Genomic DNA, 72,089 nt, shown 5'->3' with positions numbered 1-72,089 from the left:
GGTTGATGCATTTGACATGTAGTCTACTAGGCATATCCCACCATCTGTTAATTATTTGGGTAACTTGCAAATTCTCAGTATTTATTCCCACTGGTCCACAAAAATACTTCCAGATGGCTTGAGCTGTTGGTGAGTGTAAAAAGACATGGGAGGTATCTTCCACTTTTGGATGTTGACAACAATAGCATCTGGAAGGGAATTGGTGTCCCCATTTCTTCAACTTATCATCCAGTGGTAGCTTGAACTTCCAAAATCTCCAAATAAAAAAGGATATCTTTATTGGTAGTCCTTTAATCCACATCTGCTTATACAAATTACTGGGGTCTTTTCTTTGTCTGAGCAATTGAAATGCAGACCCAACTGTGAATTTCCCCCTCGAATCTAATTTCCAGAAAGCCTTATCTGCTTGGCCATTTTCATTTGGTGGATTAATGTGCTGCACAATATGGTCTGCTAGATCCTCAGGAAGGATTCTTCTTAGCAATTGTTCATCCCATTGCCCCACTTCTGCAGTTTCTTTTACAAGGATGATTGTGGGATCACACTCAAAATCTGGTGGAGTAATATGGTATAGGGCTCCCAGTCCTGTCCAATTATCAAACCAAAAATAAGAATTACCTTGTTGAAGCTTCCACCATATCTCATGTTCCATCTCATCTCGGTATTTAATCATCTTCTTCCACACATAAGTACCTGCTCCACTAGGGGCTATCACAGCATGAAACTTCTTTAAGTACTTATTACTCATGAAAGTTCTCCATAAGGATTGTTTGGTTCTCATGTTCCACCACAGTTTAGCAAAAAGGGCTTTAGATATATCTTGTAGGCTTCTGAACCCCATGCCACCTTCTTCTTGTGGGTGACATAAGGTTGTCCAAGTTGCCCAATGCTTACTTGAATTTCCCACAGAGTTGCTCCAAAAGAACTTAGCAAACAATCTATGAATCTGAGCAAGTATAGCACTAGGAGGGTCACAAATGGATAGTAGGTGTATAGGCATGCCCTGTAAAACATGTTTAATCAGTGTTGTCCTTCCTCCAATAGATAACAGCTTACCAGTCCATGAGCTCAGTCTATTCTGAATCTTTTCAATTATCTCCTTGTAGTGAATGTTCCTTCTTCTCCCATAGTAAATTGGTACACCCAAATATGTGAATGGAAAATCCTTTTTAGGAACCTGAGTGACAGAAAATACCAGCTCCTTAATGTTATGAGATGTCAAATGATGCATATAAACAACACTTTTCTGCTTGTTGATCTTCTGACCACTCACCTTCTCATAATTACTCAAAGTCTTCATCACTAATCTCACAGACTGTTCATTAGCAGAGGTGAAAATTATAGTATCATCTGCATATGCCAAATGATTGACATATGGACTCCATTTTGGCATCCCATATTCCTTGTACTCAGCCTCAGTATGCAGTGCATTGAGAGCCCTAGGCAAATATTCTGCAGCCAAAATGAATAAAGTAGGGGACAGAGGATCTCCTTGCTTTACTCCTCTAGATGATTTGAAAAATCCATGAGGTTGCCCATTAATCAGAATGGAATACCAATTATTTGAGATAACTCTAAACACCAGATCAATAGTAAATTCACCGAACCCCATTCTCCTCAGGACTTTAGTTAGAAATAACCATGATACCCTGTCATAAGCCTTTTCCATGTCAAGCTTAATGACAACATTTGCAGGCTTTTCTCTAATCCTAATATCATGTACAATTTCCTGAGCCAACAGAATGTTTTCTACAATACTCCTGCCTTTAACAAATCCTGATTGTTGAGGTGAAATGATCTCAGGCAGCAGATATATCAGTCTTTCATGAATGATTCTTGAGATAACTTTGCTAGTGATGTTACTCAAGCTGATTGGCCTCATATCAGATAATGTATTAATTTCTTTCTTCTTTGGTATCAAAACCAAATTGGTACAAGTTACATACCTTGGGAGTTCATGCCCACAGAAGAATGATCTCACCATGGTCACCAAGTCATTTGCAATAATTTCCCAACAAGCTTGGAAAAATCTTCCTGTGAAACCATCAGGACCCCCTGCACTGTCTCCATTTAAACCAAAAACTGCTTTTTTCACCTCTGCTTCATCTGGCATTTCATAGAGTTGTTGATTTTGTTCTTCTGTAACCATTTTAGGAATCTTATCAAGCATAGAGAAATCTGTAGGGATATTTTCCTCTTTGAATTGGTCTGAGAAAAATCTGATTGCTTCCTGCGCAATCTCTTCTTCAGTGTCCAGCCATGTACCTGTATGATCTTGAATTCTCTGTAATTGTAGCTTTCTTCTATTTCCATTGACATGAGCATGAAAGAATTTTGTGTTCCTATCTCCATCCTGAAACCACTGCATCCCTTCTTTTTGTCTCCAAATTTTTTCTTCAATAGCATAAAACCTGATCAGATCAGCTTGTACCCTTTGTAGCCTTTCCCTGTTAAGCCCTGTAGGATTCTGTTCAAATTCCTGCTCATGCACCTGCACCACTTCCTCCAGAGTTGCAATTTGCTTGAAGATATCACCATAAGTGTCCCTACTCCACTTAGAGAGAGCTCTTCCTACCTTTTTTAACTTATTATGAAAGTTAAAAAAGGGGTCTAAGCCATAAGATTCCACCCAATTTTCTTTCATTACATCTAGAAAAGATTCATGCTCCACCCAAAAATTAAGAAACCTGAAAGATTTCCTAATTGGTCTACTATCTGCTCTCATATTTACCAGCAAAGGGGAGTGGTCAGAACCTAATGAGATGCTCTACCTCCAAATTAGGAAAACAATTCTGCAGAGCCTGATTTCCCAAACATCTGTCCAGTCTTTTAAATATACAAGCCTCATCAGATCTCCCATTCCACCATGTGAACATACTTCCAGTAAAACCAAGATCCATCAGTTGGCAAATGTCTATACATTGTCTAAAATCCTCTGTTTCTGCAAACTGTACAGGAAGACCCCCAAATTTCTCAATGTCGTCTGTAATGACATTAAAATCCCCACCCACAATCCATGGGATGGTGATGTGTGAAGACATGTCATATAGATCCTCCCATAGAGTTATTCTCCCACTTCTATCAGTACTCGCATAAACAACTGTAAGCACCAACTCTTGCCCATCACCCAAATGAGTGAATCTACAGGATAACAGTTGTTCTGTATCTCTCATTATTTCTACTTGAATTTCTCAATCCACAAAAATTCAAATCTTCCCATTCACATTATGCCATGATGTCCCCATATTTAACCACAATTTGTACATGTCAATATGTCTAACATGCTGGAAAGGCTCTAGTAAGGCAACATAATTAAAATGTTTTTGTCTATGCAATAGTACTACCCTCTCAAAGTCTTGTTGAGTGTTTACAGACCTTATATTCCATATTAATGAGCTATTCGTTGAGAAACTCCTTTAGAACATGCCATCCTTGTTTGTACTCCTCCCACTGTCTTGGGAGGAACACTTTTATCTCTTGCCTTGTGACCCTTTTTAGTTTTTGTCAAGTGTTTAGGGGAAATATCTCTTTTATTGTTGCCCTCCATTAAATCAGAACTAATAGTTTCACCTGCTTCCTCCTCTCCAATGTCTATTTTATTCTGATTCACTTCTTCTTGTGTTGTGTTTTCATGATCTTTGGCTACCAGTTGATACTTATGATTTCCTGAAATTGCCTGCTTTTCTATGTCTGTATCTTTGTTGTTTTGATCTCTCTGATCCCTTGCTTGTGTTGTCCTTTCATTATTTTGTGTCCTGACTTCATTATTTTGTTCCTTATTTGCAAATGATGTTGTATCTCCTTCACCCATATTGTTTGTATCAGGAGGCTCTTCCGATAAGTCCTTCATTTGATCCACTTGTTGTCTAGCTGATTCCACTTGCTGATATGAGCTTGAATTAACAATGTCATGTACTTCTATGGGTTGAAGTACGTCTTGGCCTTCAGTAATCTGTTTGCTATCATCTTCTTTTTTGTTATCATTTTCCACGATATCTGAAATTGTTCTTTCTGAATCTTGTATGGCTATCTCCTCTGACTGATTATCCCCTACCCCTTTCTCCTTCTTATTATCTTGCTCTTGTCTGATATCTATCTTTCCCTGCTCCTTCATAGCTTTGTTATTTTCTGTTTGTTTCCCAAAGGCAGCATCCACCCATGGCCTAGATGTCTCTTTAACAGGATTGCTACTATGTGTGCTTCCTTCTTGTGTTTCATTTTGATTTTCTTGTTCCTCCTCCAAGTCCACCAAAGTCTTAAATTTGTTGCATGTAGCAGTGACTGTTGTCTCTTTCTGTTTGCTATGATTTGCACTTCCCTTCTCAGCATTGAAGTTTCTGTTGTCTTTGATGGGATTCCAATTTCCCGAATTTTCTAACACTCTTCCACCTGCCAACACTCTAGAAGAATAATTGTATAAATTATTGTATCCTCTACCATAATTCTTTTTCCCTTCATATCGTTGTTGGTTTCCATCCTCTTGCTTTTGTTTGCCTTTGTCATTAGCCTGCTTTTTATTATGTTGTTCCTCTGCTTGTAATCTCTTGGCCTTTTTTGCTTCAGTTTCTTTATCCTCTTGGAGATCTTTATTGCTTTCCTTGCTATTGTGCACTTCATCAGAGCTTTTATGAGGTTTTGTCTTGCCATTCTCCTTTGGCATTTCCTCCCTTTCATTGTCATACTGAACAAGCTCTGGATTTATAATTCTACAATCATATTCATCATGTCCCTGTAATTTACATTCCTTGCAATACTTAGGAAGGTAATCATAATGAATATGAACATTAACAGTCCTTATTGCTCCTGTTTTTTCATTTTCAATATCCATTCTCACTATTTTGGGTAAATCCGCTAACAGATCTACTAAAACCTTGACCCTAGCACAACTAGGTCTAGTCTTGTTGATCGTAGCCATATCCAATTGTATAGGAATACCCACTGCAGATTCAATTGAAAAAAGAGTTTCCTTCACAAAGTATGTAGGCAATAACTTTGGGAATGAAATCCATGCCATTGTCTTTGATGTTTCTTCATCAACCTTGAAATTCGAATCATAGATCAGTGTTCTCGTTTGGTACGAGCATCCCTCTCTATCTTGAATGTAGTATACAGGCTTTGATGTGAAATTCACAAAGTCTTCAAATAGACTTAATCTGATAAGTACATGGCGGTTTCTTAAAAAACATGTTCTACACTCACCTTTTATTCCACATTGTGTAGGGATTATGAAACGAAGTTGTTCAATATCTGGCTGGCCATATGAGAACTTTCCTACCACAGCATACTGAAGATTTTCAATGATATTCATCTGATCAACTTCTACTTCAGTGTATTTAATGTATGGCACCCCATGTAGAAAAGTTACTGGTTTCATTGGAATTTGGGGCAGTGATTGGATCTGACTATGTAATGCATCATTCAAGGTTTTTGGTTTGAACAGATCTGAATATTGTAATGGATTAGGATTGGTTTTTGGAACAGTCGTAGTTAGTGAGGGTTGGCCAGCCTCCATAGTGGACTGGCCACCGGCCATCACTTATTCCACAATTGAATTTAATTTGTTAATTCGGGAGATCTATATGGGACGGAAAAGTGATGCAAAGTACCAATCTTTAAGGGTAAAATTGATTCAGATCTTGAGCAAATCTAAAAATACAAATTGATTGCACAAGAGAAGTAGCTAAAGAATTGCACAACTAAACAGAGAAAGAGTCAGATCTGACAAATTTGAAAATAATCTAAAAGAAAGAAGGCAAGTGTACCTTCAGATCCAGTAGCAGCAGTAGTGTTAGATAATAGCGATTTTGAATCTGAACAACCTGTTAAGAAATCATCTACTAGACGAGCAATAGTTCAGTTGTTGCAGCTTGTCAATTTGAAAACAGTGATATGAAATCGAAAAAAATTGTTTCAAACTTTGGAAATGCTAGCATCCATATTAATATATATACTTAACTAATATCAGGTCTATGTACATATGATTCGCTATCTGACAGCATATTTCATACGGGTCAAAAACAACTTCACGTTAAGTGGCCAGTAGGACCAACCTACTTAGAAATGAGAAGATGAGGCTAAAATAGATGTTACTATATTTGGAACAAGAGAATCATATTTAAATGTAGTAATCAGTTTGTTCCTTGTTCCTCTCAATTTGGAACTAGTGAACACTAACCTAGCCTATAGCCTTAGTCTATGGTCTATGGCTTCAAGCCTAGAAAATATTTTTTTTGTGAACAAGGAGGCGGCATATAAAAGTTAGTAGTACTTCATATCAAGGTCCACCGATTTGTGATATCGCCCACTTTATGTCAATCCACAGTTATTGTCCATTGTTGGGTTAGGCCCAAATTGGGCCCATGAGCTCCTCTCAGTGGCCCTACCTCACAATTATATACTGACTAGACGGCTTATGCCCGTGCTGCGCACGGGCCCAACAATTTAGATTATAGTGCATCTATGTGTATGTAGTTATCTTTGAATAGTGATTATATATATATATATATATATATATATATATATATATATATATATATATAAAAATATAGAGTATATGTTAAGTTTAAAATATGATTAATATAACATTGTAGTTTGTGCTCCATATCTAAAATTTTATTATATTAATGTTTGCTACGAATACAAAATCGGAAAATTTATTAATATTTTTTAAAAGAGAAGACTTGTTGTAGAAATTGATTTTCTATCTAAACAAAGAACTACTATTTTTTTAGTAAATATTTTCGGTTTAGCTCATTTTACTTGTCATGTTGTCTTTTGTATTAAATTCTATCTAATTTTAAAATATAAATATTTTAAGTATATTTAGTGAACATAACAACTTGATTTTGTCAATATGGGATACTATGTTCAAAACACGATTAATATAACATTATAGTTTGTGCTCCGTATTTAAAACTTTATTATATTAGTGTTTGCTACAAATACGCATGGTGTTTAATATGGGGCCCACATTTTTTTTAATATTGTTTGTTTTTTAAATATGGGATTCATTTTTTTTTCCAATATTGCTTGATTTTGTTAATATAGGGTTCACTTTTTTTTTCCCGTGAGTTTGGATGTGGTGGGTTCCAAATTTTTTTTTAATAATGGGCCTGTTTAATATGGGGCCTAATTTTTTTATTTTTTTTATATATACTATGTTCAAAACACGATTGATATAACATTGTAATTTGTGCTCCGTATCTAAAACTTTATTATATTAGTGTTTGTTAAGAATACAAAGTCTGCACCTTTTTTTTTTTGACATTGTTATTTTTTAATATGGGATTCATTTTTTTTTTATATATTGCTTGATTTTGTCAATATGGGATACTATGTTCAAAACACGATTAATATAACATTGTAGTTTGTGCTCCGTATTTAAAACTTTATTATATTAGCGTTTGCTACGAATACGCACGGTATTTAACATGGGGTCCATAATTTTTTTAACATTGTTTGTTTTTTAATATGGGATTCACTTTTTTTTTTAATATTACTTGATTTTGTTAATATGGGATTCACTTTTTTTTTTCCGTGAGTTTGGACGTGGTGGGTTCCACCTTTTTTTTTTAAAATACTGGATGATGTTAATATAGGCCTACATTTTTTTTTTAATATTAGTTGTTGTTTAATATATATGGGGCCCATAATTTCTTTTTTACAATTTTTTTTATGAGCCTGTTTAATATGGGCCCCAAAAATAACATTGTTTGCTTTTTTAATATGAGATTTACTTTTTTTTTTTAATATTACTTGATTTTGTTAATATGAGGTTCACTTTTTTTTTTCCGGTGAGTTTGGATGTGGTGGGTTGCACCTTTTTTTTAATACTGGATGATGTTTAATATGGGGCCTCCATTTTATTTAATATTAGTTGTTGTTTAATATAAATGGAGCCCATATTTTATTTTATTTTACAATTTTGTTTTTTTTATGAACCTGTTTAATATGGGACCCAATTTTTTTTTATATGTACTATGTTCAAAACTCGATTAATATAACATTGTAATTTGTGCTCCATATCTACAACTTTATTATATTAGTGTTTACTAAGAATACAAAGTCTGCAACTTTTTATTTTTATTTTTATATGTTGCTTGATTTTGTCAATATGGGATACTATGTTCGTATTTATATGTACTATGTTCAAAACACGATTGATATAACATTGTAATTTGTGCTCCGTATCTAAAACTTTATTATATTAGTGTTGCTAAGAATACAAAGTCTGCACCCTTTTTTTTTATATGTTGCTTGATTTTGTCAATATGGGATACTATGTTCAAAATACGACTAATATAATATTGTAGTTTATGCTCCGTATTTAAAACTTTATTATATTAGTGTTTGCTACGAATACGCATGGTGTTTAGTATGGGACCCACTTTTTTTAAAATATTAGTTGTTGTTTAATATATATGGGATCCACAATTTTTTAGTTTATGCTTCGTATTTAAAACTTTATTATTTTAGTGTTTGCTATGAATACGCATAATGTTTAATATGGGGCTCACTTTTTTAAAAAAAATATTAGTTGTTGTTTAATATATATGGGATCCACAATTTTTTTTTATAATTTTTTTTTATTTTTTATGGACTGTTTAATATAGGGCACAAAAGTTTTTTTTTTTTATGCGATCATTAAAAAATATGGGAGAAGTTTCTGGAATGATTCTGGATTGAAAGTAATCCCTATATAATATTATACCCTATAGAAGTGAAAAGCAACTGAAGTGGGTTTATTAAAAAGCGGGTGTTTAAAAAATATGTGGGCCCAAAATTTTTTGGGGCCCACAGACGGACGAAGGTGCTACTCTTCTAAAGGATAGAAAAATAATAACAATTCTTGGGACCCCGTGGTAAGAATGGGAAAATAACAAGTTATAAAAAATAAAAAAGAGTCATTTGTACTTTTGTTCTACTTTGCTTTGGTCTTTAATTTTTGTCCCTCATAACAAACGATATTTCGCGGAGCAAAAGTTTATATTTTTTCATCACAATATCTTACATATTATGCCCGCGTCCTTAAAAAACTTATAGCCCGATAGGCATAAGTTTGATTTTGAAGGACAGAAAACTAAAGACAAGCCCATTTGAAGGAGAAACAGTGCAATTTCTTCAACCAAAAAAATAATAATAATAACTAAATAGTTCCTCGAACTAATTTTCTTAACCGCTCATTGTAGACTATTCCACAATAACCTTTGTATTTTGAAATATCAATATATTAATAAAAAGTTACTCGAAAATACATTCTATAACTTTTAATACGAGTTTAAAGCTACTTTTCAGAAATATTTTTTCAGTTCGTTAACTGTATCTCTAGGTGGTATGTTTTAATTTTGAAAATAAATATGATACCATTTTCTTCCTACATAAAATATATGTATTTTTATTATGACAATAATAGCTATGTAAGTATAGTTAATCCAATTAAATGGAACAAGAATGTTTTATAAGTTTAATCAATTACTAACATAATTGAGCATCTACATGCCTAGCTAGCTATACGTGTATGTAGTTATTTTTATTATTATTTTGAAGAAATATTACTTCATGCTTTAAGCTCCACTTGAAGTATGCGATGCGCCCACTTATGAAGAAGCCTTTCCAAGAGCTATCTTTTTGTCATCATAAACTATATATTCTGTGATGTATCCGTAACCATATAAAATTGCTAATGGCACAAAATAATGATTTCCTCTTTTCGTCAACATTATTTTAATTATTTTACTTACACTATGATTCCACAACTTTAAACCACTTCCTCATAAAGAACTACTACAACTTTTCTGTTAAAAAGTTTAGGTTTCTTATTTTATATTATATCATTTCTCCCTCCTACTAGATCAACGAGCATTTTCATTTTAATATCAAGAACCGTGAAATCTATGTTCCCGGTCTAAACCTTCTTTTATTTGTTTTTTTTTTTTTTTGGTTCCTCTTTTTTTCTAGTGCTCTTCTTTCATTACCAATATAGGTAAGATTAGTTTTCTTTTTTTTTTTGGAAAAAAAAAAGAGAGAGAGAACTAGGTAAGATTAGTTAATTAAGTGTAGCTGTGCATGCTATGATAAATACGAATTATCGTCTTTAAAAATTGCATTTTGATTTCGATATTATGATATTTGATATGTATTTTGAAAAAAAAATTGTTATTTTGTACAATATTCAGTATTTGCAGAAAAGAAAACCAAATATTGATACAATACCAAAATACTTAAATACATGTACAATATATATATAAGAAACGACCTAAAATCCTACGATCCTTAAGATTAAAAACTTCTGGTCTTTACTACTAACTATCTATACCTGCACACAGTCATATACAATATAAATTACTCAAACATGTGTGTTGTTTCCAATCAACACTAGACAATTATCATTCAATTCAAGCATGAAAGAGTTTCAGTTATTTTTGACGTCATAATTCTCCACTATCCGTAAGTCGAAGTCAACAAACCGTAGTACCAACGTACTATACAAAACTGAACTTAAAAATACCAATCATGCTGAACTAATTTGATATGGCAGTGGTAGAACATTTTAAATATAGAAATTACCAAACGAAAATTTACAAAACCGTATCATACCATGAACACCCCTAGGTAAATGAATGTTTTTCTTTTTCTGTAAACTACTAAAATTTGAAGTTCTCGAACATTTTTTACACTTTTAACTTTGTTTTAAAAATCAAACTTCGCCTTCAAAGGCCCTACTATATCCATGCCCCATTTCATGAACGGCCATGGGGAAAGGACCGGATGGAGCTCTTCCCCGGGTTGGTGTATTGACGGGGCGTGCCTTTGGTATTTGTTACATTTCCGAACGAAGATTTTGGCGTCTTCCTCCATCTCGTTCCAGTAGTATCCCGCTCTGATCAGCTTGCGGACTAATGAATCGGCTCCCGAATGGTTTTCCGCAAGTCCCCTCATGAACTTCCCTCAGAACGTAGTCGGTGTCTCCTGGCCCCAGGCATCTCGCCAAGGGGCCGTGGAATGACCTTCTGTATAACTGGCCATCGACCAAACAAAATCTAGCTGCCTTGGTTCGGAGGGCTCTTGATTCCTTGGCATCGGATGGTAGCTTTCCTGTTTGAAAATAGTCTATGTACTTTTTCCTCCAATACCAGGTGAAGTTGGTTGAGTTTATCTCGGCGTGGCCGATCTCTATGACCGATTTTGTCAGTTGCACCACGGCTCCGGAGTCGAACCCTTCTGATTCGACCGAGGATCCCAGATTTGCCAGGGCATCCGCCTAATTATTTTGATCCCGGGGTACGTGTTCCAACGTCCACTCCTTGAACCGGCAAAGGACAACCTACAATTTTTCCTGATATCTCCGCATTCTATCATCCTTGATTTCAAAGGTTCCGTTCGTTTGGTTGACTACCAGGAGAGAATCGCACTTGGCTCCCAAGCTTTTAGCCAGTTCTAAACCTGCAATCATAGCCTCATACTCGGCTTCGTTGTTAGTTAAATTAGCCGATCTAATAAATTGTCTTATTATGTCACCTGAGGGAGGTTTGAGAACGATCCCTAACCCGAACCCTTTTACATTAGACGCACCATCCGTGTAAAGGGTCCAGACTCCCGTGCTAGTCCCCGAGGTAAGAAGCATCTCCCTATCGACCTCGGGGATCATGGCCGGTGCAAAATCGGCCACGAAATCCGCTAGTATTTGGGATTTGATTGCAGTTCGGGGTTTGTATTCAATATCATATCCGCTAATCTCCACAGCCCACTTTGCTAGTCGGCCTGAGAGTTCGGGTTTATGCATGACGTTCCTTAGGGGGTACGACGTTACGACGCATATGGGATGACACTGAAAGTAAGGTTTTAATTTTCTAGATGCACTAAATAAAGCCAAAGCGAGTTTTTCCAAGTGTGGGTACCTAGTTTCGGCGTTACCGAGGGTACTACTTACATAGTAAACCGGGTATTGCGTACCTTTCTCCTCTCGAACCAGGACACCGCTCACCGCTATCTCGGACACCGCCAAGTATAGATATAACTGCTCATTCACTTTTGGCGTGTGGAGTAGAGGTGGGCTTGATAAGTACCTTTTGAGTTCTGCCAGGGCCATCTAACATTCAGGGGTTCATGCAAAGTCAGTCTTTTTCTTTAGCAATGAGAAGAACGGGCGACTCTTGTCCGAGGATTTGGAGATGAATCGGCTTAGGGCAGCTATATGTCCCGTCAATCTTTGTACCCCTTTGATGTCGTTTATCACGGTGATATCTTCAATTGCCTTTATCTTATCCGGGTTGATTTCGATTCCCCGGTTTGACACCATGAATCCGAGAAACTTGCCCGATCCGACTCCGAAGGCACATATTTTCGAGTTCAGCTTCATGTTGTACTTTCTTAATATGCTGAAAGTTTCCTGCAAAAATTTCAAGTGGTCCTCTGCTCGCAGGGACTTAACGACCATGTCATCTATATAAACTTCCATGGATTTCCGTATTTGGTGTTCAAACATGCGGTTGACTAAGCGCTGATAGGTGGCACCGACATTTTTTAAGTTGAAGGGCATTACATTATAACAATATGTGCCAGATCTAGTTATAAAAGAGGTTTTTTCTCTATCCTACGGGTCCATTTGTATTTGGTTATACCCGAAGTAGGCATCGAGAAAACTCAGCCTGTCATGACTCGCAGTAATCCTTCGGACAGGCTTTGTTTAAATCTTTATAATCTACGCACATTCTAAACTTATTCCCCTTTTTAGGCACTACTACCACGTTAGCTAACCAATCTGGGTATTTTACCTCTCGAATGGACCCTATATTAAGGAGCTTGGTTACCTTGTCTTTAACGAATGCATGTTTTACCTCGGGTTGTGGCCTCCGCTTTTGTTTGACCGGAGGAAAACTTGGATCCAGGCTCAACTTGTGTGTCGTCACGTCCGGTGAAGTACCTGTCATGTCTAAATGGGACCAAGCAAAGCAATCTTAGTTATTTTTAAGAAACTCAATAAATTGTTTCCTGAGCTCAGGGGTTAACCCCGTGCCCAGGTATACCTTCTTCTCTGGTAGGTGGAACAGTATGACTTGCTCGAGTTCTTCGACTGTGGACTTAGTGGCATCAGAATCATCGAGCACCACAAAGGTTCTCGGTACTCCGAATTCTAACTCTTCGTCTAATGTGTCTCCGTTCCGATCTTTCGAAGATTCCAACATCGGGATCTGTGATTGCTATTTGGCATCCTTCCCTTCGTTCCGATCTGGCGCCTTTATATTCTTAACGGATTCTTCAACCTCAAACATTTCTTTTGCGGCCTGCTGTTCACCGCGGATGATTTTGATACCTTCTAGGGTCGAAAATTTCAATACCTGATGCATAGTCGAGGGAACCGCCCTCATGAGGTGAATCCACGGTCTGTCCAGCAATGCATTGTATCCCATGTCTCCCTCTATCACATAAAATTTTATTTGTTGTGCAGTTCCTGCCATATTGATCGGTAAAGTGATCTCACCCTTCGTCGATGTTGAATCCGTTGAGGATCCGTATTGCCGGTATGATCTGATCTAGTAATCCCAACTGTTCAATGACTCTCCATCGGATGATATTAGCCAAGCTACCTGGATCAATTAGCACATGTTTAATTTTAAATTTATTGACTAGGACAGATATTACCAGTGCGTCGTTATACGGCTGGGCGATGCCTTCCATGTCCTCGTCATTGAACGTGATAGGACCATCGGGGTCATCATTCCGGATACGCTTCTCCCTCGTTATGGAAATTTTGGTGCGTTTCACAACCGGCCCGATGGGAACGTCAGTTCCTCCCATGATCATATGTATCACCTGTTGAGGCTCTTCCGGCCTATCCTGCTTGTTGGAGTCCAGGTTCTTGAAATGGGTTTTTGCTCGTTCACTTAGGAATTCTCGAAGATGTCCCAAATTGAACAGACGAGCGACTTCCTCTCTCAGCTGACGACAGTCCTCGGTCCGATGGCCATGAGTATGATGATACTTACAAATAAGACTTTTATCTCGCTTCTCTGGATCAGATTGGATTGGCCTCGAATGTCTTCTTTCTTTGTTACGGATAACGGCCGCCGCTATGGTTGCTACATCGACGCAAAAGTTGTACTCGGATAACGTAGGAGTTTCTTTGTTTCCCGGAGCTCTATCGATAGCATTTCTGTTTATCAAACCACGACTATTTTGACCTCGACCATTCCTTCGATCGTTCCTCCTATCATTCTTTCCTGATTCGCTATTGTGCCCGTTCCCCCTTCGATCGAGCGGGTAAGGCTGGTACCTGTCATGTGATGATCTGGAATCCCGATCTACCACTCTCCTCGAATGATCCCTCCCTTTATCGGAATGCCATGATACTAAAGCATCTCTCAGAATCTTATTATCTTCGACCCTGATATTCGACTGATACCTGGTGTGCACATCAGCCCAGGCGATTGCCGGGTACTCTATCAAGTTTTGTTTTAGCTCTATAGATATGATCGAGCTCCTCGCATTGAGCCCCTTGGTGAAAGCCTAAACAGCCCAATCGTCAGTAACTGGAGGTAAGTCCATGCGCTCCATTTGAAATCGAGCCACAAACTTGCGGAGGGTGTCGTCATCTCGTTGCTTAACGTTGAACAAGTTCGATCTTCGAGTTTCGACCTCGATGGCCCCAGCATGGGCCTTAACAAAAGCATCAGCGAGCATGGCAAATGAATCAATCGAGTGCTCGGGCAAGTTATGATACCAAATCATAGCCCCCTTTGACAGAATCTCCCCAAATTTCTTAAGTAGTACTGATTCCCTTTCGTCATCGGCGAGATCATTGCCCTTAATAGCACACGTATACGCAGTCACATTCTCATTTAGGTCTGTTGTCCCATTGTACTTCGGGATATCAGGCATGCAAAATCTCTTGGAGATTTTCATCGGTGTCGCACTCGCAAAAATGGCATTTGAACAAATTTTTTCGAATCCGGTCCCTTCAATACTGGTGGAGCCCCCGGAATCTGATCGACCTTCGAATTGTAGTTCTCCCCCTTCTTGTAGTTCGCCTCTATTTTCTTTTCACCGGATTCGACCCGTTTAGTCAATTCTTCGAGCATTCTTATCAATTCGCGGCTTTGCCCGGGGTGGTTCTCGTTATCTCGTGGGATGCATCTTTTCTCCATATCCTGGGTCTGTTCTGATGGGGCAATATCAGGTGCCTGACCCCGGTTCTGCAATTGTGCTATGACCTTTTGCTGGGCCTGCAACTGCGCCATAGCCATGTCTAATTGGTTTTGGAGCTGTTGCAGCATGACTCCATTATTCTCGCCAGCCGATATGTTGCCCACCGATGATCCGACTTGAACAGGGTTAACGAGGGGCGCATTGTTGTTTGGTACGTCCCCGTCGTCGTGCTCGTGATGGCTTGGTTCCACTTGGAAGTTGACAGAATGGGAATCCAACATTTTGGTACACCTGAAATCAAACCTTAAAGAACAAGTGAAGAATATCGAGTGTAACCAGAATGTTGTATTGAACCGCCACTACTATCTAGGGCCCCACGGTGGGCGTCAAACTGTTTTACCTTAAAACGGGGAACAATTAAATTTATGCGTGATGCCAAAGATATGTGACTAAGTTCAATTTGATATTAGATTACAAGAGAAACCAATAAGTGAACAAGGAAACAGATCTAACCAGATGTTAATTAAGTCCAGCCTCGGGTAGGAAAACCGAGGTCGATACCCTATGCTGAGTATGTATACGATGGATAATAGAAATGAACTCAAGAACAAAAATGGAGGTGAATGCAAGTAATTATTTTCCCTTTGATATGAACTATTACTTTCTTTCTGTTTGCCAACCTCTCTTAATGAATGAGAACCTCCTCTTTATATAGTAGAGGAGTTTCAACTCTAGTACAATTCTAAATAAAGAAAATAAATCTGGTGACAGCTGTTTTGCCGAGATCGATGCCGAATTATCCGATTGAGGACGGATATTTCGGTCTTCTCCTTATGGCAGTCAATCGCCTTTCCTTTATCGCCTTATCCCAGCCCGAACTCGGAGTCTCGTTTCCGGTGAGACGGTCGTATCGTGACCGAGCATAACCATGACAACGGGAAACCGAGCATGCCTGTATCTTCGGTTTGACCCGTATACAGATAGTCCTCCCATTTCCCGAGGTACAATTACTGACGGCGGGGAATGGACCCAGATTAGCTGAACAGCCGCCTCCAATTACCTAGGATGGGACCTTTCATTCAAATCTCACTCTACCTGATGCTAGGTTATCATTACCCAGCCGCCAAATCTTTTTGGGGAATCCTCCTTGTATCAAAGTCCTTGATACGCTACAAGATCTCTTGATTCTCTTTCTATATAAAGCCCGTGTCTTCTTTCTTTTCCATGCATCTGCACTTCTTCAAATCTCACTTTGCTCCACCTCAATACCTACTGCTATTCCTATATTGAGCCCATAATACTCCTCGGATCTTCAATCTTCTTGTTCTAGGGCGTGACTACTTATCGTTAAGGAAGAACTTCCACGAACATGGCTTACGTACCGTTATTGACTCAGGGTGAAGATCAGCATTCGTTTATGCCATCAACTGGAGTCGCTGGCTCTGATAGAGGGTTAAAATCTATCGCTGATTGTATTGTTCTGTCGGGTTTTATTTATATGAACGACTGTAAAGTTCTTCGTCATCTTGACCGGGTGGAGATTTTCAAATCTTGTATCGGTGATAGCGCCATTACTATGGTCAAGGAATATTGTCATCTAAGCGCAGACGTCGACATCCTCCCCGTTGGGGATGGTGTGAAAATAAATCATCATGTTGCCGGTTACTCGTTATCATATACTTATCATTTTGCCATAGGGTTCACCCTCCCTGTCCATAGAGTAATCGAGGACTTCTGTCGTCGGTATTGAATATGTATCGGGCAGATCGCCTCGTAAATTTGAAGGCTCGTGTTCTGCATTGAGAAGTTGGACAATGTGGCCGGAGTCGGTAGCTGAGGACGTAGTTCGGGGAAGAAGAACACCTGCTCCATCGAGGCCACCTAGATGCAGGGAGGCTGAAAGTTTTCCCGTTGTGCATTCGGGGGTTGGATCTCGAGTTCGAACTCATCATATTATGGGGACCCATCGAGAAATGCCTTCGGGCGAAGCTCCGCCAACGATTGTGCTTGATGAGGAAGATTTACTAGGATTGGATATCCCCGGATCATCCGCCTCTAGTGCAAGTCACGGGGATATCTAATCGGTATCACCCATCATTGCTGCATCCCGTGGATAGGCTCGGAGATCTCATCGTCCGACTTGTTAGGTTGAGTAAGGGTGTGGCTGTCTTACTTTTGTTTTCCAATTACTGGTCGTAGAGTAGGGTTTCTTTTGCTTTTTCTGATGTACTAATGTATCCGACATAGTCGAAATTTTGTGAAATGGAAAAAATGTTTAATGGGATTTTGCAAATTGGTTGTTATTGGACTTCATTGAGCATTCCATGTGTATTGTTTGCACCCAAACCTTTATATATTCCCTTGTTATATTCGATCAATAATCACTTACTCCATAATCCGTAAAAACCCGAAATGTTTGTTGCCGGCCACCATTGTCGAGCATCTTATTATTAAACTCAGCCACGACTGGTTTGAAACCACGACCTTTGCGACCTATTCGGAAGCTTTACTCGATCATAGAGGTGTTCGTACGAGGTCCCGATCTAGGTTTCTTCGGAAGATCGACCCGTTCAAGCACGATTTGTTGATTGAGTGGACGTCCCGATTCTTTCTCGCGTACGCTTCTCATGATTAGATAGGATCAATGTCACATCCATCTCACATCGACACGTGTTGAGGCCCTATTGGCTCTGAAAATGGTTGCGGAAGGCAAACCGTCTCGGTCCCACTCTATAAAAGCAAGCTTTCTCTTTCATTTTCACTTTTTGACTTTTACCAAAGGGAATTTTACCTTCGTGTTCCTTGGATACGATGATCTTCATATCTTCAAACCTTCATACCTTTATATCTTCACATCTTCATATCAGTTTCCTACCCAATCTTCAAACCTTTACTCAGAAACTTCTTATCGTCATAATTCCATAATGACGAGCAAATCTTCAAAGGCTAAAGCTGGTGAGACCTCTTCGCCTCCTAAACCAGAGCCTGCTGACTGACTTTATTCCTCAAGACTGTTCGACCATCCGGGACATCAAGGTCGAGAAACGTTCTCAACATGGGGATCGAGGTGTCGAAATATCGGCTTATTTGTGCACGATACTCCCGAATAAACTAGAGCAAGTCAAAGAAGATTGCGGGTGGAAAGGTAAGGAGGTCGTTATCCCTGACCAGGACGAAGCCATAACGACCTACGTGGAAGGGTATTTAAGTGTTTATACCTACCCTTTCACATTCAGTACACTCGACCCTGTGGTGGTCGATTTCTGCAAACGGTACCAGACTACCCTCGGCTAAATTGACCCGTCATTTTGGAGGATCGTTGTGCTCCTCCGTGATTTTACTTCAAACGTAAACATTCCATTCGCGGTGCACCATCTACTTCGGCTATATAGCCCCCGTGTCTTCAGAGGGGGAATGATTGAACTCTAAAAACGAGTCAAAAAAGTGCCCTTCTCTGGTCTGGACGAAGATAGAGACCCGCTGACAAATTACCGTTTCCCGAGAGATGGAACCCAAACCGGAAGTAACTTTATGTTGGTACGATATGGCCATGTGCCTGCACCTATACTGAATCTTTTATTTGCTCGTGTGTATACAGCGCTTATCCGAACCCTCGGTGTGGTTCCTAACCTCGACCAGTGGATTGGAAAAATCTGTTCCCAACTTACTTATGCTGAAATACCTGGAGACGTTTGTCCCAATCCCGTTGGGAGGCCGAAACCCATGGTAAGTCCTTCCCTTAGAGTGTCGTCCTTTCTTCTCTACGCAATACGCCACATTAGATAAGGATTGTTCTTCTTTTTGCTTCACAGGTTTATCAAAGGCCACCAGAATTCGGGGCCAGGAAACTACCGAGGCCTCAGCTGACGAGCAATATATCGAAGCTCCCGATCAGGGAGACCTAGTTGAAAGGAGGAAAAAAAGGTCCTCCGAATCTTCTCGAGCTCCTTTCCAGGCCAGGAAAAGATCGAGGATCGTGATCCGAGAGACCTCATCGGAAGATGTCTCGGCCCGTGCTTTGGACACTAAGGTTGTTGATCAATTATTGGACCATTCTAACGATGATGATCAGGCGTTGGGTGGGAATCGTCTTATTGACGAGCTCCTCCAGCATTATCTGACCGGTTCTGTTACAATCACTCCACCATTGGTGGAAAGTTCAAGTCAAATTCCAGCTAGGTCGAGCGGCATCTCGAGGCCGACGGTCGCAGGGAGCATCGGGTCGAATGTCGGGGCCTTTGATCACACTTCTACTCAAAGTATTGAAACATTGTCAGCCGCAGCCGCTGGATCGAAGACAACTTTATCGGTATCAGGCTCTAAGGTACCTAATATTTCGCCTTTGTACGGTATTGGTTTCGTCCTTCCGATACAAGCTATGGCCTCATCTGAAATGATAATTTGCATACAGGATTCTCCGCCGCCATTGGTGGATATTCCCGCCGATGACGAAAAAGCCAAAGGCAAAATGACCGAGCAAAGGGCAGCCAGTCATGAGGGTTATGAAATACCCACTCCGGGTATGTCAAGTTTTGAGTATTTGTCTATCCTCATGGCCGATTTTTTCGGGGTTAATTCCAGTCCTAGGTTGGAGAAGTTGTTTCCTACCCCTAGTACCGACCCGAATCGGAAGAGGCTAATAACTTTCAAGGTGCCGGCCGACATGAACATGCTATCGGGGTCGTTCGGGGTGGCCAGCTAATTATACCCTCTGGTGTCCCAAGAAGACCGTCGAAAAATGGATAAAGTCAGCGAATTCTGCCTTTTCAACGAGGCCCAGCAGGCATTGAACCGGGTAAGTTTTTCTCTTGTGCTCTTTTCATTTAGTTTTAACTTCATGTCTCATTTTACAATCGTCCCTCTTTATCTTATAGGCCTCTGTTATTCATCATGCCAGCTTTCACCGGCTCAGGCATGAAGTGGGTCGGCTCAAAGAGGAGCTTAAAAGCAAAAGTCAGGAAGTGGACGAGCTTATGGATCTGTACGAGCAGAAATTGCAATACATCTCGTCTCTCCCTGACCTTTCTATCCTGAAGTCGGACCTAACAGTGGCTCGAAACGAAACTGTCGAGGCTAAGCGGGAGCGCGATCAGTTGGCAGAGAAGGTAAGGGCTTTCGAAGTTTTCAATAAATCTTTAACGGCCGATGCTAATGCCCTTCCTTCTCAGGCCCGGGCTTATGTTAGCCAAATCGACCAACTTTGGGCAGAGCTAGACGGGATCAGGCCCGAGTTTAATGCCCTTCACGAAATGACCATCGGCGCTATGGTCGAACGTGATGTTCTCAGGGAGCAGCTTCGGGCATCGGTGGAACAAATTAATGGCCTTAGCTCATCACTTGCTGCTGCCGAAGCTGAACAGGATCGAATGAACCGGGTCATCACCGATCTGCAAGCTAAACATGGAAAGGCTCTTGACCAGATCTCGGGTTATGATGATATGTTAGAGCAGTACAAGGCCGATGTGACTGCTGCCGAAAAGGCCAGTAATCTTTGAGCCAAGTATGAGCGGTGCTTATCCCGAAGGAAAACCCTCGAAGAAGTTCAAGCCACTGGCGTTGACTTATCAGATCTGATCGAGAAAGCCAAGAAGCTTGAAGTGGAAGCAAAGTCTGCGTTCGACCTTGAGGATTCGGATATCAACCTCGAGTCAGCCGATGAAGAGGCTGAGGAGTCGGGCGAAGATTAGGTTCGGGGCTTTACGTCCCTTCTTTTGTTTTTACCCTTTTGTTTTGAGGCCGATAATCCGAGACTTTGTAAATCTACTTTATGTATGAATGAATGAAAATCAAAATTTGTATTTGATTTTTGAAAAGTATTCCTCAGATTAATGTTTGTTCGGTTTATGCCATCATTATAATTTGCCATATTGTTTTAGCAAGGATAAAATTCAAATGGTAACGGCTCGTGATTTGGTTTTAGTCCGTGTTGACTTTGGTCGTTGCTTTATTTATAAATTTCAAGACAGACCCGATCACGACATTTTTGCGTTTTTAGACCGTGGTCTTTAACCGATTAGGTCACAGCATTCGAGCTTGCATATGTTTTTTAGGTCGTAGTCTTTAACTGTTTACGCCATAGTTTAGACCATAGTCTTTAACTGTTTACGCCATAGTTTAGATCATAGTCTTTAACTGTTTACGCCATAGCCTTTCGGTATTTGGCAACATTGGATCCTTTTGATCGAAGTAAGTTTTTTTATTGAAAAACCGGTCGGAGATGCATTCGCAATTGTTGCCGCGACAAGAACAAACTAAGTGGACACGATTCAATCGATCGTTTGGTCCTTACATCTGATCCTATCGTTCAGGCCTTGGCTTTTACATAGTTATCACTTAACTCATGGTATAATAGTCTCCTAGTATTCGAGTTCGAAGTATGAGGGCTCGGGTACTATTAGCCCGGTATGTGCAGTCCCCGGTCTTCAGTCTTTGATCGTTATGCTCTATATGCGTAGCACTCTGTTCAGTGCTGCCTCATTAAAAACCTTGCCGAAAACCCACTTCGGGACAAAATGGTCAAAGGGAAAAAGAGTGCAGCACGTGCTTTCAGTCCTAAGTCTATGACTTCCCAGCTTCCGTTGTGTTGCTTTGTTGTCCCTCGGATCGTATCCCTGCGTGGTTAGATCGAGAGAGAAGAAAATAAAAGAAAATTTATTCGTACTTTTAACAGTAATATCGTTTTAGGTGTGCTACATTCCAGTTATGTTTCAGCTGTTGTCTGTCTTCGTTCTCGAGCTGATAAGAACATTTCCCCGTTATTCCAGTGACTCGGTACGGTCCTTCCCAATTCAGGGCTAAGTTCCCTTTGTGAGGGTTCTTCGTATGAAGTGTGACCTTCTTTAGTACCAAGTCCCCAATCTGAAAATGCCTGAGGTTGGTCCTCCGGTTATAATATCTTTGCATCCTCTGTTTTTGTGCGGCTATCAGAATATGAGCAGTTTCTCTCCTTTCGTCCATGAGATTTAGATTGACAGACATTGCTTTATGGTTCGAGTCTTCAGTGGCATAACAAAATCTTAAGCTTGGCTCACTAACTTCGACGGGTATCAGGGCCTCAACTCCGTATACAAGGAAAAACGGAGTCTCCCCGATGCTTGATCTTACCGTTGTGCGGTAGGCCCATAAAACCTCGGGCAGAACCTCCTTCCATCGGTGCTTAGAGCCGGACAGTCTTTTCTTTAAATTCTGCAGTATAGTTTTATTGGTAGACTCGGCCTGGCCATTCGCGCTCGGGTGATACGGGGTTGATAAGATTTTCTTGATTTTGTATCCTTCGAAAAACTTACTGACCTTGCTACCTATGAACTGCTTCCCGTTATCACACGCGATCACCGCTGGTACCCCAAATCGACAGATTATATGGTTGTAAATGAAATCAATGACCTCTTTTTCCCTGACTTTCTCGAGTGCCTGTACTTCAACCCATTTAGAGAAATAATCAGTCATACGTAAAATTAATTGCGTCTTACATGGGGCCCGTGGCAAAGGCCCTACTATATCCATGACCCATTTCACGAATGGCCATGGGGAAAGGACCGGATGGAGCTCTTCCCCGGGTTGGTGTATTGACGGGGCGTGCCTTTGGCATTCGTTACATTTCCGAACGAAGATTTTGGCATCTTCCTCCATCTCGTTCCAGCAGTATCTCGCTCTGATCAGCTTGCGGACCAATGAATCGGCTCCCGAATGGTTTGCGCAAGTCCCCTCATGAACTTCCCTCAAAACGTCGTCGGTTTCTCTTAGCCACAGGCTTCTCGCCAAGGGGCCATGGAATGACCTTCTGTATAACTGGCCATCGACCAAACAAAATCTAGCTGCCTTGGTTTGGAGGGCTCTTGATTCCTTGGCATCGAATGGTAGCTTTCCTATTTGAAAATAGTCTATGTACTTGTTCCTCCAATCCCAGGTGAAGCTGGTTGAGTTTATCTCGGCGTGGCCGATCTCTATGACCGATTTTGTCTGTTGCAGCACGGCTCCGGTGTCAAACCCTTCTGATTCGACCAGGGATCCCAAATTTTCCAAGGCATCCGCCTCATTATTTTGATCTCGGGGTACGTGTTCCAACGTCCACTCCTTGAACCGGTGAAGGACAACCTGCAATTTTTCCTGATATCTCCTCATTTTATCATCCTTGATTTCGAAGGTTCCGTTCGTTTGGTTGATCACCAGGAGAGAATCGCACTTGGCCTCTATGATCTCGGCTCCTAAACTTTTAGCCAGTTCTAAACCTACAATCATAGCCTCATACTCGGCGTCGTTGTTAATTAAATCAGCCGATCTAATAGATTGTCTTATTATGTCACCTAAGGGAGGTTTGAGAACGATCCCTAACCCAGACCCTTTTACATTAGACGCACCATCTGTGTAAAGGGTCCAGACTCCCGTGCTAGTCCCTGAGGCAAAAAGCATCTCCTTATCGACCTCGAGGATCTTGGCCGGTGCAAAATCGGCCACGAAATCCGCCAGTATTTAGGATTTGATTGCAGTTTGGGGTTTATATTCAATATCATATCCACTAATCTCCACAACCCACTTTGCTAGTCGGCCTGAGAGTTCGGATTTATGCATGACGTTCCTTAGGGGGTACGACGTTATGACGCATATGGGATGACATTGAAAGTAAGGTTTTAATTTTCTAGATGCACTCAATAAAGCCAAAGCGATTTTTTTCAAATGTGGGTACCTGGTTTCGGCGTCACCGAGGGTTCTACTTACATAGTAAACCGGGTATTGCGTATCTTTCTCCTCTCGAACCAGGATGGCGCTCACTGCTATCTCGGACACCGCCAAGTATAGATACAACTGCACGTTCGCTTTTGGTGAGTGGAGTAGAGGTGGGCTTGATAAGTACCTTTTGAGTTCTGCCAGGGCCATCTGACATTCAGGGGTCCATGCAAAGTCAGTCTTTTTCTTTAACAATGAGAAGAACCGGTGAGTCTTATCCGAGGATCTGGAGATGAATCGGCTTAGGGCAGCTATCTGTCCCATCAATCTTGGTAACCCTTTGATGTCGTTTATCACGGTGATATCTTTAATTGCCTTAATCTTATCCGGGTTGATTTCGATTCCCCGGTTTGACACCATGAATCCGAGAAACTTGCCCGATCCGACTCCGAAGGCACATTTGTCCGCGTTCAGCTTCATGTTATACTTTCTTAATATGCTGAAAGTTTCCTGCAAAAATTTCAAGTGGTCCTCTGCTCGCACGGACTTAACGACCATGTCATCTATATAAACTTCCATGGATTTCCCTATTTGGTGTTCAAACATGCAGTTGACTAAGCGCTGATAGGTGGCACCGGCATTTTTTAAGCCGAAGGGCATTACATTATAACAATATGTGCCAGATCTAGTTATGAAGGAGGTTTTTTGTCAATCCTCCGGGTCCATTTGTATTTGGTTGTACCCGGAGTAGGCATCGAGAAAACTCAGCGTGTCATGACCCGCAGTAGCGTCGATCATGCGATCGATGCTGGGCAAAGGAAAGGAATCCTTTGGACAGGCTTTGTTTAAATCTTTATAATCTACGCACATTCTAAACTTATTCTTCTTTTTAGGCACTACTACCACGTTAGCTAACCAATCTGGGTATTTTACCTCTCGAATGGACCTTATATTAAGGAGATTGGTTGCCTCGTCTTGGACGAATGCATGTTTTACCTCGGGTTGTGGCCTCCGTTTTTGTTTGACCGGAGCAAAACTTGGATCCAGGCTCAACTTGTGTGTCGTCACGTCCGGTGGAATACTGTCATGTCTAAATGGGACCAAGCAAAGCAATCTGAGTTATTTTTAAGAAACTCAATAAATTATTTCCTAAGCTCAGGGGTTAACCCCGTGCCCAGGTATACCTTCATCTCTGGTAGGTGGACGAATAGTATGACTTGCTCGAGTTCTTCGATTGTGGACTTAGTGGCATCAGAATCATCGAGCACCACAAAGGTTCTCGATACTCAGAATTCTAACTCTTCGTCTAATGTGTCTCCGTTCCGATCTTTCGAAGATTCCGGGATCGGGATCTGTGATTGCTATTTGGCATCCTTCCCTTCGTTCTGATCTGGCGCCTTTATAGCCATGTCTAACTGGTTTTAGAGCTGTTGCAGCATGACTCCATTATTATCGTCGGCCGGTATGTTACCCACCGATGATCCGACTTGAATAGGGTTAATGGGGGGGGGGGGGCATTGTTGTTTGGTACGTCCCCGTCGTCGTGCTCGTGATGGCTTGGTTCCACTTGGAAGTTGACAGAATGGGAATCCGACATTTTGGTACAACTGAAATCAAACCTCAAAGAACAAGTGAAGAATATTGAGTGTAACCAGAATGTTATATTGAACCGCCACTACTATCTAAGGCCCCACGGTGGGCGCCAAACTATGTTACCTTAAAACAGGGAATAATTAAATTTATGCGTGATGCCAAAGATATGTGACTAAGTTCAATTTGATATTAGATTACAAGAGAAACCAATAAGTGAATAAAGAAACAGATCTAACCAGATGTTAATTAAGTCCGGCCTCGGGTATGAAAACCGAGGTCGATACCCTATGCTGAGTATGTATACGATGGATAATGGAAATGAACTCAAGAACAAAAATGGAGGTGAATGCAAGTAATTATTTTCCCTTTGATATGAACTCTTTCTTTCTTTCTGTTTGCCAACCTCCCTTAATGAATGAAAACCTCCTCTTTATATAGTAGAGGAGTTTCAACCCTAGTACAATTCTAAATAAAGAAAATAAATCTGGTGACAGTTGTTTTGCCGAGATCGTCGCCAAATTATTCGGTTGAGGACGGATATTTCGGGCTTCTCCTTATGGAAGTCAATCGCCCTTCCTTTATCGCCTCATCCTGGCCCGAACTCGAAGCCTCGTTTCCGGTGAGACGGTCGTATCGTGACCGAGCATAACCATGACAACGGGAAACCGAGCGTGCCTGTATCCTCAGTTTTACCCGTATACACTTATCATAGATTTAATTTAAGTTTATTAATATTATAAACATGAGTAATCCTTTTATGATCTTTTGTAAAATCTAACTGCTTATTTTGATTGTCATTTTAATATTATGTGCATTAAGTATATATGTATATATGTCTCTAGCATATATTATGTGCGCATCTCTTGGTTTCACTTTCTATCATACCCCCCTAGATTGGGGTGGGACGTGATTGAAACCTAACTTATGCTACCAATTGGGAGAACTCTGTTCAAACTTCTAACCAACTGAATTGTGCTACTAAATTGTAATAAAATCTACCTCTACTTTTTTGTAATTACTTATTTGTATTACCTACTGTTTGGGTCAAAATTCGTATTTAACTCAAATAGTTGAATTTGTGCTGAGGTTAACTACAATTGGTAGTAATTTGATTCAGGTAAAAGGATTAAGATAGTAATTTCTTAGTTATTGATAAAGAATAGATAAAAAATAGATAAATAAAAAGGAAAGAGTAAACTTATTCCAATATTGATGAACAACAATAATGTAGCTCTTAATCTTCAAGAATGAATGAAAGCTTGATTACCAAAGAATAAAAGTGACAATAAGCAAGAAATAATGATAATAGTGTATTTTTTCAGTATGACTTGGATGCTTCCTCCATCAATGAAAATCTTATTTATAGGTCTCTGATTCTTTCTAGGGCTCTTCCCGTCATATGCTTGTAACGGCAATCATTAATTAATGAATTGATGATTGTCATTTAATTTCCTTGATTCTGGCCGCTAATAACCATTTCAGCTGTTACTGCATTAATTCCATTTAATGCTCAATAAAGAGGGTCTTATCTGTCATTCCCGTTGATGTTCACCGTTCACTCAATCTGATGCTTTTTCGTAAAGGCTATGTTCGGCATCACCATCTAATATCTACTCGTCGTTGAATAAATTGAGACAGGTCAACTACACGTTGGTCCACGTGACAAGTACATTTTTACCCATACAGATAGTCCCTCAATTTTTCGGGTTCATCACAAAGATGTTCTCGAGAAATTGTCTTGTCATTTTTCCTCAATCCCTTCTAATCTACATTTGAATTTTTCTTTCCGTGGAAGAGAAAATGTTGTAACTGGAGGCAGATCGTGGCCCACTGGTGTGATGAATACGGGGCATACTCACAGAAGTTGAAAGGACTCGCATTAAATGATAAAGTCAGATGTAGGCCACGTGGCTATTGCCGTGCCCTACATTTTCTCTCCGTTTCCCAAGGTAATGATGGCGGTTTTACCGTTTCTACAAAAATTTAAATTCTACCTTTCTCATTATCTTAAATTTTCCGCTCCAAAATTTTCAATCTTCCAATTCTTTCGCCTCTTTTCTTTCTTCTTTGATTTCTTCAATCTCTACTCATGTCTTCCCCTTCATCTTCTCAAAATATTTCACCAAAAAAGACCGTTATTGTCGACGCTCCTCCCCCTCATGTTGGTGTAGAGAAACCTAAGAACAGATTGCCCCCTAAGAAATTTATGGGTGACGCTATAGCTGCTGCTGTTAACCCACTACCTTCATCTTTATCAACTTCTGATGTTGGCGACGATGAAGCTGATATGGTCAATATACATCTCCCTTCCGTTGATTGTGTGATTCCGAAGAATCCTTCACACACTTCAGATCCAAAGATTACTCTTTCAAAAGGTGATAACTGTGATATTTCGGAGCTAGACGAGGAAAGAATGGTTTTCATTTCTTCAATTATTTCTAATGTTACTGAAGAGTCTCTTGGTTTTTTCCGGGAAAGGTGTCACTGGACGAATCTTGATCTCAATATCGTAGTTCTGGGAAAGGATATGCCTGCAACTGCTCATCTTCCTGGTCTTTTGGCGGTGTATCTCTATCCTTTTACTATTGGCTTTTCTTTGCCTCTTTCACCATTGATATCAGAATTGTGTCGTCGCTTGAATGTCTGTGTGGCATAAATTACACTTGCGGTCTAGCGATTGTTTCAATTGCTCGAGCATGTCGCTAATCTGGCCAGCGTGAATATTACTCTCGACCATATTTTATATTTGAATTCGATCCGTTTTATCCGTGGCTCTATGATTATGTTTAGAGCTCGGGGATCTATTAAGTTGTTTGACGACCCCGAAGATGGTCAAGACCGGCATTGGGGTGGAGAGTTCGTATTTATTTCCACTACTCGGCTGGTAAACGGGGATGCTAGTACCTTCCCGGAGAAATGGAACATGAGAGGTAATATTATTTTTAAAGAATTTTTATTTCCTGAAATCTTCTCTTTAAACTTCACCTTTTTTTCAGCATCTTTTAATCCTGGATTGGTTAAACCCTCAAACAAAAGGGAATTTATTGAAGCTGTGATTCGAGCTTCGGCGAGTGTTTGTACATGGGGGGTGTATGCCATTGCTAAGGGTATTCGTGCTCTTAAAGAGACGAAACCGGACAGAGCTTCTACGAAAGGCAGAGTTAGGGATATTTGAAGAAATATCATACTTTGCAAGTGATGAAAGAGCCTATCTCATACTTGTTTTGTTATTCTCGGGTTCTTCAAAAAAGGTGATAACAAAGAAACACTTGATTCTTCCGAGTGATGACAAATCGGCGTTGGAAAAAATAAGATTTTTCACAGGCAAGAGGCCTAATGCCGAATCTAAGGATTCCAAGGCTGTTGAAGAGCTTGCCTTGAAGAAGAAAAAACTGAAAAAACAATATCCTATGAAGTTGTCAGACGCTGGAGCCGAGAAAACAGAAGGTATGCTTAGTGAATTCAGGCTGATTGATGAGAGCACTGATTCTAAGGAACACTCTCCTTTAGTTTTACATTGTCACGAGGGAATTGAGTTTCCTCCTTCTTTTGATATTGTTACCATTTAAGATGAATCTCCGGTGAAGGAAAAGGAAAATTTACAAGATGTTTCTGAATGCCATAATAAAGGTGATGTCGTGGTTCCTGAGGCGGATACCACTGATACTATTGTTGTCGATAAAACTGAGACCTGCCTTCTTGACGCAGTTGATGAAGCTAATGCTGGTGATTTGGTCAATACTGAAAATATTGATATCGGTGTTACTAATATTCCCATTGATTCTTCTATTTCTCCCTTCCAAAATCACGGAACAAGTACCCACACTATTCCTCAAAATACAGCTCAACCCATTTCCCGCTTTAACGTTGCTGATAAAGGTAAATATGTTTGGAAAGAAGGCAATATTTTGCACGGGGTTGATTCTCGGGCACAACTTCTTCGAGCAGATGATCCCGCCACTATGTGGATGAAGACCTTTATTCCTCTTGCCGTTAATCACAACCGTTCTTTTGAATTGTCAGATAAGGACTATCCTTTGGCCAATCCTTACGTGATGAGTCGTTTTGCTCATAACTATATTGGTCCTAAAGAGTATGATTTTAAAAGATATGCCTACTCACCAAATGGATATGGTTGCTCTCGGGCTTATGATTCAGGCTCAGACATATTATGTAGGAGTCTTGAACGTTCTGAAGGTGAGGCTAAACTTATCCAAAAGCTTTGTGAAGAGAAAACCGTACATACTCAGGAAGTGAAAATTTTCAAGGCGGAATGCAACTCTTCTGCAGCAGAGTTAGATAGAATCAAAGATAAGCTAGTGGCGCACCGGGTAGAGGAGAGAAATTTTTTTAAATGGATTGATGAGCTTGAAAAAGAAAAAAAGCTGAAGCTTTTCGCATAGTAAAGCAGGAAGAATTGGTTATCAATGATCTGAAGCAAAAGCTAGTGGAATCAAATCAGTTTCAAACTGATCTCCAAAACAAATTGTGGGATCAAAGTGTCAAATTCAGCAAACTTGAGTCCAATTTTCACGCTTTGGAATTGAAAAATGTCAAAGATTCTGGTGAACTTGCACAGGCTTTGATTAACCTAGCCCAAAGTAAACATGATAACTATGCTCTCCGGAAAGAGTTGGCGGATAAAGATCGGGATCTTCATAAGAAAATTATCGCCTTGGCGGAGAATCATAATAAATTTTCAGAATTTATGGATCACTCCAAAAAATTGCGTGAGTAATCAAAGCAACTCCTGGAACAAAACGATATGTTCAAGCGACAAATTGAAAATTTGGAGAAGGAAATTGAGGATGAAAAGCAAAAGATTCTTAGCTGGGATGTTATTAAAGCTCGTCATGATTTCTTGAAAACTTTTGATCCTACTTCTTTTGATCATGTTCAGGCTTTCGCCGTTGCTGAGCGGAATATGTATGAACCCAAAGAGATCCTTGGATATGATGAGGATGAATCTACGGCTAAAGAATAAATAAGGGAAGAAGAAGAAGAAGATGTTGGAACCTCAAATGAAATGGATATGTTATGCGGAGACACATCCATTTCTGTTTCTGAAGATACCGTAATTGGAGAAGATCTGAAGATTGATCCAAACATCAGGAATGTTCCCAAGAGAACTCCTATGCAAGTTACCAAAGACGTCCTTCATCTCTCTTCTAAGGGTACTGCAATTGGAGAAGACCCAGGCGTAGGGAATATTCCTGAGAGTACTCCTGTGCAAAATTCCCAAGATGCCTTTCTTCCTTCTTCTTCGATATTTTCCCCTTCACATGTTTGAATGTTTCGTTTTCTATGTATTTCTCTTGTAAGGCTTTGTTTTTTAAATAAAATTTCTTTTATTCATGTTTTGCCTTTGTTATAAATAATCTCTTGGAAGTTTTATTTAATTAAAATCTTTCGCGGGTGATCAATCCGATTAAGATTTTAATTATCAAAATCCTTGTAAGAACACTTGTGATTTTAATTTTTGGGAAGTTTGACTTATTGGGTAAAAAAGTCGTATGCCAAATTCCAGTGTTTATCAACTAATGGAATTGGAAACTTCTGGCATTATGAATGTATTACTAGCGTGTATGATCAGAATCATGAATACTATTAAAAATATGATCGGGGATATAATTAATTGAAAATAATATGATCAGAATCATAACTATAATCAATAGAATTCAATTGCAAATAGTAATATGATCGGAATCATGAATCAACAGAATTCAATTGCAAATACTAATATGATCGAAATTATGAATACACAATACAAACCTACAAAGATCATGTCATAATCGGTTTTATTACCCACGTGATTATAAGTTCATAAATTGATCCCGAAGGCTTTACCCCGTACATTTTTAGAGTGATAGATAGACTCTATTGTCGGTTCCCGGTGATAGTCCCCCATCGTATTGTTGTGAAGTATGAAGAACTAAACGATGTTGTCTGTAGTCCATTTCCCATACATTCAACATACTGCCTCGTTAAAAACCTTCCCACTAAAACCCGAATGGGACAAAACTCGAGTAAGGGAACAAGAGTACAGCTCGTTGAAAGCAACTAGATGTCAGGAATGGAAGAGCTTCAGGTTGCTTATGTTGTATTTGTTGCAGACAATCTTTCCATCCGAAAATTCCAATTGAAATGTTCCTTTCCTTGTATCAGCTATAACCTTATAGGGCCCTTCCTAATTCGTTCCTAGTTTACCGTCCTTCGGTATCTTGGTAGCTAGAGTTACCATTTCCATGACCAAGTACCCAGCTTTAATTTGCTGTAATTTGGCATTATTGTTGTAATACTTCCACTTGTTGTTTCTGCGTTGTTAACTTTATTAAACCCAATTCTCGGTGTTCTTCCAGCAAATCAAGTCCAACCTTCATTGCTTCTACGTTTTCCGCATATGTTGCATATGCATACCTTATGCTTGGCTCCATTACTTCAATTGGAACCAATACTTACGCTGCATAAACTAATGAAAAAAGTGTTTCTCCAGTGCTAGTTTTGTGTATAACTCGGTAAGACCAAAGAACTTCGGGAAGAACATCAGGCCAACTTCCTTTTGCATTGCCGAGTCGTCGTTTCAACACTCTAAGTATCGCTTTGTTTGTGGATTCTACCTGTCTGTTGCCAGATAGGTGATATGGAAAAGACGTTACTCGTTTGATCCCAAGATTTTGGAGAAAATTCGTGATCTCTGCTCCAATAAATTATTTCCTATTGTCACATCTTATCTCCTTTGGAATTCCGAATTGGCATATGATGTCTTTCTGGAGGAAATTAATAACGTGCTCCTGTCCAACCTTTGCGTATGCCCCTGCTTCAACCCACTTAGAAAAATAGTCAGTTGCAACAAGTAAGAATTTTACTTTACCTTTGGCTTCGGGGAATGGTGCCATGTTATCGAGTCCCTATTTCATGAGCGTCCATGGGGTAATGACTGAATGTAGTGGTTCTGCAGGCTGATGTATTACAGATGCATATTCTTGGCATTCTTTGCATCGTCGTAAAAAAATTTGTGAATCTTTGCCCGTGGTGTCCCAATAATAACCTGCACGTAGCAAACTTCAAGCTAAAGATCTCCCACCAGAGTGATTTTCGCAATATCCACTATGCACTTGCTGCATAGCGGGTTCCGTGTCTGTTGGGCCAAAACACTTGGCGAGTGGCCCTCCAAAAGTTCTCTGATATAGCTCTCCATAAACCAGGAAATATCTAGTTGCTTTTACTCGCAATTTTCGTGTTTCTTTCTTATCTGCGGGTAGAGTCCCTTGTTACAAATAATTAAGTATTTTATTCCTCCAATCATGTGTTGATCCCGTTGCGCATAATTTAATTTCAAAACTAATTGGGTGCAATAAATGGATCACACTTTTACTTCCTGGTTCTGCGGAATCAGCAACTGATGCCAATTTTGCTAAACCGTCGGCCTCGGCATTATTTTCTCATGGAACCTGCTCTAATTTCCAGTCCTTGAATATTGCAAAGAGGTCTGATATTTGTGTTTGATACTTCTGCATTCGTGGTTCTTTTATACTGAAAGTTCCATTCACCTGGTTAACCACTAATTGCGAATCACAATGTACCTTGATGCTTTCTGCTCCGTATTCCAAAGCAAGCTTTAAACCTAAACAACAGCCTCATACTCAGCTTCATTGTTAGTGATCTTCGGGCATTTAATAGCTTGGCAGACAATTTCACCGCTAGGTACTTTTAGTGCTAAGCCTAATCCCGACCCACTTTCATTAAATGCCCCATCAGTGTACAGGGTCCATATCCCGGAGGATAACCTCGCATTTGTGATGGGTTTTTTTTCCACTTCTAAAGTTAATTTTGAACTAAAATCTGCCACAAAATAGGCAAGAATTTGTGATTTTATAGCATTTCTAGGTTGATAAGTAATATCAAATTCACTAAGTTTAATTGCCCATTTAGCCAATCTACCTGATAACTCTGGTCTATGGAGAACACTCCGTAGAGAGAATGTTGTTACCATGGCAATTGAATGGCTTTGAAAATAATTTCTTAATTTTCTAGCAGCATGTATTAAAGCTAGGGCCAATTTTTCTAAATGTGGATATCTAGTTTCAGCATCTAAAAGTGTTTTACTAACATAATAAATTGGAGATTATTTACCTTTCTCTACACGTACCAGAATTGCGCTTACCGATACCTCTGAAACGACAAGATATAGAAACAACTTCTCCTCGGGGTTTGGTTTTGACAGCAACGGCAGACTTGAAAGATACCTTTTGTGTTCTTGCAACGCTTGTTTACATTCTGGCATCCACTCAAAGTTTTGTTGCTTTTTCAGCACAGTGAAGAATTTGTGGCATCTCTCCGATGATCTTGAAATGAATCGAGATAACGCTGCTATCCTACCAGTCAAACTTTGCACCTCCTTTATGTTGTTACGATCATCTGGAATGTTTTCGATTGCCTTTATCTGGTCTGGATTTATCTCTATTCCCCGTTTTGAAACCATGAACCCTAAGAACTTTCTGGAGGATACGCCGAATGCACATTTTTCTGGGTTCAGCTTCATGTTGAATTGCCTTAGTATTGCGAAGGCTTCTTTTAAATGAATTAGATGGTCTTCAGCTCGTTCTGATTTTACAACCATATCATCTATATACACCTCCATCGTTTTTGCCAACTGATTTTTGAACATCGTGGTGACTAACCGTTGATATGTTGCACCGGTGTTTTTGAGTCCAAATGGCATCACATTATAACAATGCAAACTCCTCGGCATTATAAATGTTGTTTTTGCTTGATCTTGAGAATTCATCTTGATTTGATTGTATCCTGAATATGCATCAAGAAAACTTAATAATTCATGGCCGGCAGTTGCGTCTATCATTTGATCTATATAAGGAAGTGGGAATGGATTTTTTGGACATGCTTGTTTAGATCTGTGAAATCCCCACACATGCGCATCTTTCCATTCTTCTATGGTACCACTACCACATTCGATACCCATTTCGTATGCTCCACTGGCCTTATAGATCTAGCGTCTAATAGCCTTTGTAACTCTTCTTCGATGAATTTACTTCTATCATCGAGGAATCTTCTTCGGGGTTGCTTTACAGGTCTGTGATAAGGATCGATGTGTAATTTGTGTGTTGCTACCTCCAGTGCTATTCCTGTCATGTCAGCGTGGCAAAAGGCAAAAACATCTATATTATCTTGCAAAAATGAAATATACTTACTTGGTTGGTGTAGTTTGCACCCGATGAATGTGCGTTTTTTCAGAGATGCATCGTCAAACAGCATTGAGTGGAGATCCTCAACTGCAGCCGTTAAATGTTCTTTTGTTGAAGGATCTTGTATAGCTTCCTTTTCGGCATCCTTGGTGCTTGACCCTGTTTGCTCGAAGTGTTCTACCTTTGGCACGCCTTTCTTTATCGCCACTGCATAACAGTCTCGGGAAATTCTTTATTCTCCCCGAACTTTGCCTACACCCCACTGTGTTGGCAATTTGAACACCTGGTGATATGTAGATGGTACTGCTTTCATGGCGTGAATCCAATGACGTCCAACTATCATGTTGTAAGCCATTGCAGAGGACATAATTGAAAAAGCAGTTTGTAACTTTACGTTGCCTGTTACTACTGGTAAAATGATTTCCCCTAGAGTTCTTTTTGTTGAATTATTAAAGCCAGTGAGCATGACGGATTGACGAATTTGTGGATTACTTTGCTCGTCAATTTCATCTCCTCTATGACCCGAATGTTTATGATGTTGGCAGCACTTCCCTGATCAAAAAAACACGTTTAATACAGTATCTAAGATACATAAAGTAATTACCAACCTATCATTATGCGGGAATTGCATATTATCGGCGTCGGCTTTTTTTAAGGTGACAATCTTCGACAAGAGCCAGCCTATCCCGCTTTTCACTTCGGATTGTTATCCTTTTGAACTGCACCCCTGAAGTATAAGTAACTTTGTTGACGTCTAGACCTCCTGTAATATTGATATCTGCACCACCAGTAATAAAATTAACCACTCGCTTTGGCTCTGGAAGCGGCGGCGGCGCTCCTTGCTCTATATTCCGATAATATGCTTGTTTGCCTTTCTACGAAAGCAACTCTTTCAAATGTCCTCACTCTAGGAGGTCGGAAACTGCTAATCGCAATGCATGGCAATCCTTAGTCTTATGACCATGTCCTTTGTGAAATTCGCAGAAATGTTCTGGATTTCTTTTGCTTGGATCCGATTTCATTTTTCCGGGCCATTTGACCCTATTCCCCAATTTATCCAATGCCACGACAACTTCTGATGGCGAAACACAGAAATTATAATCCGTGAGTTTTGGAGTTCCGGCGTTGTAATTTCCTCAGGAAGTCCCTGTTGCTGCTGGTGATCTATGCTGATATTGATTATTCCTTCGTATACCTTCACAGCTTCCTCGTGGATAATATGGTTCATAACGTTCCCTTCTATGCATCCTATCTCCATCGTTTCTTCTAAAATTGCTTCTACTTGACGTATCCCTAGTTGATGGCGATGATTTTCTCATGATTGGATTAACGATATCCTGTTCTATCCGAATTTTTGAACAGTATTGGTAATTTATATCATCCCAAGTATTTGTCGAGTACTCAACTAAGTATTTGGCGAGATCCTTGGTTGTCGGCGTTCCATCAGGATGTAATACATGTCGGAACATTCCAGCCTATTTGTCTTCGATTTACGGCAAGGTGTTGCGGTGTTTCTGGAACAGATGAATGAATTCTTGTAGGGTTTCATCCCTCCTTTGCTTGATGTTGAATATATCTTCCATTCTTTTTTCTGCTTTCCTTGCCCCAGTATGTGCCTTTTTTAATTTATCCACCAAATCCGCAAAGAATTCTAGTGAATTTGGGGGCAATTTAGCATACCAATCTAACGCTCCTCCTGTCAGTACTTGCCCAAATCGTTTAATCATAACTGAACGAGTCATCTTTGGTCCAAGATCATAGGCCCGAATAGCGGATGTATAGGCAGTGATATGATCTTGAGGGTCAGTAGTTCCATCATATTTCTTTATTTTTGGTAATTTGAAACTTTCTGGAACATGCTCCAAATCTGCAGAATCTTTCCATGGATGATATATATAATCACTATCATCCTCTTTTTTTATAGCGGGTGGTGCTCCAGGTATTCTACTGATTCTTTCCTTATGTTCTTTGAACTTTTTCATATGCTCCTCAAACCGCTGCAGTATTGGAATAGGTATAATGGGATTGATATCGGCATCGACATGCCCCGTAGCCTCTATTGTTACGCCGAGATCATCGGCATTGGTTGGCTCCCCGTTTATTCTCTGCTCAAGGGGTACTGATCGACTTGAACCGGCAATCCCGTTCAATGGAGGCAGTTGCGTGAAATTTTGCTGTATTTCCACCATCATTTGTTTCATCACCTCCGTCATCTCTCCATTCAGGAACTCCCGTAAATCTCCCACTGGGATTGAAGCTTGATTTAGATCCGTCATTGATGCATTTCCCGTTATCCTGTTAGTTGGGTGAGCCAGTACTTCTTCATTGGTATCTCTGTTTCCGTCAGTGAGTAATGTAGGGGTAACTCCTGCAATATTTGAATGAAAAAGCAAAAGAAAATATCAAAGTAATAACACTTGTGTAAACTGAGATAATACAGAGATCAAATTACAAAGTGAACTGTAGAATTCCCACAGACGGCGCCAAACTGTTTGAGTCAAAATTCGTATTTAACTCAAATAGTTGAATTTTTGCTGAGGTTAACTACAGTTGGTAGTAATTTGATTCAGGTAAAAGGATTAAGATAAGTAATTTCTTAGTTATTGATAAAGAATAGATAAAAAATAGATAAATAAAAAGGAAAGAGTAAACTTATTCCAATATTTATGAACAACAATAGCATAGCTCTTAATCTTCAAGAATGAATGAAAGCTTGATGACCAAAGAATAAAAGTGACAATAAGCAAGAAATAATGATAATAGTGTATTTTTTCACTAAGACTTGGATGCTTCCTCCATCAATGAAAACCTTATTTATAGGTCTCTGATACTTTATGGTGCTCTTCCCGTTATATGCTTGTAACGGCAATCATTAATTAATGAATTGATTATTGTCATTTAATTTCCTTGATTCTGATCGTTAATAATCGTTTCAGCTGTTACTGCATTAATTCCATTTAATGCTCAAAAAATAGGGTCTTATCTATCGTTCCCGTTGATGTTCACCGTTGATTCAATCTGATGTTTTTCCGTAAAGGCTATGCTCGGCATTACCATTCAATATTTACTCGTCGTCGAATAAATTGACACATGTCAACTACAAGTTGGTCCACGTGACATGTACATCTTTACCCATACATCTACGTGGTTGGGTATGTGTATAAAAAGCTCTCACTCTTCTTTATTCTCAACTGTTTAAATAGATTTTTGAGTTTGATTTCTATTACTAAAATTACTGATACGTACAATCAAATTACTTTTATTCTATTATTTTTTTTGCTCAATTATTTCATTAGTGAATGTCATTAACTTGTATGCTTGGATTATATTTCTCACTCTTTATTCGTTATGGAAATAGTATTAATTTTTTCTATAGGTAATTACTCCATAACATAGAATTAGAAAAAGAAAATAATAGCATGAAAAAATATTTAAAAAATAAATATGATAATCTAGAGGATAAAATAAATACTTAAAAGTCAAATGAGATATGAGCGGGAAATAGTGGAAGTGTATAACCTCCATAAAATGCACTTTCAACCTCCGCAAATTACCAGTTTCGTCGATTTTTTTAGCCTTGTTCTCCTTTAGTTTTACTTTAATCACTTTATTTTTATAGTAATAGAGTCGGTATGCCATGAAAAATCATTATATTAGGGCCTAAATAGATCTTGTCTATACATTAATTTAAGCACAAAGTTTGGGAGCAGTAAGGATTAATTAGTTAAGAATCTTCATGCAAGCACTATAGGTGTTGGATTACAGAAGATCATGTGCAATACCCTACTATGGTTTACCAAAGATTTTCAGCAGAAGATTTAGCAATGATTTCCCATTTTAGACAAACAATTTTTGAGTCTCATGATAAAGAATCAAAGTTGCGCCAGCCAGTTCATGTGAAGAGCAAAATACCTTAATAATGTTGGAAAACAATTCACAAGTACAATGATTCATAATTGATTGGTAACAAGAATGAAAAACATCGAACATGAGGAACAAAACTTCATGTGAGATTTTAAACATGATTGATGTCACACAGATATAACGCATTAAGCACCTTTTAGGTCCTCTTTCCTTTGACAAACCCCCTACCACACCACCACATTCCCCACCCCCAATCCTGAAAAAAAAAATCCTGAAAAAAGTGAAAAATAGATCAACTAGTAATCTTTTGAGGATCAGCAACATTTACCATATATACGTATTAGAGGTCGATTCAAGATTTCAAATGTATGGCTTCTTACAACTATAAATTACTACTAATAAATAAAAATTGGATTTATGATCAAATTAATAGTTATAAATAATTAGTAGAGTCCTCAATGTATATATAAGTTTAGACAAAAACTAATGAATTCCAACAAATACGCCTATAATAAAATTGTGGGAATCTTTGACGGAATTAATGAGCTTCCTCCAATATTATAATAGGAAAAAAAATGAAAAAAGAATTCCCAAAGACTCAGAAAAATGGTACTATTTTTTATTTAAATTTAATTTAGGTGGAATACTTTCTTTTGAAATTTGTTTAAGAATCATATTTTTTATATATATAAAAGTAATTTAATTTTAAATTTATTTAATTTTACCTTTAATGAGATCACACAAGTGTTTATGGCTTGTTTTAGCTAATAAGTTTTAAATCCCGACTAGAGTTCGAGATCTCTGGTTAAGAATGAAAGAACACTAATCACTCCACTTCATTTTACAACCACGATTAGTCATTATTAGCCAAAATTTCAAATTCCTATTTATAGTTTTTTCAATGATATCGCACGCTACATATGTTTGGGGAATAAATAAACATACAAGTCACTTCATTTCAAAGATTGTAACTTATAAGGTATCTCATTTCATGATTAATTTGACCGACAAATTAGAAGTATAATAATTAGTAGATGATGAACAAAGAACTTGCAGACATTATTAACCAACATGCCTCACTTGTTAACCCTCTTGAGGATTAATTAGTGTCTCGTGGATATTAATCATCATTCAGTTGACTAATGAAGCATGACCAAGAAAGTTAATTTAGTGATAAATGCAAAATATGTTAATTAAATTGTAAGCTTATCTAACAATTATCCCAGATCGCACTTAACTTAGTGGTAACAATATGTTAATTAGGATTAATATAGAAAGCAACAGTTACTAATCCCATAATTACCACTAGAGAAAATCACCAGGCGTGCATAAATTAGCCTTTGACCTACTGAAAGTAACCTCAATATTTTGATTTTTTGACAATCTTGGGTGTTTTACTTTGATTAGACGTAGTTTGCCGAAAGCATTTAGAAGATTAATTAATGACCATATATTATGATCGAGTTATTGTTAAATAATACTATATAGTACCATTTTTGAAATAATACAATCAATCTAATCATCATAGAATTAAGTGGGGTCACGTGAATAAGGAAAAAGTACAAAGGAGTAAAGTAACACCCTTTGGAAACACACAAAATAAAAAAGGAAAACGGTCATGAAAGTTTTAGTAATATTATACATATATGCTCTCAAGAATCAACTCAATCAAATTGGGTTTTTTAATGATTGTTGAAGTGGTTGAACGAAATTATGAATTATTCAATATTGAATCCGCAATCTCTATATCGGGAGCCGGCTTCTCCCGAATCCCGCACATAGCGAGAGGTTAGTGCATCGATTCCTTTAATATCTGTAAACGATTAATGAAATAATATCAAGAATTGACGACTCACCTCAAATCTATCTAAAAGTGTTACTATATTATTATATTCCGTTAAAATAATAAGTGCCGGAAAAATAATTGCGATAACATGTCTATGAAAGTAAGCAACTTCACTACGAAGCTACAAATCCCATCAAATTAAAACTTTTTAAAGTCCTAGAGTAAAGATTCAAGGCGGCAAAAAGTTGAGAACTAGCTCTTAGTTCCTAATTTTCGCTCTTTGGTAGCTATATGAAGCAGTAATAAGAAGATACCTATTTTATACTATTAAAAAAACATGACAAACTCATCTCATGAGTATTATTAATCATTTGTTGACTTTAGTGTATAAATTAAAGCCTAATAGCCTATTTGGCCGAGCTTATTTTTTCTCAAAAGTATTTTTTTTCAATAAGTACTTATATTAAAAAAAGTGAGGTGTTTGATTAAGCTTTTAAGAGAAAATAAGTGATTCTAAAGAGTAGCAGAAACAATTTTTCAGAAGTTAAAAAAATAGTGTTTGCCCAAAAGTACTTTTTTGAAAAGCACTTTTGAGAAAAATACACTTAGATTTAAAAGTTTTGTCAAACACTAATTGCCGCTCAAAAGTGTTTTTAAAATTAATTGGCCAAACACAAACTGATTTTCGCCAAAAGTGCTTTTTTGAAAAACACTTTTAAAAAAGTACTTTTCAAAATAAATTGATTTTAGAAGTTTCGCCAAACATGCTATTTAACACAAAAAAGAAGTAGTTGCTAGTAATGAATTCGCACACAAAGGGTTGAGATGTCATTTTGTGCTTTCTTGCTCTCTATTTTCATCAACAAATGTAATTAATTAAGAAGCACATTAAGCCACATTCCTGATTATATGATTAATTTTCATGGTGAAAATAAAACATTTCTTTCTTTTTTTATTCTATAACTTACTTTTCACTATGTCGCATTGTTGAATTTGATACCATTCTTCCTATATAGCTCAATTGTCACTCCACTACATGAATTGTTTATCCTAGAGCATTGTTCACTATAAAACAATTACATCCTAAATTGAGGACTCAGATTCTGACTTGTAAGAAAAATTGGTGGAAGCAAGAAAGATATTAACAATAAGTTGGAGATTTCACCTTCTTTAATTTAAGTTCCTTTTTGAGGTCAAAGAGAATAAATATCTTTAGGGTATGTTTTTGTCCTGGGGGTAATTTTTTCATGATTGGTTAGTTAAAAAACTTTGAAAATATTTTTTCTAGAAAAATAATTTTTTTTCAGAATCAGGAAAGCAACTTTCCCAATGAGAGTAATAAAAACAAGTACATAAGTGGTACTCCAGCCTCCAGGTTGATTGTCTCATTATTTCCATCCCCAACAACCTGCCATCGATATCCCCCACTCCACTACCCCCTACCACCTGACCCCTTACCACCACCACCCTCAACCCCAATCCTACCCACACCACCCCTATCCCTAGCACCCCACCCCGTCACCACAATCCTATTTCATATTGTTTTCCAAAGTTATATATAAATGCATTTGTGATAATATTTTCTGCTTATTTTTCGGGATCCTTCACACCAAACGCGCGCTTAAAGTCTTTAGAATTGCCCCCATTTTCAATCCATGTGATTCTTGGCTGTACGATTGATGATAATAAACTTTGTACTGCGCTATATGCATGGAATGAGAGTGTTTTTCAGACAAAGATTCCGGTGCACACTTCATATTTACTAATAAAATAATAATGTACACAATTGTTTAATTTGGGTTATCTCTATGCCTGCGTTCACTTGGTACTTTATCTACATGGATATCTTTATGGTTCATATCTTACAGACGAATAATGATTGCTAGCCTCCAATTAAATAAGTTAAGTAAGAGCTTTTTATTGTTTACTTTAAAAATAACACAAAGTTACTTTATATCCCATCTAATATCATTTTGCACCAAAAAATTGTATCTATTTGATAAAGACATGTCTACATGAGGAAAAGGATAGAAAGCATAAAAATTAAATTAGTACACATATAAATCTTCAAGTCATAGTTTATTCTATAATAACTATGTGAATATTTATTAAGAAAAAGGGTTTACAAAATTTATATATAACTTTATGACAATTTGAGAATCATTCTTTCCACTTCCTCTCCTCCTTTGTGAACTATCTATATATAAGACAGAAATTAAAATCAGAGTGGGCATATATATATATATATATCATGTCTTCCACTTTTTTTCCTTATACTTCTTTCCTCCTTTCTCTTTCTCAATTTGTTAAATAATTACTGTAATTTTCAGCAGCTTTCCTGTTGAAACTAATTATTTGATGAGCACTTTTCCAAGAGCTTGATTAGACAGCAGTAGGGAACTTCACTTTCTTGTGATAAATAGACAAATAAAAAGCACATATGTCCATAACCCCTTTTTTATTAATGGATATTTGTATTCGCAAGCATCCCCACTTACCTCAACTTTCCATTTACAAATGATTTCAATTATGTTTTTATTTTTTCATATTTTGCTAAGAGGGTTAAATTTCTAAGTTTAGCAAACACTTGATCATCCTAATTAACATACAGTAATAAATTAGATTTTTAAGTAACTAGCGGTGGATTTTATTTTATTTTTAAATAAAAAAGCTTAGAAACTCACTTGTCAACTCTTTTCTTGATTGGCTACTTTATCTTTATATGTAATTCGTGCCTTTAACATTATAAAGAAAGATGCTTCCCAATTAATTAATTAGTTTTGAGTGGATATTTTTAACCTATGTAGATAAAGATGTTAGCATAATACAAGTAAATAAGTTAATTTATTAGGGCTTAATTGAGCTTTATGTCATTGTTTGATGTACTTGTTTTTTGGTTTATACTATGTGTTTTCGCCACTTCTACCAATAACCTATTTCTCAAGTTTGCTTCCAATGACCAAATACGATGTAAAGTGCCCTTGAGGATTTCTTTATATTAATAATTTATAGCATTTCCCTAGCCAAATAGGATTTTTTTAGATTAAACACTAAAACTATAAAATAAAATAAAAAGTACAGTATCTTGTTTCTAAAGATTGCCATTACCAAACATTAATTAAGCATAGGTTCTATCCTTGTATTTGAAATAGACTTGTCATTGTTTTTATAATCTTTCATTATGCACACCATATATTGTGTGAACCCAAACTTAAACAATGCATAACATGATAACAATATTCTTATTTGGCATGAAGAGAAACCCAAGGTTGGAAATATTGTTTTTGGTCGGAAAGGAATTGGATTTAGTATTAGATAAATCCAAATTTAAAAAGAGAACGAACTAAGTACAGAAAATTTCCAATGGAAAAAAGAAGAAGCAATCTTTATATAGTGGCTAACACAAATTCCATTTTAACAATAAGGGAATTGCTAGAGGATCTAACAATTACCAATTAGAGAAGAAACCACCGAAAAACAAATAGGAAATGAAATTAAATTGCGCCAAGTGCACAAATACCCACTTTTGGGGTTGTCATTTAACTTGTGCCCACTTTGTTTTTTTTTACAAGTTTAACCGTTTCGGGTGCAAATTCATAAAATCGTGTTTGAAGCTTGGCAACTTCAAACATTCGCGTTTGAAAGTGTGATCATGTGAAGGCCAAACATCAAACGTTGTAGAAGTCAAACTGAGTTTTGCCGAGAGTTTTGGTAAAAATGTCTGCCAATTGTGAAGATGTTGAAACGTGTGACGGAGAAATCAAACCTTCATTAATTGCATCACGAACAAAGCGACAATCTACCTCAATGTGCTTTGTTCGTTCATGGAAAACCGAATTTTTTGTGATGTGCAAAGCGGACTGACTATCACAAAACAATTTGATCGTCTTGGGATGTTGTATACCTAAACTCAACAACAGACCTCTCAGTCACTTCAACTCACAAGTGACCGCAGCCATGGACCTATGTTCAGCCTCTGCAGAAGATCTAGAAACTGTGTGTTGCTCTTTGTCTTCCAAGAGATGGGAGATTGACCTAGAAATCCAAGCCAACCTGTCAACAAACGATGAGTAAGCGGACAAGCCGCCCAATCAGAATCACACCATCCCTGCAAAGTCAACTCACTGTCGGCACGTAACAAAATACCCTGTCCTGGTGTGCCTTTCAAATAACGGACCACTCGTAAGGCCGTTTCCCAATGTTCAATCTGGGGTTCTTGCATGAATTGAGACAAAATATGAACAGAATATGCCAAGTCCGGTCAAGTGACCCCCAAATAAATCAAACACCCGACTAATCTACGGTAGACCTCCGGATCCGACAACAAATCTCCATTTGCAAGGCCAAGTTTATGATTTTGCTCAATAGGGAACCCACTTGGCTTTGCACCTAACAATCCTGCTTTAGAGATAATATCAAGAGTATACTTGCGTTGACACAAAAACAACCCTGATGAACTACGAGCTACTTCAATACCAAAAAAATATTTGAGAGACCCAAGGTCTTTCATTTTGAAACAATCACTCAAATAGGCTTTGAAAGTTGCAAGTGCAGCGGAATCATTCCCAGAAATAATAAGATCATCAACATAAACCAAGATATTAATCTGAATATTCCCTCTAGTAAATGTAAAAAGAGAATAATCAGAATAAGATTGAAGGAAACCGTACCCTTTCAAAGCAGTCACCAATTTTGCAAACCAACATCTAGGGGCCTGTTTCAACCCATACAACGATTTGCGCAAACAACACACCAACGTAAGATCTGGACTTTCAAACCTAGGAGGGAGCTTCATATACACCTCCTCATCAAGGTCACCATGTAAAAAGGCATTATGAACATCCATTTGGTGAAGTTCCCAATATTTGGATGCTGCAATGGCTAGGAAGGGTCGAACAGTAGTCATCTTGGCGACCGGAGCAAAAGTTTCGTTGTAGTCAATCCCCGCTTGTTGATGATTTTCCAACACAACCAAGCGCGATTTGAGCCGTTCCACATCTCCATTTGACAAAAACTTGGTCTTGTACACCAACTAATTACCAAGTGCTTTCTTACCCTGAGGAAGATGTTCCAAAGTCCATGTACCATTGTCTACCAATGGATGTATCTCTTCTTTCATTGAATGTCTCCAACCTTCGTGTTTCATGGCTTCTTTGAAGGTCTTAGGATCCTTACCCGAAATAATAGCTACAAGAAACTTATGATAATTTACAGAAAAATTGTCACAATTAATATAGTGTGCCAAAAGATAGGGAGTACCTGAGGATTGATTGTTAACAGGAGTTGTAGGGGACGGACTATTAGCAAAAACTGAGTGTGTCACATAATCACGAAGCACAACAGAGGGAAATTTCTTCCGAAAACCACGCCCCAAGCCACCTTCCACATTCGTGACTGGGGTATGATGTTGCTGCCCCCCCCCCTCGCTGCCAGCGGGCGCTGGGTTCCCAGCGGGCTGTGCAGTGGTTGTTGGCAGCCGCTCAGCCTCGCTGCCAGCTGGCACTGGGTTCCCAGCGGGCTGGACAGTGGCCGTTGGCTGCAGCTCGGCCTGGCTGCCAGCAGGCGCTGGTTGGGCAGTGGTTTACGGCTGCTGCTCGGCAGCCTCCGAACTATCAACTTCGCCCCCTAATTCATCCCCGTACACCATAAAATCACGATCAATGTCAGCACCCTCATCAAAAAAACTAGACGAAATATTAACATCTTCCGGACAAGCAAAAGGAAACACATCCTCCACAAACTTTACATCACGAGAGACAAAAAATTCCTTCGTATCAAGATCAAACAACCGCCACCCCTTCTTACCAAATGGATATCCCACAAACAAACACTTTCTCCTCCGACTAGCAAATTTGTCACCCTGAGTTTTTTTATTATGAGCAAAGCACAAACACCCAAAAGTACGAATAGCATCAAAAGAAGGAGGTTTATTGAATAAAATTTCAAAAGGTGTTTTATTTTCCAACTTGGGTGTGGGGGTACGATTTATGAGATGAGATGCAGCAAGAACACATTCACCCCAGAAAAAAATAGGCAAATTGGCCTGAAATCTGAGAGCCCTCGCAACATTCAACACGTGTTTATGCTTCCTCTCTACCCTCCCATTCTGTTGCGGAGTACCCACACAAGAGATTTGAAATAAAATACCAGTGGCGGAAAAATAATCGATCAAACAATTAAATTCTATACCATTATCACTTTGTACAACTTTAATTGTTTGATTAAATTGTCGATCAACCATAGCAACAAAAGCCATAAACATCGGAAACACTTCTTTTTTATCAACCAACAAGTAAATCCAAACAGCTCAGGAAAAATCATCAACAATTGTTAAAAAATAACGAGCTCCACACGACGAAACATGGCGATATGGGCCCCACAAATCACAATGTATTTTCTCAAATATTCTAGATGCATTATTATCACTTAAAGGAAAATTGTATCTAGGATGCTTATCACGTAAACACACTTCACAATCTTTTGCTAAACTACTCTTATCACTACTGACATGAGGAAGCAACTTAACTACTCTCTCGGAAGGATGCCCCAATCGTCGATGCCACAATTCCAATGCGGACGTTGCCACGACAGTAGACACATGTTGCACCACGTCCGGTTTGCTAAAATAGTATAGTCCGTCCGGTTTGCTAAAATAGTATAGTCCGTCCCTCCTAACTCCCGTTCCAATCAGCTCCTTCAGTGGGTCATGAATAGCACACATATAAGAATTAAAAGAGACAATAGTATGTAAATTATCAGTAAGTTGGGGGACGGAGAGTAAGTTGCAACGTAAATAAGGCACATAAAGGACATGATGTAAGGTGATTTTATCCGACAGTCGAACAGAACCTTCCAAAGAAGCAAGCACCTTTTCACCATTAGGCAAACCAATAGGACAATCAACAGTATGGACATCAAACAACCAAAATTTCTCACCGGTAACATGATGAGTAGCACCAGTGTCAATAATCCAAGAAAAAACATCAAACTTACCATTCAAGCGATTTTCGGGAATTGTAGCATTACCAAAAAATCCCGTAATAGCCTTCCATTGATTGGAAGTAAAGTGCTGACCGACGGCAGCGTTATTTGATGCGCCCTTGAAACGAGTAGGCGTGATATAGTCCCTGGGTCGGTCTTGAGGACCGAGAAAATAGGGAGAATTAGACTCAATTTTTGGTGGTGGTGGAGGAGGTACGGCGTCACCGGCCATGGAAATTTACGATGAAGAGAAGAAAAAAAAAGTGTGGCCTGATACCATGTAGAAACTATACAATCTTGACTTGTTCCATTCATTCACCAAGAGAGAATATATATAGGATACAATCTTGAACCCTAGTGAAACAAGGAAACTAAGATCCTAGTGAAACAAGAAAACTAACTAATATATGGTAATTAGTGAAACAAGGAAACTAACTAATATATGGTAATTATCTCCCTACAAATATGCTACCAAATAATATCAAATAATATAAAGATATTATACCGCAATAAACGTTTTGGCCTGATGTTTGGTATGGCTTTTCGAGGCGAAGTTCGGACCTTTTTTTTACTTTGGTGCGTGTAAAAATTTGTTAAAATTTCAGTCATGCATGTCTGAATTTTTCATGTATGCGTGAATTTCAGTCGTACATGACTGAAGTATATGTTAAAATCGGCTAAAATTTCAGTCATGTGTGTCTAAAATTTTTGTCAAAAAAAAAAATCATGTATGTTTGCTCAACAGTCATACATAACTAAAATACATATAAAAACGGGCTGAAACTTTAGACATGTGAGTTTGAACACACACACACAAAAAAAAAAGGTATTCTTTGAATTTCAACAATTCAATGCCCAAATATACTCTAGATAAGCTCAAATTTAAATATAAGTTTCATATACCATAAAGAACAAACCTCAATCATCAATTGTCAAAAACACAACAAATCTAACAAATCCATCCGGTGAAAAGGGATCGGATCCGCCATTGTCAAAAGGTTGAATGAATATGACTTACAGTTCTAAAAGTACTTGAAGTAAATCAAATGGGTGCAATAAAAATTGTTGAAAACGGCTTAGAGGAGTCGAAATTTGTGAGTGATTGGAGTTCATTAAAAGCAGCTTAAACAAAAATCGAAATTTGTAAATTTGAAGAACTCCAAGTACATGCATTATGCAATTGTTTGAATCATATGTATGTCCAATGTGTTCACGTGATATATCCATGGCATATATGTGCCATGCATACGACATAAAAGTAACGTATTATGTCATATGTATATCAATGTATATCATGTGTATATCAAATTGATGTCCTAGTATACAAGGACATATATACAATATATCTTATATATTGTGTATGTCCAACTTCTCATTGTCCCTCCATCACTAATTACAATCTTCTTTACCACTCACTGGAAATATTGCACAACAACCTTCCATTTCAGCACATTTTCCACATAAAAACACGTACACATCACTCCTCAAAAAAGCATTCAACTTTACTGCAGCTTCACTACCTAAACCAAACGTTTTACTCTTTCGGATTCTTCATCTCACCATATTTTTAATCGACAAATAAACCCATCAACAAACCTAGTATTTGGGGAAAGAGAAAATAGGAAGATCTCCAAAATTCCTAATTTTGTGGGATTTGTTGGAAGTTGTGTATTTTGGAAAACGGATTAGTATTTTTACTTATCGTAAACATATATTCATTTTAGTATATCTCTAGAAAAATTACATTTTGTGGTTATTTTAGAGAGTTGACGTGTTTGGCCAGATTTTTATGAAAAAGAATAAGTGCTTAGTGTATTAGCAGAAGTTGTTTTTCAAAAATTGATTTTCAAATTGATTAGCTAAACACAAAATGTTATTCTCTAAATGTAGTTTTTCAAAATATATTTTTTTTGAATAAGAATAGTCTACAAATTTGACCAAAGATGATATAAATAAAACTTCCAAAAAGTAAAATAAGAAGGTTTTGCCAAGTGATTGACATTACTGGAAAACAACTTCTTTGTGTCATTGATTGATCTTGCGACCAATTCTGCCGGGATGACATGAAAAACAGGAACTTCTTCAAAAATGAATTCAAGATGCTTTTTTTTTTTTCTGTGGGTAAAAATAGTCATTTCAACATGAATTAAAATTTTAATGCTATGAGAGTTTAAAAATTTGTATACAATCACGTTATTGTTAGGTAATTAAAAGTAATAAATTTATACTATCAATAGACTTAATATATTATAGCATGTTAGTTACTATTTTATATATTACCATAATTAATATTTATTATAAATATTACATGTAACTACCTTAATAATTTATTTGACCATTCTTGCACCATTAGTGTTTAAACCCAAGGAGACACCTAACAATTCCAGCACACTTGAGTATGGTAGCAAGTTGGATAGAAAATGAAAATATGGAAATTTAGTTGTCGCAATTATACTCTATATGTAAGTATTCTGAAAGTATTGTTTCTGATTCCATATACTCAATTAAAATTCTTGTTAAGTTAATTGTTTCTCAAAATTTATTTCACGTTATCTATAGCTCAATGTTCAATATTCCATGCATTTTTTCCTAATTTCTGAAAGTAGGTTAGCTTGGAAAGAGTAGCCTCAATATATATTTGTTATATGGGCCTAACAAACTAAACATGTCTACTCCTCTTTGATCCATTACCTGGCGGGTCATTTCACTTTTGTCCCTATTTTGTGCTGGCCTTTTATTTTGGCCCTCATAGTAAAGAAATTTTTCACGGGACATAAGTTTATAATTTTGCATCTTAATATAACACAAAGTATGCCCCACACAACCTCAGTTTCTAAAAGACACCTACTAGGCATAAGTTCTATTGCGAGGGTCAAAAATTAAAGGCTGGTCCATTTAAAGGACAAAATTAAAGACCAGCCCATTTGAGGATAAACGGTGCAATTTCTTTTTATCGGGCCTCTGGTTACTACACTGGGTTTGGACTGTTAAAAAGAAAAGAAGCTCCAAGGTTTATGTATTACACTTTGGGGGTTTAAAATTTGTCATAGCTACAGTTTTAATATTTACATTGCGTAGCTACAGTTTCCACGCTGTATTCAAAAAATGGTTAGCTGTATTCATAAAACGGCCTATCTGTATTCATGAATACAACGAATAAAAAAATTTCAAGAATTCTTTTCACTGTATTCAAGTCATATGTATCCAACTCAGTTGTATTCATGTCAAATGTATTCATCTATAGCTATTTTTACATTGTATTCACTTTATTGTATTTAAAAATCAGTGGTATTCAAACAATATAAATACAAAAAATATTGTATTCAACTTGTTGCATACAATTTTTTTTTTAGTGAAGGCAGCGAGTAATGCTCTAAAAATTGAATACATGAAAACATAGATACACTAAAAATTAACAAAAACACTCAAAAAAAATTAAATACAAAATAATAAAATGAATACAATCTAAAAAATTAACCAAAAAACTCAAAAATAATGAATATAAATGCTCCGATGATCTCGGCAGATCTGAGAAAAAGGGGAGAGAGAGTAGTTAGTATTTACCAACCTCAAAATTTTGATAAAAAGATAACATCAGCTAAGAAAGATTCAAACTTTTTTGTATTTTTCAACCAAAAAAAAAAAAGAAAAACTAAAAAAAAAAAAATCAGCTTACAGCAGCCGGCTAAGCATATGTTTTTTTTTTTTTTGGTCTGCATCACAAAAAACATAAAAGCCTTTATATCTAAATACACAATAGGGGGTCAAAATGTGTATATATGAAAATTTAGTAAAAAATAAAATAAAATAAAGAGATCTGGATGAATGAGTTTCCATTTATGGGGTTCTTAAAAAATTTTAAAAAAAAAGAGTGAGATTTATGTAATTTTTACTTTATCTACTCTGCTATGTAGTTACTACTAACCAAAGTAGACAGAAAATAGTATGTGCATTTGATAGTAGTGTGTTGCAGATGTTGATAATGGAAGCTTTTTACTGTTGATTTTCTTGCTAAGGACAGTGTGGAAGAAAGAAAAAAGTATACTTTGTGGGGGTAGAGAGAGAAAATGAAGGAAAATGGGAGCAGATTGTGAGAGAATTGAAAGAAAATAATTTTTATTTTAAATACAATATAATTTTATTATATTAGTTATCTTGTGTAATTGACATACAAGATTTAGCTATGAGATGTAGTTTTGGCAAAATATATCTATTAAATGTAAATAAGGCTTAATGTTCTCTATACTATGTAGATTTCCCATATATTATCTTAGATGAAATTACACATAACATAAGATTTAAGAAAGTTATTTGAAAAATTACAATTACTTCAAAAAAAATTATAGAAATTCAATTTATCCTAAATTTTAACTTCTTAATTATATTGTATACAACTTTTCATATCTCTAACATATCTCTCCAAATCAAATACACAACAATATTTAATATACTCTCACACAAAATTGTACCATATAAATTTTTGGGGAAATTTCACTAATGTACAATCCAGCATCCAAAATTACATTTGCGTAGCCATATTTTTAAATTACACCCGCTAGCCACTTTTCACGATATACAACGTTATACAACTTTATACATCTATCGTAGACAATGTATCAACCTTGTATATAAGTATATAATAATATATAAGAGGTATTTATACACACTTTTACACTAGTATATAATATTATACAAACTTATACAAGAGGTGTTTATACATAATGTATAATAGGTGTTTATACATAAGAGGGATTTATACATAATGTATAATAGGTGTCTATACACACTTGTTCTCTTTCTCATCATTATAATAGTGTAATCTAAATTCTATAAGTATAAAGTTTCACCTTAAGCGTTGTTAGGACATTTTAACACATTTAATGTAAGTTGGGCATCACCAGCAACAAAAACAAAGCCGCAGAGCAATAGCAACAGAAAATAAAGATGCAGAGCAACAGCAAAGCTCTAGTTGTTGGCTAGCTTGGGTGAATAAATAAATATGAGCTAATCCAGGTAAATATTTTCTTCAAATTGTCATACAGTGTTATTTTCCCTAAAATTTCCCAAAATTATCCCATCCCAAGATTCTCTCCCACTTAGTTGTATATCTTCATAAATTCCCTCATTCTGTGTATCTCTCCCTAATTCCTCTTTACTTATCCTCTTTCGTCCATCATTTTTAATATATTATTCACCACATACCGTCTTGAAATACGGTATATAAGGAATAGTTTTAATTAATATATATTAATATGTTAGGACTTACTCTCTCCGTTTCAATTTATGTGAACTCATTTGACTGGACACGATATTTAAGAAAGAGGGAAGACTTTTGAAACTTGTGGTTCAAAATAAGTCTTGAATATTTGTGTGGTCGTCAATCATTTATAAAGTGAATTTGTTTTCAAATTAGGAAAGATGTCATTTATTTTGACACACACTAAAAAGAAAATAGATTCACATAAATTGAAACAGAGGAAGTATATAATATATAAAGTATGTTATATTCACCACATAGCGTATACCATATTGAGATACTTTATATAAGTGATAGCTCGACGGACCTATATATTTTTCAAAGAAGTACAAATTTTGTATTACATAAACAGCATATGTGTAATCGTAACATACACATATTATAATACATATTAATAAGTTATACTTCATATACGAATTCTTAATATATCATTTAATAAAGATTTACGACCGTTTTTAGAGTTCATGTAAGCAACAAGATAAAAAAAGAAAATAAAAGAGTATTACTACCGAGAGCATATCAAGAAGGAGAATGAAGGTATACAAAGACGGAATACTGTATTTGAGGAATATTGCAGCGTTTGATAAAGATGAATCTTTATTTGATAACTAGTTGCATGAAGTCCGGACTTAAACTCATGATACAAAAACAGTAAAATTAATTAAAAAATATAACTTAGGTCACATTTGTTTATTGCATAATTAATTTAATTTAGGGTCACGTTAATTATTTATTTAGTTGGTAAGTCTTAATAATTATTAAAGTTTCTTAGTCAAATAATTGAATAGTTTTTAAAAAACAAATTATTTATGAGGAGAAGCTTGGAAGGAGAATTAGCAAATACAAAATTTTGGAGGTTTAAAACAAATAAAATTTGTGTGCGCTATGGAGCAAAATGTTTTTCAGAAAATGTTTTTTTAATTTTCTCCTGTTTGGTTGGTCAAAATTTTTTAAAATCATTTTTCCAGAAAAATAAGTTTCTTAAAAATGAGAAAAATAACTTTTCTTGAAAATAGGAAAATTAAGTTCCAGAAGTGGCATTTTATGTTCATTATATCCTACCTGCCTCCGATACATCTCATCTTCACCCACCCTATAGCCCCCAACCCCACCACCCCAACCAATCACGGTACTTGTCTAGATTATATACAAATGTTTTTAAGGAAAATATTTTTTGCTTATGTACCGAACACAAAAATAAAAAAATAAAAAATACATCTATTTTCCTGTAAAACATTTTAAAAATAAAAAAATTCATATCATACAAGAGTATTTATTTTCATAGAAGGCAGAAGTGGAAACTCGATTGCTACTCAGTTAAAGTACATATGAGATCCACGATATTTTGTTTTCATACAAGGCCCAGGTGCAAAGGATGTAGAGAAAAAGAAGCCACATGGATCAGCCCTATAGGATAAAGGAGTATTGTGAGGACGACAAAAATTTTACATCCCCTTATTACATATAGTAATGTGCTTCTTTATTTATAGGTAGTAATTTATTTTTATCAGAATGGAGAATTAATTGATTTTACTCGTTATAGGAAAACTGACATATCTGAACACTCATTTACCTTGTATACATTGTAGATTATGTAATTTAGTTAATAGTCGTAGATTAGGAAATACTTTGGGGTCGTTTGGTTTAAGGACTCATTAGTCCCGGGATTATAATCCCGGGACTAATTTATCCCATCTATTGGGATTATTTTATACCATCTAAAAGATGGTATAAAATAATCTCAGTATAAGTGGGTTAAGAAGGTATAAGCTGGGTTATCCCAACATTAATTTTTATACCATGTTTGGTACAAGGTATAAATTTATCCCAGCACTAATTTATACCTTATATCAAACATGGTATAAAAATTAGTGCTGGGATAACCCAGCTTATACCTTAAACCAAACGACCCCTTTATGTTTTCACTGCTATTTATGAAATTTCCCCTGTAATCTATGAATCTTAACATTTTAGTCAGCCCACTAAAAACAATTTCATATTCGTAATAGTTTGTAATCATTGCCGGTGTGTATTCAATGCATAATAAGTACAATCAATATACACACTGATTATACATTGATTATGTACATTGCATACATGCTAAAATTTATTTTTCTAAAATAAAGATTAGGGTTACTTTTGGTTGTAGCTTTGTTGGGCTAACAGGTAGTGTAGAAATCCCTATTAATAACTAATAAACCCATGAAAAAAGCATTTATACGGGATTTAATGCCAAAATAAATACTACTGTTGTGCAATATGTTGGATTGGTAACAACAATAATATCATATCCAGTGTAATCTTATAAGTGAATATGGAAAAGGTAGAGAGGCATGTTGGGTTAGTATGTAGTATAATGTTGTCTGGTATGTAGTATAATGTTGTCTCATAGGCCAGCAAAGGATTTACTGTGGAAGATTAATGGACTGTCCACTACCTGAGTAATCCCGATGTGAAGTCTTCAATACCACATTGGTACAATTTGCAAATTTTTGAGTAGGTCAGATTTGCAGCCAATATAAGCTCATAAAGAAAATGTAGAATATTGTAGACTCCAACAAGCTTTTATACACCATCTTAAAAATGACTAATAGTGTATCTTTTATGTGATGAGTGGGGATTCATATAGTCGATCATAACTTATCTAAAGCACAGTTATAATACTTATTGTTACTATAGTATATCTTTTTTATATTGTGATAGTCTCGGGAGACATATTATGATAGGATCCGGCTTGTGGAAGACACGGATTCAAATAATAAAACGCGGAAACAAAAGTTAGATTAGAAATTAAAGAGGAAAAGTGAAGAAATTGAGATGAGAAGAAGAGGGATAGGAGAAAGACCCAAATAGTAAAGAAATTCCCAACTAATAAAGGAATTATAGGCAAATTTGGATATATGAAATCCAAACCCTCCTAATCGATTCCTACTAACGAACATATACTATTTGAATTCAATTAAAAGTTAATCAAATGAATCCACAAATGAACAACTATTCTATAGGAAAATGGAAAAGGGTCTAATAGCCAACAATGGAATCCATTTCATTGTGAATGAGGCTATAGACTTATATTTTCCCTTTCTTTTAAATTATATTTACTTAAGTTGCGTTTGAACTTATGTAATGTTGGAATTTGATATAAGAGTATTATGTTAAACTTTTTTTTTTTGGATTTTGAATTTAGGTTATATTTTCGATTTTAATTTATTTTCTTTAGTACAATTGACTTGTTATTTCACATTGCATGCTGTTTATTTTTCACTTACAGTTGATAAATTTTTTTTTTTTGTTTCAAACATTTGAATAATGTTAAGGCATTATATTTACAAATATTAATTTTTTTGTCCAACATCCAATCCATGATGTTCTCACAAAAGTCTGCTTTTAATTTTTTTAACTAATTAAAATTAAAATATTATTTGAAAATACATATCAATTATTTTTTACAATATTAGTTACAAATATATGATTATTAATTATTATATTTTCAAGAAATAATGCGTTGTCAAATACATAATTTAACATCATTTATAAATGCACATATTTTTTAAATATTAATTTTTAATTTTTGATAATTAAATTTTATTTTTAAATTAAACTAATTATGTAATTATACTTGTGCAACAAAAAAATACGCTTGTAATTACACCGTAATTACGTGATGACAAATAAACAGGTTGTTGTAATTATTGTAATTACTAGGCTGTGTAATTACTACACCAATTCCAATTACCAGGTGGCTTTCCAAGTAGACCCGAGAATTCAAAAACAATCATTTTCACTCTCCAACTTTACTCTAAAAATCAAATACCTCCCCCAACATTGAACAATTGACATTTTCATCCTCTTATTTCAACTTCCGGCTATTGACCGGTAACTTTAGATTAGTTGACCGATCATTAAAGGGGTAAAATGGAATTTCACTTATATTCTTAATTAATTAATGGGTGCCTTAATTAATCATATTATTTTCCCATAGTTTTCCTCCGTTAGGTAACTCTAACTCGTCTCTGTCTTAATTAATTTCTCTCAGCCTAACCAACTCTTCATATTTTCTGATAATCTTTCAAACCCTTGTAAACAATTGTTTACGGATCTTACTCTTCTCACCTTCTTAATCGGAGCTGATGAATTTGGTGGAGGAAAAATGGGAAGAGTATGAGAAAATGCGAAAAATCTGGAAGAGAGAATTGGAGAAGGTGTGGTGAGTTTAGCAGAGGAGAATCGAGATCTTAATAGCTTGCTTGAAATTGCTTTGATGGAAAAGGAAGCAGCAGAGAAGAGATAATAATAGCAGCCATTTTGGATTTTCATCTCTGCGTTTGTCTTGACATTTGAAAAGAAGAATAACAACGGTTACCAGAGATAAAGCTATTTAAAAATTCAAATATTGAGATAGCAAATTCCAGATTAGTAAACAATTGTTATAAGGGTCTGAAAGGTTCTGTGGATGTGGAAATATGAAGTAGAGAGACGTTAGAACTACTTAATAGAGAAAAAAACTGTGGGAAATTTTCATTTTACCTCTTTAACAATCGGTCAACTAATCTATAATTACCGGTCAATGATGGGAAGTTGAGCTAAGAGGATGAAAATGTCGATTGTTCAATATTCAAGGAGGTATTTGATTTTTTAGAGTAAAGTTGAAGGATTAAAATGATTTTCAGCCAAAACAACATTAGTAAAAGAAAGGAAAATGAGAGCTATTACTTCATCATTCCCCTGTAAAACAAATTTACAAATATACAAACAAACGAAATTCAATCATTTTCGTAGAAGCAAGAAATCGTCGACATATAAGACTAAAAAAGAAGATGATACATAGCATTCAGTAATTAGTAGCAGCATATTCGTTCTTACACCAAGTTAATCAAAATCCTAGAAAAATTATTCAAACTAATCCTAACTTAAACTAAAATACTACTACCAGTTAGTGAAACAAGGTTTCACAAATCTCAGAGAAAACCTCAAAAATAATCTTATGGAAAGAAGGTGAATTCAATGATAGAAAACAATGCAAAAGCCTTTGAAGATCCTTAAGTCCAAATATTTGTTTTTCTACTATCATCTCCACCATTGATGTTCTGAAATCACTGTATGGATCACTTGTACTCTTCTCAACTGCAATGCTTTCTTCAATTCTTCCATCAATTACAATTGAAAACTTACCCATTCCATTTGAGTTAATTAAACTCATTTTCTTGATTTTCCGGCGACACTTGGTAGTTTTCCGGTGAGTATTACTAGTAGTAAACTCACTGTAATAATCAAACTTCTCAACCGGGATGGTTTTCCGGTGATTTCTTCCACATCTTGTCTTCTTTTCGGCTGTTGATTTTCCTCTGTTTTGCTCTGTAGCAAAATCAAGCCCGTTTATTGATTTGACCCACTTTGACTCGTCTAAATTTGACCCAACTCGCTCATTTATCTTCTTTTTGTTCAGTGCTGTTGAAACTGAATTCATTGACAATTCCGAAGAACAACGACTCGTTTCATTGTATTTTTTCTGACAAGTTTCAGCTGGTTTCCGGGCAGTTTTGCTGATTTTTGTTCTGTTTTGCTCTGTTTTTGAGGTGGCAAAATCAAGCCCGTTTATTGATTTGACCCATTTTGACTCGTCTAAATTTGACTTAACTCGCTCATTTGTCCTGTTTTCTCTCAGTGCTGTTGAAATAGAATTCACTGATAATTCGGAAGAACAACGACTCATTTCAGAACTCTTTTGTTTGTATTTTTTCCGACAAGTTTCATGTGGTTTCCGGCGAAAAGACTCGGAAAAATAACCAGAAGACAAGCTGAAAAATGCATCTTCTGTTTCATCATTTTCTCCTTCACTACTGAACCATCCACTATTTGATGAAGAACTTTTCATGAAATTTGACTCTTTATTGGGTCTATGAGTTTTAGAACCCTTTGAAACATTCAACTTGTTCTTGTTTGATTTGGATTCTTGAGTTTTGATTGAAGAAGTTGTTCTTGAAGAAGCTCCAAGAACATTATTATTGGTGGAGTGTTTGGATATTATGAATGAGCTTTCAACAACATCGGGTATATTTCGGAACTGACAAGAAGTGAAAGAGGAAGGGAATAAGCGAGAGAATTTGTGTACAATATGATTCTCCATGGTCTGATAATTAAAATTACTGTCATGGTCTGCATGCATATTTATAGTGTGTAGAATTATACTAGAAGTAGTAGTAGTAATAGAATTAATATACTGAATATTAACTTATGAAGATTCATAGGATGGGATTGTAGGGGAGTCTATTTAATGAAGCAATAAAATTATGTATATTTTGTTGGGCGTGCGTGAACAGAGTCCTATATTGATAGTTGAAAAAAAAAGTAAGCTACTTGTAAGGTGTTTGATACTTTTGATTGTGTGAGGTTTTTTTGAAAAAACAGTGCGGATTTGACCTAAAGCGGACAATATAATACCATGTTAAGAGTATCCTTTGATTGTTTTAACCCAACAACTAATATTAGAGCTCGTAGTTCAGCGACACCAGTTTGGAGATGCCAAAGCGATGGCGTGAGGCCAGACTTAATGCCTTTTAGAGAACATTGTATGAATTTATCCCAAAATGAACAATATCACATCGAGTAACATAATTTATTTATTTGGTGCAGTTTAAGTTTTTCTTGAGAAGCTTACTAGAAATGGAAGTCTAGAAAACATCAGGGTGGAATTTCTACTCCACATATATTCAAATTTGTGAATACTAAATTCTTGTGAGTCACATGGGAGCAGTAGGATGAATCATTTCATCTCACTTATACATTATGATATTTTCCCCCATTTTCTTCTTCTTTTGAATGGTCTTGTGTTTCAACAAAAAAAGAAAAAGAAAAAAAAATTGGTATGAATTTGAACATAGTAATTTTAACAAATAAATTTACCTATTCGAAAATCTTTTAAAAAGTATTTTAAGTCACAATAATTAATAATTCAAAATATTTTTAAAAGAATTATATACAACTGCGAGCGTCCAAGACCTTGTAATCTTTTATCATAACAATCTTAACAGTAAGCTAAGTTCCATAGAAAAGTAAATTAGCTAAACTCAATTTTCGTTAACTAGTTTAATTGGGTGGAAAGGTGTTGTATATTCATCTAAAACTTGTATAGGCTTCAAATATTTTGCTTTACCTAATTATTACCTAAGTTATCCAATGCCAAAGATTCTTTTATATTTTAAAATGTTGGAATTTTTTCTTTGACCATTCAAAGTTGCCGATTTTAAACGAATGGGCATGCCAAACTTGAGGACTTAGGATAATATTTTGGTCAAATTACTGCCATCATTGTTCAAACTTTGGTCCCGTACATGATTAAATACTACGTACAATATGGGAGAGCCACTCGGTCACTTGAAATTAAATAGATGGAATTAGGTGGAACATTTTAAAAATTATATAGTACTCGATGATTCTCTCCACACGTGACAATCATGAATTCGTGGGAATATAAATTACGGTTTTACAATAAAAAGATCCACGTTATTTTGTTTGTTAGACAAAATATGAAAAATATAAAATTCAATACTCTCTCGCATTTTTCTGGCTTCGATTATTCTTTTGTGTTAAGATGGCGTTTAATAAAATCTTGAATCTCATAGTATCATTTAAGTTCAAACTTTCAACTGGAAAAAATAAGAGATATATACCTATAGTACTGACTTATCCCTTTTTTCTTTGTTTTTGGAGAACAAGTCTCTGATAAGGACATGCAAGAATAGAGGAATATAATGTTATTTGATGAGGATTTCAATTCTGCACAACTTAAGTTATCCCTTTCAGTTTTCTAATTTCCGTCTCATCCTCTTTTTGTTCTTTTTTCTTTTTATGATCATTCGCTTTGAAAGTAAACCAAAAAAAGTACTACAAAAGAAAATATTGCTACGAATCCGATTCGTGTCTTGCTATTATACTATGGACTCAAACAAGGTAAGTGATTACAAAACGGTCTTGTCACAATACTCAGAATACATAAACACCTAACATGACATAAGCAAGAAGATAAAGGAGTTTATAGATTTCAGGAAAACGTTTTTATTGGCATTTAAGTTTTGATGATGTGCAAATATTTTTTCCTTTTTCTTTTTTGGTATAATCATTTGTTATTCGAAATTTACTGACTTAGCTAATTTAAAGTGTGAATAATAATAGTAGAACCTATTAAAGGACAAGTGCTTTCTAGCTACCATAAATTTATTCGTTCCTCGAACTCGAAATATCTATTTAAAAATAAAGAAAGGGTGGTTATTGATCTTATATTCAAAACTATACGTATATCCCTTGCTCAAGTATTCTACTAAGAAAATTCCTCTATCAACTCAACTGATTGAAAAAAAAAAAGAGCCCAAAAAAAAAAAAGAATAATAAACAAAGGAGTTTAAGTTATACTCACCACGAGTCTAAATATTTTTTTACAACATCAAGTCACATTTATTTGTTGCAACAGGTACTCTGTCTTATTTTTACGATTACAAATTTTCTCATTTTAATGATGCTTACCTATAGATATCTTTTAAATGACTTGATAGTGTAAAAAATATTTACGCTAACAATGTGTATATCCCTTAAGCTCTAGACAAATGGTGATGGATTGCTAATAGAAAGCAAGTTAACCTCTTTGTTTTTGTTTTGGTTCATTCATATTCAAATTAATCTCAAAGTATTGGTTTATGTCAGGATTGATAAATATATATGAGCTAATTCACATGCAGAATGTAGGGAATTTTTTTTTTCCAAGTAGGGAATAAGCTTATAAATTATACTCCCTCCGTCTCAAAAAAATTGTCTTACTTTTTTTATTAGTTTGTCTCAAAAAGGTTGATACATTTTTTTAGAAACAATATAACTTTATGAGATGATTTACAACCACATAAATATCTAAAGTTTGATTTGGACCACACATTTTAAAAGTCTTATTTTATTTCTTAAATTTTATGTCAGTCAAACTAAGATAATCTTTTTGGGACGGAGGGAACAAGGCGAAGCTAACCGTTCGGGCGTGGGTTCGGTCGAACCCATTAGTTTTTGTCCGAACTATGTATTTGTATTAAAATTTTTGTCAAATATGTACAAATTATTAATTAAGAACCTAATAATTTTAAAAAATTAGAACTCCAAACTCACAAGCTTTGAATTCTGGCTCAGTCGAAGTAAGTTATACATATCTGACCAAACTTTGTAGCTTGTGATTGAATACGCATTTTTGGGAAACGGACATCCAGAAAATATTACTACTCGCTTTGATGGTTTCTGAGTTGGTTGTCTTGATTTCAAACGTACGTACACCAAAAGTCAAGATACTACTATGCGTTAGACGCGGACCCAAATGAGTGGGTGGGAGTGCCCCGCTGTCTTAAAATCCTAGATCCGCATTCTTCGAAGAGTAAAGCTGATTAGAGCTCGTTTAAGGTCCAAAATTTTATCATTATCAAAATAAGTTTCTCTAAAATATTTGACGTTCTATAAAAATAAGAAGTTATTTATATATTTTTTCTAAATATTTCCTTATTATTTCGTTTAGTGAAGTGTTAGTTAAGATATTCAATGAGAGATAAAGGATAGCTTGGACAAGTAAACTCTTATTGGACAAGTATACTCTTATTATTTATCAAATGTCTTTATTAAAGGATGTAAAAAAATATTAAAAGACAAATATATAGGCTGGAGATAAATTAAATCGATCTTCACGCAAACTATGTTCTTTAATTTTTGGTGTGGGTATAACTACATTATTCGGTATCTAGAATTCACTTATCCAATTTTTCAATTTGCATCAGGCCCATTAAGGGGAATGCGGCTCCTTACACAGAATTTTCTCTTTCGAAGTACCTCTAATTAACGGTAAAGGGATCATATGAATCTCACTTCAACCCTCGATGGTAACACAGTATATGTTCAGTCAAGTACTGTCAAATTCAAAACAATGCAACTACAACTGTTAAGTGTCTACAAACTAAGCCAACTCCAAGTAATTTGGTTAGAAAGTAGAAACTGAATAATCAAATATAACACACATTCGTTTCCATCTCAAGAAACACTCCTACTATTTCAAACTAATACTCACCAGGTGAAACTTTAAATTTAAAACTTACAACCAGACATAGAGCAGAGTAAAGCTCAGAGGAGAAAGCTCCAACATGCAACGACTCATTTTCCATGGCAAAATGTCGATACGCCTATGTCTTGTACCTAATTCCTTCAAATGAAAGACAAGCAAATGACTATTTTAATTGACCTTTTCATAGGAACCCTCAGCCCCACCCACAGAAAGAGCACTAGTCTATATGTCCTCAAAAGCTACTAAATAAATATGAATTTATAGCAATATACACTGAGTGTTAGAATTTTTATATTATCGGGTCATCATTTACCTTTTTTTTTAATTAATTAGTAACCTGCTTTATTTTCGAAGATTACCATTTTCATTTTATATAAGCGATTAAACATAGATATATTAGGTGACCTGATGGTTGATAGTAATAAATTCTTAGTATCAGTGTATATAAGTTAAACACAATAAATATTATGACCTAAAAATTTTAAACTAAAAGCATCAAAAATATGAAAGAACTTCCAAGAATATGGGGCCAAATAGCCACACGAAATTCTGCTTCGAAAATTTCATATTCATATCCTACCAAAAGCAAAAAGACATCGCACTTGGTGGCTTCATTTTTCCATGATCTATTGAGTTCACAAACCTTACGTGACAGTGTCACTTAATTTACTCATTATTGCATTCATGTCAGCTCATTTTTCTCCCACAATGCTTAGTTTTGAAATTCAAAACACTTCGTAACCTAATTTTGTCTATTTTCTATTTGTCTCTTAAGGATTTTGACTTATGGTGATTTAGTGTTATGGTGTCTGGAGTGAATTTTGTCCTTTACATTATGTAGTTACTCCAGCATTGGCATAAGGCGCGAAATCCTAAAAAGAGCTAATTATTTTTGTTACTTATGTACTCAATGATTAAATTATCTTTGAATCAAGTGCATATACTACGTTAACATGATGTCATTACCCAGGTCTCAATTACCTGCTAATTTTTTTATTTTTTTTTTAAAGTGAACGAATGTGTCTTATTTGGTGTTCTTTTGCAAAGTGTCAAAGGGTCTAATTAAGTTGGTCGGTGGATGGGAGTTGCCGGGAGGGAGCTTGAAGCTTAGATACGAGTTTGGTCAAATCTAGTAGCGTTTGTTCAAATAGTTTATTTTTATTAAGAAATTCATTAGATACGTACAAATATTAAATTTAGAAGTCAGTTGTTACCACTTGAAGTCGCGTTCTAAATTTCAAAACCCATAAGTTAAATTCCTGGCTCCGTTTTTTATTATAAATAAAAGTTACCCCCCGTCTCAAATTAGTTGTCATGATTCGCTTCTCGAGAATCAATTTGACTAATCTTTGAAGCTAAATTAAATTAAATCAGAACCCAAAAAGTTAAATTCCTAGCTCCGCTTTTGAATATAAATAAAAGTTGTTCCCCGTTTCAAATTAGTTGCCATGGTTCGCTTCTCGAAAGTCAATTTAACTAATTTTTGAAGCTAAATTAAATCAACTCAATATTTTTTAATTAAAATTAAAATATTCAAACACTATACGAAAAAATATTACTCCCTCCGTCCCATAATAAGTGTTGCCTTAGCAAAAAACACGCATATTAAGAAATCAATAATGCAATGTAAAGTTTACCAAATTACCACTATATAATAAAATAAATTACTTTTACTTTTGATTAGAGTATGCACAAGAAGTAAACCTTTTGACATTAGGAATCCAACAATACCAAGTTACTATGCTCCCATTTGGATTGGCTTATAAGTTTGTCAAACCAGCTTATAAGCCATTTTTAACTTATTTGGGTGTTTGACAAAAATAGAAAACAACTTAAATTAAGTTAAAAAGTGGTTAAAATAATCCAAAACCGAGAAGTTGCTCAACCCCAACTTAATTTTTTTTAGCTTAAAAGCCATTTTGGTTTGACCAACAATTTTACCCTTTATCCCTTATATTTTCTGTTAATTTCAATACTACCCTTACTTCTAAAAATCTTTTAAGCACTTTTATCCAAACATGTAACTGCTTATTTATAAAATAACTTTCAGCACTTAAAAAATACTTTAAGCACTTCTGCTAAAAAACCACTTTTTTTCAGCTAATCCAAACGGGCTCTATGTGGCTTTTTCAATCATCATTTAGATGTTACTTTATAATTGGAAAAAACTAGTCAATTTATGTCTTGATTTTCTGAAGTGACACTTATTATGGGATAAAAAAATTTGGCTAAGGTAACACTTATTATGGGACGGAAGGAGTATAAGTTGCAACCTTTTTAATGTCAATTTGATGAAAAATAAATTAAGATGTTGTCAAAGTTCACATAGTTTAATTTTTAAAAGCGAAACATGACAACTAATTTGAGACCGGGGAGTTTACACTTTACGTCTTTCACATATTTGAATTTGTTATCTATTTGATTATGAAGATGACCTAATCTCACTTACGAGGAGAAGAAAAGTGTTAGAGAAGATTCAGATGAAACTGCAAATTTCGTGAACTACAATTTTCAAGATTCTTTTTAGCAATTTAATATTCTAAATTTTTTGTTATCTATTTGTAGTTTACTCACTAGCTATAATATGCTTTTCCATGTCAAATTTCACACATTTTTGTTCTTTTTATTTCAAGAGTGTCATTTATGAAATTAGTATCAAGTCTTGGAATTTGGATGGTGGAAATGTTAATATTTTCAACGTGTGATATCATAGCACCGTCAACTTATGATGTCATGTCATGATAGTTAACCAAAAAAAAACTAGCAAACAGCAGTATTCACATCATTTTGCATCAAGCAATAGATAGAAGACTACGAAAAAATTATTTTCACCCTCTAACTAAATTTCATCTTTTAGTAGTAGAGATTCTACTGTTTTTTTTTTTTTTTAAAAATGTTGTATTCACGTATTACAGGCACAAATTAAATGTGTTTATTGTACCAAAATTTGAAAAAATAATATACTGACCTCACTAGGTCGGGAATTTATTTGATGATAAATGTAAAATATTTTATTTTTTATTTAAAATAATACCGACCTCATGAGGTCGGTATAATCTGTCAAATAAAGACCCATTATACCCGTTCCTATACTCGTTCCCATTTCTGCCTCTCTCCTCTCACTTCTCTCTCCCCCCCTCTCTCTAACCGTAGAAACTCCGGCGACGTCACCGCCGTTCCTGCCGGCCACCACACGCCGCCGCCGATCCTACCCACGCCCATGTCGTCCATCTTCTAGGTAAGCCCTAACTTATCCTTTGATAAAGGTGAATACTTTGGTCTCCCAAGCTTTAGAAATTGGAACTATTGTCTATTGGATTTAAGTTAGAATAATCCTCATTTGACAATTTAATTTTACCATTTATATGGCTGAAATGTTGATATGGGAACTGTATATATATGGCTGAAGTATTTCTTGTTGATTCTCTAAAATTTTCCCTTTATTTTAATTTGGTATATTTGTGTTGATTTGCCCTTAATGATTATTCTTGTTTGTGAGATATTGAGTAATTTTTAGTTTGTTGAGTTTGGCAAAGGGAAATTCTTTGGGTTGTCAAATTTCTTGTTGATTCTCCAAATTGTTGTCTTTGTTTTAATTTGGTATTTGGTGCTGATTTTTGCTTGATGATTATGTTTGGTGTGAGATATTGGGTAATTTTTAGTTTGTTGAGTTTGCTAAAGGTGAATTATTTGGTCTCCTTGCTTGAGAGGCTTTAGTTTTAGAAATTGGACAATCCGTTTGTTGGATTTTAAGGTAGATTTCTTTTGACAGTATAATATGACTATGTATATGCTGAAATATTGATATGGGAACTGTATCCATGTTAAATGAAGTTTGCAACTTTAGTATCTGGCTTCCAGAAATTTTTATTTTTGCATGGTTTGCTCGAAGTTCTGATAGTTAAGTTAAAGAAAGAAGATCATCATGAAGTATTTTGCTACATATGGTTTTTCTAGAATAATGTTTTTGGACTCATAACTCGGATGTATGTGAATTCTGTAAAGCATAGCCATCTCAAGTCGGGGTAAATGAGGAGTGTTATAGGTTGAAGGCTATAAAAAAACAGTTTCTAACTATGATGAACTCTTGAAATACTCGACTCATTTGGATGTTGGACCTGAATAGAGCGGAACTGTATATATGTTTATAAGTTTGTACTTTAGCATCTGGTTAACATCCTTTTTGGTTCTTATTGGAGACTTGGTTTCCAGGATTTTTGACCTTTTCTGAATGGCATTGCTTTACTCGAAGTTGTGATTGTTAAGGTTGGTGAGGTGAAAGAGATCATCATGAAATGATGGTTTTGGACTGATGTTTTGTGTGAACTTTGTAGAGTATAGCCTATCTAAAGTCCGGGTTAGGCTATTGTAGGTTGAAGGCCAGTGTAAAAGTAGTTTCTAACTAACATGAATCGTCTGAATACTGAACTTGGACCCACATAGAGTGGAATGGATACACAAGATTCATACAGCCAACAACTTTAACATTGAAGAGTAGTTGATTGTTGTTTTTGGACTCATAAAAGGACTAGTTCTTCCATATGTCTGAATAGCCATGAGAATATGTAGGTAGGAGTTATTTCTATGTTCTGATGAATGCTATTTTTTTCTATAATACAGGTGATGTGGGCCATGGAATACAATCCAAACATATATTCATCATATGATGACAGAAGGCAACCCCTTCTTTCTGAATTGTTGTATGATGATAAACCGAATGATAAGCATAAACTAAAGGAATATGGGAAGTTTGAAAGGAATAATTTGAAAACTGGTGCGGCAGAACAGAACAGTGCTCTTGCTGTTTTCCTGGTTGCAAGGAATAACTTTATTATAAAGGCTGTACTTTCAAATAGCTTCTTAATTTTCGGAATAATTTTCAGGTACGCAGGCTGAGAATACAACAAAGGTTCAAGAACTCAAGCACAAGCGTTGAGACTCGTGAAGATGAATATGAGATGCCAGATATCCCTTCAACAATACCGTTTCTTCCTAACATGGTAACTTGCTGACTGCTCTAGTTACAACTGAATTATACTAGGTCTTTAGTATGTTTTGGTCCTTTTGGAGGGTATATATCATTTGTCATTATTTATGAAAACACACACATTTTATTCAGATATATTTGTGATAAATTCACTACTAATTAAAGATGTCTTGCTTGGGAAATTGGCTCATATCAACAGAACTAGTACAATTTGTCGTTGGAATTGAAGATTATTAAACAAATATGTTGTGTGTGTCCTCAGATCAGTAATGATGTGAAAAACCATGTACCATAAATTTATGTTTGATGCTTGTAGGACTTGGCATAAACTGATTATGAATATAATATATCTAAATTCACTGTTTTAGCTAATCCGCTGGTTGTACTAGTGATTTCTAGAATTAGGTGTTCTTTTATTCTTCCAATGATCTCTTTTTGATGGCATCGATTAGCTTTATCAGAAGTCATTATCTAGTTTTGAGTACTAGTAATCGAATCCTGCAATTGTTAAGTAATCTGCTTGTTTGACTAGTTGTAATTCTAACTTACTATATGCTTAGTCCTTCTAAAAATTTAGAGTGATATATCTAGTTTATAATAATTAGTCGAGTAGCATGACGAAGTAGTTAATGTGTTATTGATAGTCATTGGGTTAAGCTTATGGGTATAACTTGCTTGCTTTGTCTAAATCTACCTATCATGTGGTACTGGAGGATAAGCTAATTTAAAATACTTAGTACTTTATCTGCCTTGGGGCAATATTTAGGTAGAAAGTTAGTTCAATACATTAGTATAACTAACTACGTAGTTAAATTTTTAAATAGTCTTGAGCCCGAGTCAATGTTTGGTAAAGTTCCAGATTTTAGTTGGATCTTTTCAAGAAATGTAAGGATGCTAAGCTCAACCCAGTTGTATGTAGCCTCTGGCTTTCACCTAAATTATATCTTATAGTCCTGCATCAACCTAGGCCTAAGATAAGTAGTCGCAAGCATCGATCTTTATATATTTTCAAGGATAAGCAACTTATACACTAGCCTCATCTTTTTTGGCATAGTCCAGGCAAAGTATTGTTTCCGGTCGTTATTGATTTTTAGCGACTGGATTTGGACTTTTAACGACTGGATTTTCGCTCGCTAAAGGCTATTTTTCTTGTAGTGTTTGGTAGGTTGGGAAAAGTCAGAAAATGAGGTTGCAGTTCTAAAGCAGCAACTTGAGGCAGCTGAGCAGCAGAACTTGACTTTGGATGTTCACGTCAACCATCTTGATGTTTGTGAGGGGTGAAGTAGTCTAATGTTGTAGACTAACTTAATGTAGACTAGTTTAATGTTTTGTGGATGTTTACAAATGTTGAAGTAGTTTAATGTTGTTTTGATGTTTGCAAAGGTTGAAGTAGCTTAAGTCTCTTGTGAATGTTTGATTGATGTTTTTATTCAACTTTGAAGTAGTTTCAAATTGAATTTGATGTATTGGTGGTTGTAGTATATGTGTTGTAATAGTAGTTTAATGTTTTATGTATTTACAGTAGTTTGGTGTATTGTTGGCAGCTATTTGAGCTGGTTTTAGTTGAAAGTAAAATTATTTTCATCTTGACAGGGGAGCAGCTGGAAAAACAGCTAGGTGCTGCCATTTTTCTTGCAGGGTACCGACCTCATGAAGTCCGTTTTGGGGCGAGACACATAAAATACCGACCTCATGAGGTCGGTTTTTTGCAAAATATTTTCAGAAATTGCAAATTACCGACCTCATGAGGTCGGTTTTCTGTAAAATTTTCCAGGGAATTGCAAATTACCGACCTCATGAGGTCGGTTTTCTACAAAATATTTTCAGAAATTGCAAATTACCAACCTCATGAGGTCGGTTTTTTGCAAATTTTTCCAGGGAATTGCAAATTACCGACCTCATGAGGTCGGTATTTCATTTAATCAATATTCGACTAAAAATATATTACCGACCTCATGAGGTCGGTTTTTTGCGACCTCATGAGGTCGGTAATATTTCCGACCCACTCTTTTCCGACCTAATTTTGAGGTCGGTTTTTGCCCAAAACCAACCTCATGAGGTCGGAAATGGCCCTTTTTTCAGGTCGGAAAATACAGTTTTTTTAGTAGTGGTACTATTGGATGCAACCCTAAGGAGGAGACTTCAAGTGCGACGATATGGATTTTGTTTCCTAACCTGTCAATGGATTTGTTTGCTAAGAGGTCTTTGCTTTCCATTGCTTCAGCAGTAGGGAAACCTATTGCTGTTGATAAGGCCACGCAAGTGAGATCTAGACCTAGCACAACTAGTATTCGGGTGATCCTTGATTATTGGACAAGCATCTGGATCGTATTCAACTTCAAAGTGTGGACAAAGTTACAGGTAGAATTATTGAGGAGTTTCAGGAGGTGGTTTATGATAATTTGCCTCAATATTGCACCCACTGTAAGCACCAGGGTCATGATGAAAACGAACTGTCGGTTATTGACTGGAAAAAACGTAATAGTTCAAAAAAGGTGATGTTCCGACAATGGAGTTTGAGGGAACTTCGGTTGAGAAATGACAAGGAGATGCACGTGATTATCTAAACACTAAAAGGAAACAACAAAAGAGAGCTAATATGGGAGATATTCCAGTAGCCCGAGCATTGGCTAGGGCGTTCGAAAACCTAGCTAAAAGAAAATTTGCTCTAGATTTGCGTTATAATCCGAATAGGAATGAGGCTAGTAAGTCGAGTAATAGTAGGACTGAGGCAATCCATTCTCTTAGTAGCAATGAAAATCAGGAAGTTTTGGTTGGAAAGGTGCAAGAGGTAGTGCAACCGATCAAAATCAACGAGCTGCCTAGTTTTGTGGATACGGGTGTCGCGACTGGGATTTTCACGGTTTCCAAGCAGGATATTGATTTGAAAAATGCTAGAGATGATGCTGGAGGTGTGGGTTGGATAGTTTCACACAAACAATATGTTAGTCCTCAAATTGGCAAAGAACTTAATGTGACAAAGGAACAAGGCCTTACAATAAAGGACATTGTGTGTCCTAATACTTTTGAGGCTCTTTTAGGTAGAGAAGAGCATCAATCTGGTTTGTGCAATCCTAAAAATCAAATCGCACATCCATAATTGACAAACATGATAATGCAACAAGTTGCAAGCTTGGTTTGTCTCATTCCTGTCTTGAAGCCATTGATGATCACATTGAACACTTCGGCGTTTGAGATCCCTTCTCAGGCTGTGGAGTCATTTTGTGAGCAACGTGATGACTCTGGGCAGAAATTAACGCCCACAGGAAATGACTAAGATATGGATAAGATTGTGGCCTCCACTCTAGCACATTCAAGCAACAAGGTTAAAACGAGGAGTGACAAAAAAGTGGTGCGAGTATAAAGAGTTCGAAGGACATGGCGCGAGGCGGGTCATCCTCTCAAATGCATAGCAAGTCGAAACTAGTTGACCCGACATTTGTGTCAAGCCAATCCATGGTCCTTCATTTTTAATCGCGAGATAGCTTGTGGTTCAAACAAGTGCACCTTTGAATGTTACGGATAGTCTTGTCAAAAGAAAGTCTATTAGAATAGTGGCTAAGACGTATGATACAGGAGCTTTAGTAGAAGATCCATTGAAAGATTTTGGTGTTATTTGGGCTTTGACATATTTGATGAAGAAGATGAGAATGAATTATTGGATGAATACTTTGCTAAGGTGGCTAGGGATGAAGATCTTTCACCTAGGCAGCAAAGGAGAGGATTCAACACAAGGAAAGACTCATGGAAAAAAGCATAGTTGGGATGGTAAAGTGTCTGAGGATGTTAGATGTTCTTTTAATGAAACTACCAGTGAGAGTGGCAAAACAAAAGGAGACAAGGTTCAACTACATCAACAAGGTCCAATAGATCCAAGATGAATTGATTAAGTTTCAAGAGATTTTGTAGCGGTTGGAGGAAGAAGACAAGGTGAAGAATCAAAATTTTATCGAGCTAATTCTCCTTAAAGATTTTATAATATAAAAAAAAAAAACAAAAAAAAAACTCTACATTCTTGCTTATTTTAATTTTTCACTATTTAAGTATTATCATTTGTAATATCATCATAGAGTGTGTTCTAAACTTTGTGCTGATTATAGAATATTTAGTTCTTAATCTTCTTATTTTTTACACGCATGTTAATTAGTAGAGGTTTTTTTACACCTCAATCCTTAGTAAAGACAAGGTCTAGCCCCGTTGCTTGTACTTTCTTCTTTGACTTACGTTTCTATTAAATAAATAAAAAGCCTAGCCGTAGGCACCTCGCCCTAGTGGATCTGCTTAAAATAAATTATGGATGATATTTGAACCAATGATTTATCACACTAAAGTATTTAAACTAAACTTTATAACTATAATATAATATACCCAATTCTACCTTCGTATAAGAAAAATACAAACTCATACTTTCTCATATCAAAGATCATTTTCAACAAAATGTATACACAAATTAGTTAAACAAATCTAACTGTGTTATAGAATTAATCTAAAGAGTTAGTACCATAAAGAAATATGAATCAATGCTCACAAAA

General features: G+C 36.4%; 4 protein-coding genes across 5 annotated transcripts in view; 1 reads left to right on the top strand and 3 right to left on the bottom strand.

Moving 5' to 3' along the window:
- Positions 1 to 2,725, bottom strand: part of LOC132637337 (uncharacterized) — a 3,589-nt gene extending 864 nt beyond the window's left edge. Inside the window, exons 1-5 of the mRNA XM_060354444.1 lie at positions 1,947 to 2,725; positions 1,649 to 1,868; positions 895 to 1,177; positions 619 to 708; positions 65 to 552 (exon numbers count right to left, since the gene is read on the bottom strand). Coding sequence (XP_060210427.1) covers positions 65 to 552; positions 619 to 708; positions 895 to 1,177; positions 1,649 to 1,868; positions 1,947 to 2,725 — 1,860 coding nt within the window. The remainder of the gene's footprint in view (positions 1 to 64; positions 553 to 618; positions 709 to 894; positions 1,178 to 1,648; positions 1,869 to 1,946) is intronic.
- Positions 2,726 to 13,199: 10,474 nt separating this feature from the next.
- Positions 13,200 to 14,901, bottom strand: LOC132637336 (uncharacterized). Its single transcript, XM_060354443.1, has 3 exons — positions 14,635 to 14,901; positions 13,642 to 14,505; positions 13,200 to 13,532 (listed from the first exon to the last, which is right to left on the bottom strand). The coding sequence occupies exons 1-3, from the start codon at positions 14,899 to 14,901 to the stop codon at positions 13,200 to 13,202; spliced, it is 1,464 nt and encodes a 487-aa protein (XP_060210426.1).
- Positions 14,902 to 57,425: 42,524 nt separating this feature from the next.
- On the bottom strand, positions 57,426 to 58,658 carry LOC132637335 (transcription repressor OFP4-like). Its single transcript, XM_060354442.1, has one exon. It carries the CDS (start codon positions 58,656 to 58,658, stop codon positions 57,426 to 57,428), a length of 1,233 nt encoding a protein of 410 aa, XP_060210425.1.
- A 6,977-nt stretch (positions 58,659 to 65,635) lies between these two features.
- Positions 65,636 to 69,072, top strand: LOC132635669 (uncharacterized). 2 transcript variants are annotated; one of them, XM_060352150.1, is made up of 4 exons: positions 65,636 to 65,808; positions 67,191 to 67,382; positions 67,454 to 67,570; positions 68,713 to 69,072. In XM_060352150.1, exons 2-4 carry the CDS (start codon positions 67,194 to 67,196, stop codon positions 68,836 to 68,838), a joined length of 432 nt encoding a protein of 143 aa, XP_060208133.1. In that variant the 5' UTR covers positions 65,636 to 65,808; positions 67,191 to 67,193; the 3' UTR covers positions 68,839 to 69,072. The 2 variants fall into 2 exon arrangements, 1 of the variants encoding a protein (XP_060208133.1); XR_009580649.1 differs by having other exon boundaries at positions 65,645 to 65,808; positions 67,191 to 67,344.
- The last annotated feature ends 3,017 nt before the right edge of the window (positions 69,073 to 72,089 follow it).

The sequence above is a fragment of the Lycium barbarum genome, chromosome 4 (assembly GCF_019175385.1).
Source record: "Lycium barbarum isolate Lr01 chromosome 4, ASM1917538v2, whole genome shotgun sequence".
NCBI classification, from domain to species: domain Eukaryota; kingdom Viridiplantae; phylum Streptophyta; class Magnoliopsida; order Solanales; family Solanaceae; genus Lycium; species Lycium barbarum.
This window is presented reverse-complemented; position numbering and strand designations above follow the sequence as displayed.

Bases quoted from the DNA above. Each gene is read 5' to 3' on its own strand.
- LOC132637335 (XM_060354442.1), bottom strand. From the start codon at position 58,658: ATGCATGCAGACCATGACAGTAATTTTAATTATCAGACCATGGAGAAT.
- LOC132637336 (XM_060354443.1), bottom strand. From the start codon at position 14,901: ATGAAAATCTCCAAGAGATTTTGCATGCCTGATATCCCGAAGTACAAT. The intron at 14,506-14,634 runs GTCGAAACTCGA...TGGGCTGTTTAG, and splicing joins CCCATGCTGGGGCCATCGAG to GCTTTCACCAAGGGGCTCAA. The intron at 13,533-13,641 runs GTAATATCTGTC...TGGGATTACTAG, and splicing joins AGCCGTATAACGACGCACTG to ATCAGATCATACCGGCAATA.
- LOC132635669 (XM_060352150.1), top strand. From the start codon at position 67,194: ATGTGGGCCATGGAATACAATCCAAACATATATTCATCATATGATGAC. The intron at 67,383-67,453 runs GTTGCAAGGAAT...AATAATTTTCAG, and splicing joins GTGCTCTTGCTGTTTTCCTG to GTACGCAGGCTGAGAATACA. The intron at 67,571-68,712 runs GTAACTTGCTGA...TTTTTCTTGTAG, and splicing joins TACCGTTTCTTCCTAACATG to TGTTTGGTAGGTTGGGAAAA.